The sequence below is a fragment of the Amphiura filiformis genome, chromosome 19 (assembly GCF_039555335.1).
Source record: "Amphiura filiformis chromosome 19, Afil_fr2py, whole genome shotgun sequence".
NCBI lineage: Eukaryota > Metazoa > Echinodermata > Ophiuroidea > Amphilepidida > Amphiuridae > Amphiura > Amphiura filiformis.
Window position 1 is genome coordinate 46370299 of NC_092646.1, and position 72089 is coordinate 46442387.

At 37.7% G+C, this 72089-nt stretch overlaps 3 protein-coding genes across 3 annotated transcripts; 1 reads left to right on the forward strand and 2 right to left on the reverse strand.

Moving 5' to 3' along the window:
- Window positions 1–1024: 1024 nt before the first annotated feature.
- On the reverse strand, window positions 1025–1675 carry LOC140140603 (uncharacterized). Its single transcript, XM_072162361.1, has one exon. The coding sequence runs from the start codon at window positions 1673–1675 to the stop codon at window positions 1025–1027; it is 651 nt and encodes a 216-aa protein (XP_072018462.1).
- A 6693-nt stretch (window positions 1676–8368) lies between these two features.
- LOC140141380 (uncharacterized) lies at window positions 8369–36097 on the forward strand. The gene is made up of 7 exons (XM_072163230.1): window positions 8369–12196; window positions 14665–15275; window positions 16076–16255; window positions 17491–17788; window positions 25247–25298; window positions 30605–30651; window positions 31920–36097. Exons 2-7 carry the CDS (start codon window positions 14688–14690, stop codon window positions 35495–35497), a joined length of 4743 nt encoding a protein of 1580 aa, XP_072019331.1. The 5' UTR covers window positions 8369–12196; window positions 14665–14687; the 3' UTR covers window positions 35498–36097.
- Window positions 36098–49370: 13273 nt separating this feature from the next.
- Window positions 49371–49928, reverse strand: LOC140140605 (uncharacterized). Its single transcript, XM_072162362.1, has one exon. The coding sequence runs from the start codon at window positions 49926–49928 to the stop codon at window positions 49371–49373; it is 558 nt and encodes a 185-aa protein (XP_072018463.1).
- Between the last annotated feature and the right edge of the window lie 22161 nt (window positions 49929–72089).

The following is a 72089-nucleotide window of genomic DNA, read 5'->3' on the forward strand; positions in this document are numbered from 1 at the left end:
GAGCAATAATCTGTTATGGGGCACGACGTCGAACGCCTTCGAGAAGTCCATTATCACACAGTCTGTTTGGATGTTTTTATTACGTGAGGTGGTAAAGTCATGGACAGTCTGAATGAGCTGGGTGTCACAGGAGTGGGCTACCCTGAAACCATGCTGTTGTGTTGTTAATATGTTGTTTGCATCAAAATACCTCATTATGTGAGAATGAACCACATGTTCTAGTATTTTGCATGACACAGATGTTAAGGATACTGGCCTGTAATTACTGGCTTTGGTGCGTTCACCCTTCTTATAGATTGGAGAAATATTTGCTGTTTTCCAATCTAGAGGCAGCTGACCTGTGTTTAACGATTGTTGATATATAAAGGATAATATGGGTGCTAACTCAGGGGCCAGTTCTTTAAGGATACGTGGCGGGATATCATCAGGGCCGGTGGCCTTATTAGGATTCAGATTTTCGAGCAGCTTTTGTATGCCCGGCACAGAAATCTGGATGTCACCAATGGGGGGCAATTTACATGGTGTCATATCTGGAATTGACTCCATATCCTCTGTCGTGAAGACAGACTTGAACTGGTTATTCAACAGTTCTGCTTTCTTGGTGTTATCTGATATCAGAATGCCACGATCCTTAAGAGCGGGTATACCTGTTGTGTCCTTCTTAAGCTTTTTTATGAAGGACCAGAATTGTTTCATAGACTCCATACAGAATTCCTTAACATACCTTCTATAGGCAGCTCTTGTCAGCCTGTTTGTGTCCTTTCTTTGTTCCCTAAATTGCTCCCAGTCACTTTCGTTCCCAGTTTTGCGGGCTGTATTATAGGCCCTCTGCTTACGCTTTTGGAGCCTTTTGACTTTACTGTTTATCCATGGGTGTTTGTTGTTACTACTTATCATTTTGGATGGAATGAACTTGTCCAGGTTCAGTCGGAATCACAGTCAAGCTGCATCTTCTCCAACATTCTTTGAAGATTTGGGTGGTCAATGTGCCGTGTGTGTCTCTCGTAACTCGCGGAAGAATAAATTAATTACTTATACATGTAGCTGCTTGAGGTCCTACTTTTGACCCCAACTGGTTCCAGTCTGTAATTGTTCTAGGAATGAAGCTGTATCTGTGGACGTCTTTCTTTACATGTGGCCGGTAGATCTTCTGTGATCCCCTTCTGTTAGCCCTGGTGGTCTTTGTGAGTTGAATGATGCTATCAGCCTTGATCCCCACCTCGTTGTTGATGATTTTGTTCATCATCTGGATTCTTGTTTCTTTCCTCCTGTGTTCTAATGTCTCCCACTTCAGCTCCTCTATCATCTGAGTGACACTATCCCTTTGTTTGTAGTTGTTGAGGCAAAACCGGGCAGCTTTCCTCTGGATTGCTTCTAATGACTGTACATCTCCCTTCCTGTATGGATCCCAGACACTACTTGCATACTCCAGTGTTGGTCTCACAAGAGTTTTGTAGGCATTCTCTTTGATCTCCCTTGAACAGTGCCACAAATTCCTCTTAAGGAAGCCAAGGACACGGTTTGCCTTGGCTGTTGTCTTGTTGTAATGAACATTCCATCTCAACTTGCTGTCGAGTTCCACACCTAGGTAAGGATGGGAGTCAACTTCCTTCAGTGTTTCCCCACAGAAAGTGTAGGCCTTGTCAGGTGGTAATTTGCTGTTAGAGATCTTCATAACAGAGCATTTGCTGGGGTTGAAGGAAATGATCAAAATAGACAATCTTTGCTCAAAAAGATACAGGTGACTCGTCAATAAACTATTGTAACGGAATTTTCCTGTGCTAAATCAACCCCTCGCATAATCCTGATAATGCACTGTCTGGAGTTGTCATCAATCAGCAGACCATCATAGCGCCCTCATTTTGGTTGAGATTCACTGACCTCTACAGAGGTCATTTATAAGATTGCATGATTTTCTGAGAAATCAGACTCGCTCAGCATTCATGTGCACCAGTGAAGCGCTGGCCGTGTGTTGTGGTATGCCGCTGAACTTTGCTCCCGGAGGATTGTGCTAAAACGTGATTTTCTGCTGCACCAGCACAATCGAGGGGAATCAACAACAATCATAGGGTTAACGTAATTTCGGATAATTATTACACTGATTTGACTGATTTGTGCTGATTATGGAGGATGATTTGAAATATAAGCTGCAGCTATGATTAATACAAGAACTGCTGCTGCAAATGGGATCCAGTGCTGAATGAATATGTGGTGATTCGCGGAGATTTTCGATGCAGAATGTGAGTGCTTCTGTGTTGTTTTGATATTGGAAACCTGATTGCAAAGGAATGCCAGACAACTCGCCCCAAATACAACTCGCCCCAACGGACAACTCGCCCCACGTATACAAACTGGTCCCACGTACAACTCGCCCCAATGATAAGTGTACGCAGAGAATATCTTCTCTAGCATTCGTAACTTAGAAGAAGGTAGACAGTGCACGATTTGAGGTTGCGGGTTGGGGTACTTGTGTTTGTTGTCCGCAACACGCAATGAGTGACGGTGACGAGTACTGGTAGCGAACAAATTTGGAATTGAATTTTGAAGTGGGCAAAAATATAAGGTGAAAAATGAACAGGGAAAATACAAATTGAAGTTCGAAGCGAGCAAACTGTCAGGATGAAAAGAAAATCAAAGAAAATATAAATCGAAGTCGAAATTAAATAAATATAAAGAAAAAATTTAAAGAAAATGACCAGCAACAGGGCAACACGGCAACAAGCTGGAATCGGAATTTAAAAAAAGAATGAGCAAAAGTTACAGGCAACATAGCAACAAGGAAACATGAAACGCCTATAAATGAATTTTTAAAAAAATGAAAATGCTCAGCAACAGGGCAACACGGCAACAAGCTGGAATCAGAATTTTAAAAAATCGAGCAAAAGTTAAAAGCAACAGGGCAACAAGATAATAGTAATAACAAGAAAATAACCCAAAACTGACCAGCAACAGGGCAACACGGCAACAAGCTGAAATCAAAATTTTAAAAAATTGAGCAAAAGTTAACGGCAACAGGGCAACACGGCAACAAACAGGCAGAATATGAATGAGTGCAAAAAAATTGAGCAAAAGTTATCTTTAACGCATGGCAACACGGCAACGAGGGAACTAAAATACATTAATTTTTTAAAATAAATTGACCAGCAACAGGGCAACACGGCAACAAGCTGGAATCAAAATTTAACAAAATCGAGCGAAAGTTAACGGCAACAGGGCAACACGGCAACAAACAGGCAGAATATGAATGAGTGCAAACAAAATTTGAGCAAAAGTTATCTTTAACGTGGCAACACGGCAACGAGGGAACTAAAATACATTAAATTTTTTAAAATAAATTGACCAGCAACAGGGCAACACGGCAACAAGCTGGAATAAAAATTTTTTTAAATCGAGCGAAAGTTAACGGCAACAGGGCAACACGGCAACAAACAGGCAGAATATGAATGAGTGCAAAAAAAATTTGAGCAAAAGTTATCTTTAACGTGGCAACACGGCAACGAGGGAACTAAAATACATTAATTTTTTTAAAAATAAATTGACCAGCAACATGGCAACACGGCAACAAGAAGGTAAAATATCGAGCAAAAGTTATCATCAACAGGGCAACACGGCAACAAGGAAGCATAAACTTTTCTTTAGTGAATTCTGTGTTTGTTGCCGTGTTGCCGAGATTGAAGGATGATTTGTTCTTTTTTTGCACTGATTGTAGTGTTTGTTGCCTTGTTGCCGTATAAACTTTTCTTTAGTGAATTTCATGTTTGTGCCGTGTTGCCGAGATTGAGCGATGATTTTTTCTTTTTTTGCATTGATTGTAGTGTTTGTTGCCTTGTTGCCGTATAAACTTTTCTTTAGTGAATTTCGTGTTTGTTGTCGTGTTGCTGCGATTGAATAATAATGCTTAGCGAATTAAGTGTTTGTTGCCCTGTTGCCGTGTTGCCAATTGATAGAGGTACAATTTTTATATTTATTTTGCATACCTGTACAGTCATATGCCCTCGTCTGCTGTGTTGCCGCGCAACAGAAAAAAAAGTACCCTAACCCTCAACCTCAAATCGTGCATGTTATGTAAGAAGGTTTTATCAAACTGCTACACAGGGATAGAACAACTATTATATGAACATAATAATTGGCAATATTTTGTGATTATTGCTGAAAATTTCGGTATAAAAATTTGACAACTTGTTAGTATACGTGATAGCGCACGAACGGAAATTCGCACATAAATCATGTCAATCGGCATTCAGAAACATCAGTAGAATACACACACTCGGTAGTAATTAATTTAAGTAGTTTCATATAAGTAGTAAATAGAAAACAGCATACCAATTAATATTCTTGGGCATATCAAGTCCAAAAGTTGCAAAATTGCCGCCAGGATTTCGATCACCGTACAGCGAAACCTGTCGAATTCCACTACCACGACACTGATCAAACTCAGTGGTCAAACTGCCGTGAATCGCGGTGTTCTTTACGCTTTTTTCCGGGTTTTTCCACTCTTATTTTTAATTATGTTAACTTCATACTTTTTATAATAGTGTTAAACATGTAATAATTTAAATATGATATGGCAAAACAAATCATTATTAAAATTTTAAAAAAAAATGCTTGCGAGTTTTGTGTATTTTTATTTTACCGACTCAAACTCACTTAAAAATTTAAAAAAAAGCCTCAAAATAAGTTTGAGATGTTCAAAACTTTCAAAACCTGCAGTCTTATAAACATATTAAATCAGAGAAGATCTTCTTTGACATACATGTATGCCTATTACTATGAAACTATTAAAAGGACTGAAAAATATTTTCATATTCATTTCATATATAATTTTTTCAAAGACAAATGCGCACATCTAGCAAAACAAACGCCAGTAGCAGCAGCTTCTGAGATATTTTGTGGGTTCCGTGCTGTGCACTGACTTTTGCCCCATTTTTACACCGCATGTTAGCGGCGGATCCTTTGCTGCCACTTACGCTGAAACGCCGGGTGTGATATGTGTTCAATCAATGCTCCCAAGGCCAAGCACGCTAAGTGCCAGAACACACCGACGGCGTACCTTGCTTGACAAGTCCCGGGCCCGTGCCAGCGTGCTTTACACACTGATGTACGATCGATTGCTTGACAAGTCCCGTGGTCAAGTAGTCTGCTCTCAATTACGGGTCGTGTTTTGTGTTTGTGACGGAGGCACGGGAGGCAGTGCCAGTGCCGCTAAGAAGAAAAAATGCAATGATTTTGTTTGCAAACTGGTTTAAGCCTAGTATTAATACGATTTTGTTCTAATTTTTATTTGTTATTTTTTGTCAAATATTATTATAGTAACAACTGCCAGGAAAGTTTTTTGGTCATTCTAAACTGTGGTGTCTAAAATAATCAAAGATATAAATCTAAATTTAATTGAAAAACTATTATTTTAATTTATAATTTTTTATATATCAGATACATTTACATGTACATACTTCTCTAATATAAATGTATTTTTTACACTTTTGATAATTGTGATTGACAGTTATCATGAATCATTTTGTTTTTCTTAATTTCTGCAACTTACCTGTCAATCACGCGTGGACTAATATCAGGATTGATTAAAACAACACCATGGAGCTATGTGAGACCCAGGAAATCTCACCATGCACATCTTACACTGTGTCCTCCTAATCCTCTAAATCTGCCAACAATTTTAAGACGGGATGTTTGAACTCGAAGATGTCAACACTAAATGTAGGCCTAAAGGTTTGGTGTTTCACGGCGGTGCTTGTTAGAAATCAGAAAAGAAATATGATGTGCATGTATAACATGCAGAATGGTATAATCATAAACATGATAGCCTAAATGAAAGAAAGAAACATAATATTAATAATAATTATAATAGAGACAAGGTAGGAATTATTTTAGACAAGTGTTACTATGATTGTGTCTGACTAGCCTGATCATGTAAACGACATAAAGCCGATAGCTTCCAAATCTGGGTGTTTGATAAACCCAGATAGGGAAGACCTAGACCTACTCGTAGACGCGGTGCGGGGGTGAACAGGAAAAAATAACGAGTTATATGAGGTTGTGTGTTATATAAATTGGGGGGTGGAGGGTGTATATAGTTGTTAAAGTTTTAGTGTGCCTATAACATCAAAAATCCCATTCTTGCATGAAAAGTATTAGCTATAATTACCGGATACATGTACATTAACATGCATGATGATTATAATAATGTCTATATGTTCAAACGCATGCACTGCAAGACACTAGGCCTACACAAATGTTGGAAACTCCATTCTTCCATATCAGAAGTTTCAGCCTTTTCCTTTTGTCTTAAATTAAAATAAATATTTAGTTGCTTTGGTTTTATATTTAAATAACATTTATATGCAGTGTGTCAAAGTACATTGTAACATTTTCAATTTCTGCTCCAAATTCTAAGTTTGAGTATCAATCGCTCATTGAAGCTCATTTATTATCATACGTACTGCATTCTGTATGGATTCCGTTTCTCTCTCACTCTTACCTTCCCAGTAGCGTAGCTAGCGGGAGGGGGATGCCCCTGACAAAAAATTCAAGAAAAAGTGCCCCTCTGACCAAAGGGCAAAGGAAATTAAAGAAAAGGGCAATGAGCCCCTTTTCCATCCAAATTCTCCCCGATTATGGGCCAAAATTGTGTAAAGTACCAATTTTTGTCATAATAAGTCCATTTTCAACACGATCATGGACAAAAATAGTGTCAAATTCAACATTTTTACACGCTACACGGCGCACATCGTCCCTGAAACAGTTGTTAGGCCTACTATAATAATATTTGGCAAAGAATAACCAAATTAAAATTAGACCGAAATCGTATTAATACTAGGCTTTAACCAGTTTTGCAAACAAAATCATTGCATTTTTCTTCTTCACGGCACTGCTCTCCCGATATACGCCTCCGTCGCAAAAAACAAACAAAACAACACGGCCCGTAATTCTCGGGTCTTAATCAAATTGAGAGCATACTACTTGACCCGGTGACTTGTCAAGCAATCGACCGTACATCAGTGTGTAAAGCACGTGGCCGCGGGCCCGGGGACTTATCAAGCAAGGTACCGTTACGCCGTCGGTGTGTTCTGGCACTTGCGTGAGTATACGGTACCATTGATTGAACACATACCACACCCGGCGTATTTGTGTAAGCAGTGTTGCCAAAACTTTTCAGCGTCAAGGCGCGGCGCATTGACTCGCCAGGCCGCGGTAAAGGTTTCTCAAGTAGCCCAATTTTTAACCTTCCAAAAAAAAGCGCCCAATACACAGTGTAAGTAGTAGCAATAATCCACCGCTAACACGCGTGCAAAAGGGGGTCGAAAGTCAGTGCACAGCACGGAACCGACAAAATATCTCAAAGCTGCTGCTGGCGCTTTGTTTTGCTAGTTGTGCTCATTTGTCTTTGAAAAATTTGCCAAATATTTTCAGTCCTTTTAATAGTTTCGTTATGTCGAAGAAGATCTTCTCTGATTTAATGTTTATAGGACTGCAAGTTTTGAACATCTCAAACTGAGTCGGTAAAATAAAAATAAACAAAACTTGTTGTTGTTGTTTTATAATTTTTTTTATATAATGTTTTGTTTTGCCATTTTATATACTTTGAGTAGGCTATTTTAAAGGAGTATTTCGTGATCCTAGCATCCTCTATTTATGTCATTTTTCATTAGATCCATGAAAAAAACCTATTCCCAAAATTTCAGTTGATTCCGATTTTATGCGTTCATGAAGTTATGCATGATTGTGTGTATACACTGCTCCATAGACAATGCGTTGTAATTTCGTTCTGGTGCACCAGAACGAAATTCAAATTTCACGATATCTTTGCTAAACTATTAATCTGCAAGAATTATTTTGTACATAAACATTATGTAGTCAGAGGTTTCCAGTGATATAAAAATCTCAACTATTTTTGAGAAAAGTGGGGGGATGAGGCTGTGGATCACGAAATGCCCTTTTAAGATGGATTCTTTACGGTATATCTCGGCATGAAATAATTATATTATCGGGTAGGCCTCCTTGGCCCTCCTGTACGTCCTCCACACAATAAAACGAAAATAATTACAACATGCAAAGAACGTCGCGATCGACGGCAGTTTAACCAGTCATGGTAGTGGAATTTGACAGGTTTCGCTGTACGATGTTCACGTAGTTGTTGATATACCATTGTTCTATCCTAGCCGAGTGATAAAACCTTCTTACGTATGCTAGAGAAGATATTCTCTGCGTACACTTATCACTGGTGCGAGTTTGTATGTGGGGCCAGTGTGTTACTGCTGGGGCGAGTTGTCCGTTGGGGCGAGTTGTCTGCGGGGCCAGTTGTCCAGCGTTGGGGCGAGTTGTATTTGGGGCAAGTTGTCTGGTTTCCTTGCAAAGATACAGCGTCACAGTATGGAGAGTACATGGTTCTTCTAGATTTCTGCCAAGCGAAAGTGCAATGGGACATTGTGATGGGTCATCGAAATCACCAATTCTGCTCTTGTGTACAGCATTATATAGACTGTATGATACAGGTTCGAAGATTGTGTATGGAAATGACTCATTCTTATTGTTCAGCGCTGACATGAAAAATATTGTGCACTTTTCAGACATAAACAAATGGCCATAAATTAATATACCCGGGTTTACACACACATTTCTGTTTACCATTGCATTTCATGACTGTGTTTTGGTTTCATTTTACTGTGTATATTTTTATGTTATTTATGTGCCCTGGTGAGTTTGATCTAAGGTTTGGCCCTCTAATATGATCTCAGCAAATAACATGATGTTGTGTGATATTTATTATGTTTTATTATGTGACCCAGTGACTTTATTTTATTGATTAAATTGTTTTTCTGGAACCAATAATTTGCTCCCCTAGAGCTGGTATGTGATGCGTGATATTCATTGTTTAATGAGTCAAGCTAACCGCTGTGGTATACTTAATAACTTTCAATATGAAACCAGGACTTTTGAGATCAAGCAGTGCAGTGTATTTTATTCATGTTTTTCAAGATAATATAAGATGTTTTTCCAAGGTGTAAGCAAAATGAGTCCTGTGTGATTTTCTTGTTTTATTAAGTAAGCGTGTCCCATGTTTCTTGTATCAATATTCAAATTAATCGCCAAATTGTGTTCCTGTGTGATTTTCTTGTATTTTTTAAATAAGCGCCCTCGTGTCGCGGTTGCTTGTGACGCGTCCCATGCTGCATGTGTCAATTATTCAAATTAAGCGCCTTTTTGTGTTCGCGCATGCGATTTCGCACTCAGACATCGGACAGGTTTCTGCGCCTGACCCGTACCCCGCCTGCAGAGACCGCTCGGACTCAATTCTGTTACATTGGTGTCAGAAGTGGGATTTTTGTTTGTGCTTGCTATTTTTCTGTTTTATTAATGTATTTTGTTGTGACTGAATTTGCAGCTCTGACCCACTCAAGCCTATAATTAGATGTAAATATGAGTAATTTTTACTAATCAAGGAGTAATTAAGGGAGCATCAGTAGTACTTTTTGACATCATCATAACTGCAGGACTTTTAGTGTCATGTGATGGAGACTATGGCTGACCTTGTCTGATGGATTTTCTTGCCATGTACATGTAGGGGAATCTCGGTTGTTAGACAGGTATTGATCCGACACATCGACTCAGGTGATAATAGTTCCAGCAGAGACAATAATGTGATGTTCATCTTGTAAATATTTTATCAGGTGAAAGACTACTAGTGCTTTTTCTTGGGGTTGGATGACCTTTAAAATTTCATGTCATGTTTTGTGTTTACCAATTAAAATCATCTTGTGTCAGCAGAGTAGGAGTTGCAACCAGAGCATTATCCAGGTGTCAACGGAGGAGAGTCAAAGTGTTTTGTCTGCGGAATGCCTGAAGTTGAGACGTGATCCCTTCAAGAGGTTGCGATGGAGACTCAATGATGGATGCAGATGGACTTATGACTATTTGAGCCCCTGAAGACTCTGAGTATGGATATGTGCGTTCTGGAGAGGATTTGTAACTACCCAGCTGCACTGATTTGTACATATGTAGCGTAACTGAACCATTTAATGACAATAAGAGCTCGCCATGCAATGAGGACAAGTAAAGCCAGCTAATACATGTACATTGTACCATGAGATCATCCTGATAGCCTCCTGTGTGGTGCCCATCTCGGTTGGATCAGGAGACAGGTCTGCTGAATTTGTAGGTAGATTCTGTCTTCTTGTAGACTGGTGTCTTTCCGGGCCGTTGCTACTGTGTGTGCCACAAGGGAGTGTTGTCGTGCCAAGAGTGAAGAAACTTATTAAATGCAGAAGTGAAGTTGATGAAACACTGAGTTTGGAGGTAGACTAGTCATGCTGAAGTAATTCAAGGGAAATATGCTGAAGTCAGCGGGAGTAATTTTTGAGCGATGACAGGCTCGTGCCGACCAGGAGGACCATGTTGACCCCCTGGCTCCGGTAGTCCCGGGACGACCCTGGTGGTAGTTCATGGTAGTGATTTGAGACGCGTATGTGCAGTAAATTATGTGAATTATTTGTGTGTTATCAGGATTTCAATCAGAGGTGGTGATTCAGAGACTGTTTTAATGATGTGTTTTGCGCAGTGATTTCAATTATGTACCTGAGGCTGATATATTACTCGACAGTGATTTGATTATCGGAGTTATGGCCATGCAAGCGCAGTTAATTTTGGAGGGACCAATCAGTGTATGTCTAGCAGAAGAGGAGGATGGTGTTTCAATGCTGTTTTCAAGTGTCGTAAAATAGACTGAAGCGAACATTGTGAAGAAGATTTGATCGATGCATTTATAGACATCTACTTCGAGTATTGCAAGGAAGGAGGAAATTGGTTGCACCGACTTTTACCAGTCTGTGGAGTGTATAGACTAGTTGTTGGATGCATGTATAGACATCTACGAGACGATTGTTCAAAGGGAGGAGTTCATGTTCGCTATTGTGTTTTCTTGTGCAGGTTTTTAAATTAATCATTGTGGTGGCTAACGTCCGACGTAACTATTTTCAGGATGTGGTGCTTGTTTCTGCGTTGGCGATGCTCGGCATTTACATATGCTTGCGTAATTTTCAATTTTGGTAGCGTTCGGTTCAGCGCTGTTTTTTTTACAAAGTTTACACCTTGGAAAATGTGTGTTAATCTATGCAAAATGTTGATTATTGATTGTGCATTCCATATCATGTTCATTCATTCCTCCATTCCACTAATGCATCATTAATTCCGTCACATCATTTTGTTTGAAAATGACATGTACCTTTAACTTCTTGCCAAGTAATCAATGAAAAAGATAACTGTAAATTGTGCCATAATATATTGTGCTATGCAAAAGGAAAGGTGTTAATTACTCTACATTTATATGCACATGTAAACAAATCTGACTGTGCTGTGATATAGCAGGCAATTGACAGTGACTGTAAAATTCTATCCTATTGCGAAACTAAAGAGTCACTTTTTGTGCTAGCAGTGAACATTTAAAGTTGAACTGAGTTTATAAAAATGCCACTGTTATGGACACACACAAAAGAGCACTGTGGAACAGGTATTAATCCATGTACATAAATACACATCACTTTTTGTGCTGGCAGTGAACATTGAGAGGCTGATGAACTGATACTTATATATGCTACTGCTATGGACACATACCAAAGAGCAATGTGGAACAATTATACATGTACACTCCCTAAATATGCCTGGTGGTTTGTCAGCGCTGGGACAGCGCTTCGATGGAGGAGGGGGTTGTGTAACGGAATTTTCCTGTGCTAAATCAACCCCTCGCATAATCCTGATAATGCACTGTCTGGAGTTGTCATCAATCAGCAGACCATCATAGCGCCCTCATTTTGGTTGAGATTCACTGACCTCTACAGAGGTCATTTATAAGATTGCATGATTTTCTGAGAAATCAGACTCGCTCAGCATTCATGTGCACCAGTGAAGCGCTGGCCGTGTGTTGTGGTATGCCGCTGAACTTTGCTCCCGGAGGATTGTGCTAAAACGTGATTTTCTGCTGCACCAGCACAATCGAGGGGAATCAACAACAATCATAGGGTTAACGTAATTTCGGATAATTATTACACTGATTTGACTGATTTGTGCTGATTATGGAGGATGATTTGAAATATAAGCTGCAGCTATGATTAATACAAGAACTGCTGCTGCAAATGGGATCCAGTGCTGAATGAATATGTGGTGATTCATGAGATTTTCGATGCAGAATGTGAGTGCTTCTGTGTTGTTTTGATATTGGAAACCTGATTGCAAAGATACAGCGTCCACAGTATGGAGAGTACATGGTTCTTCTAGATTTCTGCCAAGCGAAAGTGCAATGGGACATTGTGATGGGTCATCGAAATCACCAATTCTGCTCTTGTGTACAGCATTATATAGACTGTATGATACAGGTTCGAAGATTGTGTATGGAAATGACTCATTCTTATTGTTCAGCGCTGACATGAAAAATATTGTGCACTTTTCAGACATAAACAAATGGCCATAAATTAATATACCCGGGTTTACACACACATTTCTGTTTGCCATTGCATTTCATGACTGTGTTTTGGTTTCATTTTACTGTGTATATTTTTATGTTATTTATGTGCCCTGGTGAGTTTGATCTAAGGTTTGGCCCTCTAATATGATCTCAGCAAATAACATGATGTTGTGTGATATTTATTATGTTTTATTATGTGACCCAGTGACTTTATTTTATTGATTAAATTGTTTTTCTGGAACCAATAATTTGCTCCCCTAGAGCTGGTATGTGATGCGTGATATTCATTGTTTAATGAGTCAAGCTAACCGCTGTGGTATACTTAATAACTTTCAATATGAAACCAGGACTTTTGAGATCAAGCAGTGCAGTGTATTTTATTCATGTTTTTCAAGATAATATAAGATGTTTTTCCAAGGTGTAAGCAAAATGAGTCCTGTGTGATTTTCTTGTTTTATTAAGTAAGCGTGTCCCATGTTTCTTGTATCAATATTCAAATTAATCGCCAAATTGTGTTCCTGTGTGATTTTCTTGTATTTTTTAAATAAGCGCCCTCGTGTCGCGGGTTGCTTGTGACGCGTCCCATGCTGCATGTGTCAATTATTCAAATTAAGCGCCTTTTTGTGTTCGCAAGCATGCGATTTCAAGACTCAGACATCGGACAGGTTTCTGCGCCTGACCCGTACCCCGCCTGCAGAGACCGCTCGGACTCAATTCTGTTACACTATCATCCAAATTTGAACGCCAACAGAATGTTTAAAAATATAATGTTGATCTACTGAAAAATGATAGCTTCGGACTGTAGCCTTGAATGCATTGTGTGCAAATTTAAAGAATTCTCGAGTAAGTATATATACCGGGTAGCCTTACAAACATGACAAATGCGTATCGTACATGTATCAGGGAGGGGTACATATGGCAAACTATACTTGGTGCACAATAAAATTTTGACATTTATAATAATATTATACCAAGTGATGGTAGTATTGAAGGGCTGAATGCTGGCTTCTCAGCTAGTTTAAACAATACTAACATGATCGGTATCTGCAACGCTAACAAAAGTTTGAGAATTAATGTAAAAATCATGATTTGGAGTTTCGGACAGCAGTGTTTGACAAATAGGTCACTCTGCATTCGCACTAAATATTCTGTGTGTGAGCAGGAGTATGTATGACCGGTGAAAATTTATGATACAGCATGAGTAGCCTAATTACCGGTGACCACATGCCTTGCTCCATGTACCGTACATGAACGATATGACAGTTGGAGAGTTGGCTTTTCAAAAATTTTTGTTTGTTTTTACATTTAATTCTCAACTTTTGTTTGAGATGTCCAGTACACAGTTACTAATCATAATATTGTCTAAATGTACTTTGAAAAATTCAGTTAAAAAGTACTTGTAACTTACCAAGCCCAGGATTTTTACGGCAAAGTATCGGCAAAAATTGTGACATTTTATGGACTAAATATTTGTTGAAATATGTGAGATAAAGTCATTTGCAGTCTCTTTTATTTCATTGAATTTGATTTAGCTTTTGCCATGTTTACACATATCAAACACAGGCTTTGCATTTTAAATTTGCCAATGTGCAGTCAACCCTGCAGTCAATTTACAATGTACGCAACGCAAGCATTTGTCAGCAGCGGAACAAAAACCATGTCCAATGGCAATGACTAACTTTGCATACAATTTTTAGGATCCATAATGACAGATTTGGTGCACTATATAATAAGGCCCATGAAAGTCAATTCCGAGTTTATCGTCCCTTTTTTTCCCCAGGTTGGTGAGGTGACTTTTTCATTTTTCATTTTTTTTTATTGCATCAGATTTCATTATTGACCTAAATTGCGTGTTGATTTAAAGCCACACTCTTACATGTTATTTATAAACATGTTTTGATATGGGTAGGGACTAGAAAAGTTAGAAAAAAGCCTGGTTTTGGTTCCAAGTTATACATTTATATGTTTTACAAACAAAAATATATGTTTCCAATTGCTAAAACTGGTGAAAACACTGATACTTTGAAAATAGTGAATTATTTTTGAAAATTTGACGCGGGTGTTTTTGGTGTCCAAAAAGTGACGCTGGCGGGAGACGATAAACTCGAATCGACTTTCACGCTACCTAATGGTTATAATTGGTTAACATTTTGCCATTTTGATTCAAGTTATTTATTATTTATATTTTCATTCAGCAATCAGAAGACTGGTCACCACAATGACGACATCAGGGGATCTTGAAGAATTTCATTACTATGTCCAATGCCACGAAGCCATCCAGGTAGTGTGTGATCAAGTGGTTCTACCATGTGCAGAGAATGTTATTAAAAATTGGCACACTACAAGACAAATCACCCTCCACTGTGACCCTACCAATCCGTCAGTAACCCTTCAAAGTTGTTTACATCCAACACAATGTCCTGTCAGTGTAACAGACAACAAACGTAGATTGCAACCTCGTGACTGCCCTATATACCCTCTCCCTTGTTACTGCCGCGTGCACCGTGTAAAACCCCATCCACATTACCCTTGTCAGAATTGTATTCAATGGTGCCATGCAATAGAGTCTTTATTTTGGACTAATGGTTATCCGAAGAAGGATGCACGAGTCACCTGGAGAAACATCAACCCACCAAGACTCTTCCATGATTATGTTGAGTTAGCCAAAGCCTTTGCTGTTAGTCTTCCACCAGGACAGAGTCCAACTTGTTTTGGTGACTTTGATCCTGCTTCCATCTTGAAGGTCATGATGAAATTTGGAGCATGTCATCTCAACAATCCAGCTAATCATGATGTTATAAACAAGGTAGGAAAATATTTTTTGACACATGTTGATAGATTCAGTTTTATTATGGCAGTAGATGCCATACCGTAAAAACTCGATATACTGTATGTGCTTACATGTACAGTACTATTGAGGGCTTTTGAAAACATGAAATTGTACCAAAGTCGTGTGCTTTATAAACTGAGCTAATCGGGTTGAGACACACATTTGCAGGTTTACTTACAAGTTCATCTAGATGTGTATCGATGATTTGCTCAAGACCCTTTACACTTTTTTACGGTATGTAGTCAGACTGATGAGGTGATCCTGTAATGTTGTATTGCATGTTTTTATTCTATACCATTTTCATAATTTTAAATGATTCTTATATGATATGCATATTTTGCACAAATTATATGGAATACAAATCTCTGCATTTAAGTGTAAAAGAAATTAAAATTGAACTAAAGTTTCATTATATTAATTTTTGCGGAGTTAAAGATTAGTAATGTACATGTAGACTTCTGAGTACAGCAACGTCTGAGTTCAAAGTCTGAATGATGGACATTTAGATCCTGTGGATCACAAAGTACCCCCCCCCCCCCTTTAAATTGGAATAAAATGGGTGAGCATTTTACGGATCACTTCGGCATAGTACTTCAGTTGTCTCAAATAATTTGTGGCTATTGTGGAAACTAGATACTGATTTTCTATATATGACAATTGTGAACCAGTTGGGACAGTTAGGGATAAACACCATACTCTTTTGAAACTGACTGCAAGCTATTACAATGTATATATGCAGTGATCGGTGTGTTGTTATTAATCCTCCATTGAAATAGGTTTATCAAGTACGAAACAATCTCTGCCATAAGAGAATTGCAGATAATCTGAAGGTGACCAAATCAACAAGAAATGGATGCTTTGATGATATCTTCAATCTGGTAAAGCTTCTCGAGAAAATACATCCACAGTATTTCACAACAGCACAAGCTGATGATATCAGATGCAAACTACAACATGTAAGTGTAATATTAATTCTTGATAGTCATCTTAAAAAAGTATACTGTATTCAACAACTCTTCCTATACTTTTGTACAGGAGCCAACCGTTGTTAATCCGTGATGAATCCACACTTTTGCAGTTAAGCGTATACGCAAATGCCAGCGCACATCCGCGTTAGGTGTGAGCGCGTAAAATTTGTCATGTCAGTATTTTAGAAGTATCGGATAAAGATTGCCGTTTTATTCAGTTTTATTGATGATATAAACAGAAATCACAGATCTTTTTGTAAGGCTGACTGTCAATGATTAACTGACATTCCTCATGAAATAATCGGGGAAATAATCATGTGAATTATACAATTTTTAGCTAGTTTTCGTTGTTGAAAGGGTTTCAATCATGTTTCACCGTTGTTCATCACCGATTAACAACTTGTGTCCGGCGCGTCTGCCTGATTTACTTCGCTCGGCCCTCGCGAAGTAAACCTCGCGGACGCATCGTTGTTAATCGGTGATGAACAACGGTGAAACATGATTGAATCCCTAATTCAACCTGATTAGTGCCTCTGATCCTAATTGTGGATTACTGATGGATGATCGACAAGAGGGTGAGGTATCTGGTATCACCATCCACCATCTGCAGGCCAACCTACATGTACACTGTAGTATGCTTTTTACCCACAAATATAAACCCCTGTGGAATCTAAAATATAGAAATATAAAACTCTGACTCTGGGTGAAATTGGTTGTCGTTTTGAAACTAGTTTGGGTGAACATGACAAGGAATCGGACACAGTAGCAAAAAGTAAAGGAATCTTTACTGGACAAACCCTGAAATGTGTAACAAAGTTCAACATAATCATGTTATCAATTGGGACGGTGCCAAAATTCTTGACAAGGAATGAAATGTGGTGCCTCGCTGCATCAAAGAATTCATGTGGAAAAGAATAAGAGGGGCACATTTTTTCAGTCTCAATTGGTATACGATCCACTTCTGGGTGCTAGTGCGCCCTCAGTTTGTGATCAATCAATCAGAAGTACCATCACAAATTTGCAATAGAATATTCTTAAAATTCAAATTGAATTCTTCTAGCATTGTTCCCCAAACTTGCTTAGTGCATCACACCTGCATGTTGCTTACCTGCTGCTATTATTCATGTGATGTTTATTTGTTTGTTTGTGATATATCACTGTGCATTCTGTAACCCTCATCAATTGATGAATCATTCCACATATATTTTCTTCATGTGTCACAGATAAAGACTCTGGCTGTAACACATGAAATGGAAGAAAGAGCAACAAGACCATTGACAGCAGAAATGAAACAATGGATGCAGCAAATCGTCAAAGATTCTGAGGATGAACTCCAAAAAGTCATGCAAAAAGAGCGGAAGGTACTACAGGACACTATGTCAGACTGCATAGATGCACAAACTAGAAGACTTCAAGATACCATCGGAGAACAGACAAGACACCAGACCACTACACTACAAGATACTTACAGAGACCAAACAGGACAGCAGATGGACAAACTTACCAGCCAAATTGACAAAGGTAAAATAAACAGACTATAGTGATGAAGATTTTTTCAGTAAATAAAGCTATAATGATTAATAGTACAGTAGGGCAATTCCTGGTAACTTGTGCTACACTTTTTGAGCATCCTTTTACAAATTATGCTCCAGCTTTTAAACTTATTTGAGTGGAATCTTTATTTTTTGTATTTTAATAAGTACCCGACATTCAACGCTAGATCCTCATAGTAATGCTAAATGAAGATATCAACTGCTGTACGTATGGGACAACTGTTAAAAAACTGTAACTCATGCTACGAGCAGAGGACATGCTAAAAATGACTCATGTTTATTTTGATGGTGTGTGTCCTAAAACAAAAAAAAATATATTTAAGCCTAATTGATTTTATAATTTATAAGTAATTATAATGTTAATTATATATAAAAGGGCATTTGTGATCCACAGTCTCACCCCCCACTTTTCTCAAAAAAAGTTGGGATCTTTATTCCACTGGAAACCTCTGGCTACATAAAATGTTCACAAATTTCTGCAGATTAATTCGATTAGCAAAAATATTGTCAAATTTGAATTATATGTTCTGGTGTACCAGAAAGAAATGACAACAGTGGCCTATGGAGAGCTTGAGCAATGTAATACACATTATCATACATAACTAAAAAAACGCAAATATGCAAAATTGGAATCGACCAGGGTTGTTTGAAATTAAATCATTGATTTAAAATCACTTGGTTTTTTTAAACCTTTTTCATTTTTTACCATTTTTGATAAATGTAAGCTAATTTCTTTCTTAAATTGACTGTTTTACTTCATTCCTGAATGTGTTTCTACAACTTTTGGATACAAGTAAAATACCTCTATAATGTCACTTTATCTATTGCTAAACAAGTATTCCTGAAAAAAATTGGTGTCAGTTCCAATTTACAATGTAATTATTATTTGAATGTAATGTTAAAGAGAAGTTTTGCACTGTAGCGCTGACAAGAACATGAGTGGTAGTTCATATATCATTAAATAGGCCCACATGTTTTGGCTAACGTCAGCCTTCTATTCTTCAAATCTTTTCAGAGGGCGCACCACCAAATCACTCCACGATTTATGTAGGCCTACCAGTGAAATTCGGTTAAAATAGTCCACCGCTTATTTGAGCTTGTTGCGGCTTTATTTTCAAGATAATTGTCAAAATTACCTGCTTTTCAGCTCATTTGCTTCTGGCAAGTGTCTACATGAAGGAATCTGAGAAAATATCCCAATATTTTATTTCAGAGGTGAAGTGTTAGCGCAAAAACGTCCGGTTTCAAAAATGAGTGATTTTTTAGGGTTAAATTTGAAATGGAGCCTTGATCTTTGGTTCGAGTTGTATTTTTTCCTGAATGTATTTTATGCTTTCTCTCCCCCACCAGCTCCAAGTACAGATAAAATACAAAAAGCTGAAAAGAAGAAGAAGAAAAAAAGATGTGGACACCGTCGGCTTCCCACGTGTATTATCCGCCGTGCCATTATCACGTGACTGTAGAAAAATGCTGCTGCCACCAGATATAGGCTAATTAAAACAGCGTGACATTATCAAGACTTATGTTTGAAAGCTGTCCTCAGATCGATGCGTGAAGTTTCCAGTCCATCACACTACGTGCTCTATTTATTAGTCCATGTCGATATTATCAAGACAGAGATTGCGTCTGATGACGTCATCTGTCAAAGTCTCTGATGATGACCCGGCGGTAACGGCGCCTTTAAGCTTATAGTAATTTTGCACCTTCAAACCGTACAAACCATCTCAAAAGTTAGGTCTTTATAGTAGGAAACTTTCTTTAGCGGGGGTACCATGTCAACAATGCCTAGAAAAGTTGCTTTTTGCCTTGTAAAAGTACGTAATTTTTCGGCATTTCCGGGTATCAGCATGGAAGCAGATCGATTCGGCCCAAACCAATTCGTCCACAGTTGACTTGGCCATATGCCAATTCATGCATTGGCCCCAAGCTAAGTCAGCCACAAACCAATTCGATATTGACCAAAAGAGATAAACGATTTAATATGTTAATGGATATATGTGACCGTCCATCACGAAACAGCTGTAAAGTCGGCTGGCGGTCAATTTTGTTTTATTTCGTGTTTAGAAAATATATCATAAGCTGTAAAATGAAAAATCATTTGACTCAAACGATATCCAGAAGTAAAAACAAGGGGGTTAAGTGCACAACGTACAAAGAAGGTGACTATATCTCATTAACCGATGATCCTACAGATATGCGACCACTGACTTTTCTGTTCCTTTTTGACATATGGCACGACTCTCTAAGATATTTGGTTAAAATTTTTAAAAAAGTGACTATATCTTATTAACCAATGATCGTACAGATATGCGACCACTGACTTTTTTTTTGTTCCTTATGACTAAGGGAAAAGTTTGACATATCTCACGACTCTGCAGGAAATGATGTACATCATCATCATCATACATCATCATTTTATTTTCATACAAATCGACATACAAAATATATATAAAAGACACAACATTTGAATGAGGAGATGCTCAAAAGGCCTGAAGCGAGCACCCCCTTACACTGCCTTAAGGTTGGTCTGAACCCTGGAATTATGGAAACTTTCTGGCCTCATAACTTCTAAATTGTTGGTCTAAAGTATATAAAAAGTATACATATTTAGAATGGCAAAGACTTGATAAGTTCATCTGTGAGGTCAAATTTGGGCCAAAATGGCACTTTTGGCCCAAAATCCCAAAAATAATGGTTTTTGGCCCACTTCTTTTTAGTGCATCGTAAAGAAAAAATTCTTGGGCCAAAATTTTTTCTTCATAATTTTAAAAACTAGATCAAAATATCTAGGACCCGTTTTTTCATTTTTTTTATTTTTTTTCAATTTCACCAAAAATATTTTGACCATTTTTGGCAAATTTCTCAAAGTTGGTCGAAATTCAAAAAATGAAAAAAAGCGCCCTAGATATTTTGATCTAGTTTTTAAAATAAATAAAAACCATTTTGGCCCAAGAATTTTTTTGTTACGATGCACGAAAAAGAGGTGGGCCAAAAACCATTATTTTTGGGATTTTGGGCCAAAAGTGCCATTTTGGCCCAAATTTGACCTCACAGATGAACTTATCAAGTCTTTGCCATTCTAAATATGTATACTTTTATATACTTTGGACCAACATTTTAGAAGTTATGAGGCCCGAAAATTTCCATATTTCCAGGGTTCAGACCAACCTTAAGTTACAACATACAATTACACAAAGCTAACAAATAAAAGAGAGAGGAGAAGAACATGCAAAGAAAGAAGCAATATAAATATTTATAACATTTCATATAGACATTCCACAGTTCACAGAAGAAATTGATAGTTGGGGTGGAGATGGGTGGGGATGGGTGAGGTCATTAAATAATGCCTAAATATTAGATGTAATTTTTTATTAGACTTGTTCTTTATTTGTAACTTAAACTGGTTTACTGATTTTGCCATCTTTATATATTTATCAGTAATATTCCATTTCCTAGGACCGGCAGCTCACCGGAAGCCCGTGTTGTGTGGGCCACAATAACTCGACTACGTACCCGCTATATACGCACAGATACGCTGAACGCTGACTTTTTTGTTCTTTATGACCTGAGGAAAAGTTCGACATATCACACGACTCTTTAGGATATTTGGTTTAAAAGATAGAGGGTTAAGTGCACAAAGTACAACGAATTGGTTTGTGACCGAATGCAAGACATCAAGGCATCTAAATATACAGATTTGGTGTAAAAACAACGGTTATGGAGAAAATCACGAAATAGTTAAATTTGGCCAACTTTTTTTGTACATCAATATACAGGGTTCGAATTAGCATGTGGGCGAATTGGTTTGGGGTTGAATTGACGAATAGTATTGATATCGATATTGATATTTTTACCCACGTGATATTTCGATATGATGATTCGAATTGTCACGTGATCGTCAAACCTGTACTAAAGGTGTCAGTTCTGCAGGAACTGACACAAAAATCATCTTCAAGGTACAGAATTCAACAGGTTTTTGCCAAATTTTTTCTTTGAAATTTTCACATGTAAAAACATGTTTTGAATTTGTGTAAATACCTGATAGTATTGCACATATGTCTAGCATTCCACTGGTCTCGTTTGAATTTATTATGGGGTATAGCAGTTCTTGGAATTAAGAAAATCAAAAAAATCTGATTAAAAAAAAAAATTTGATTAAAAAAAAAAAAAAAAAAAAAATCACCAGCATGGAATCCACTGAACTTTTGGGAACAAACTTTTTTGTGGATATATACTGACAAATGTCATAAAAAGAGGATGCTATAGGATCACGAAATACTCCTTTAAGGTTTATCTTGGATATACCTTAAAAAGATTTGCCCTGCATATGTGTACATCCATATCAAGCGATGCACTTGTCGGCTGCTACATGTGTCTCATTTCAAATAATAGGTAGGAATAAATACCAGACTCAACTTAAATGGAGGTCACTTCAAATCATCCCAAGTTACAAGGTTTACGAATGCAGAGAACATTCCTTAACCATGTGACTTGGGAATTATTTGAAGTGACCTTCACTTGAGATGAGTCTGATATTTATTCCTAGCTATTATTTGAAATGAGACACATGTAGCAGCCGACAAGTGCATCGTTTTGATATGGATGTACACATATATAGTTTTTCATTCAAATGATTACCATTCAGTGATTCCAGCGCAAGTGTAAAAAAATTAAGATTGTTTTTAAATTGCTTAAAAGGGCATTTTGTGATCCACAGCATCATCCCCCACTTTTCTCAAAAGAAGTTGAGATTTTTATATCACTGGAACCCTATGACTATACATAATGTTTATTTACAAAACAATTCTTGCAGATTAAGGGCTCTGAAATGAGCGTTTAGAGCATTTCGACAGTATTTTTTATGGGACATGAGAGCACCACAGACGTACATTGTATCGAATTGTATTCTGAATACGATGTCTTTCTGATATCAAATAATTTTCATTTTTGAAAATCACGATATAATACAAATTTTATGACAAATTATAAAAATTTGATATTTTTCAAATTTTTGATATATAACAGTCCTCGAAGTAAATTTTATAAATCTAATGATATATTCTTAAAGTGTATCATGTAGCTGGGAGGAAAAGCCGACGATCAATTGAAAATTTTGACCTTTCATATTGAAGATATGGATTTTTTTCCCAAAAAGACCTAATTTGTTTGTGTGTTTTGGGAAAAAAATCCATATCTTCAATACGAAAGGTCAAAATTTTCAATTGATCGTCGGCATTTCATCCCACCTACATACACGTTAAGTATAAATCATCAGATTTATAAAGTTTACTTTGAGTACTGTTAAATATCAAAAACATCATTTTTTAATGATTTGCCATAAAATGTGTATTACATTGCGAATTTCAAAAAATCAAAATTATTTGATATCAAAAGGACATTCTTCGTATTCAGAATGCAATTCGATATGTCTGATGTGCTCTTATGTCCCACAATAAATACTGTCCAAACGTTCATACCCCACCCCTTCGGATATGGTTTAGCAAAGATATCGTGAAATTTGAATTTCATTCTGGTATACCAGAACGAAATTCTTATTCTATTCCTTATTCTTATAATTATAATATAGACCCATTTTTTGTGACTGCTTTTTCTCAGCATACAAATCAGAATCAGAATAATGTTTGAAACTTGAATTTTGTGCTTTAAAAAAACTCTAAAAATTAGGAATGACTGACAACATAATTATAGGCCTAACAAAATTATTTTTCGACATAATTAATTGCATAATCCCCCCTAGGATTATGAGAATTATGGTTCGGACGCCACCACAAAGTTCATAACATTAGTCATTGTTCAAATAATCAGTGCGCCAAGTTTATCCATGATATATCATGGCCGACTGCCTTAGGATATTTCAACTTTTTTATAATACCCTAAAATAATGTAATACAAATTTTGGTGGAAATACACACCTATGTGTATTTCTGACATGATTTCAATTCTGGTGTGATTTTCCATTTTTTTTTCAAGTATATCTTCTCTTTGCTGCTAGGGGGAGGTGAATGACTTAATTGATTCTAGAGACAATTTTAATATCTCTTTTCTGTCAATAGTTCAAGTTTTAATAATCATCACAACAACAACGTGCGCGGGGGATTCAACTTCAATAGGCCTACATCAATCAACAAAATGCAAGTTATGGTCATATTACATTTAATCACAATAAATATCTATTGCATAATACATGAAAATAACCTGCCCTGAAAGTGTAAAATGCTATACTGCTAGCTACTTTCCTACCATGCTAAATTTGGTAGTCATGTTGTTTGAAAAAACGGCCAGCTTCAGGTAAAATGTCTTATTTTGTCTTAAAGGAGTGTTTCGTGATCCTAGCATCCTCTTTTTATGACATTTTTCAGTACATATCCACGAAAAAAGCCTATTCCCAAAATTTCAGTTGATTCCGAATTTGCGATTGCGAGTCATGCAAGATTATGTGTATTACACTGCTCCATAGACAATGCGTTGTAATTTCGTTCTGGTGCACCAGAACGAAATTCAAATTTCACGATATCTTTGCAAAACGCAATTAATCTGCAAGAAATATTTTGTACATAAACATTATGTAGCCAGAGGTTTCCAGTGATATAAAAATCTCAACTTTTTTGAGAAAAGTGGGGGATGAGGCTGTGGATCACGAAATGCCCCTTTAAATACACTAGTTTGACTAAAAGCTTTAAGCCTCAGCACACTTTACAGGTTGTCGCTGACCACTACGGCCCCACATCATTCCATAAAACAACAACACAGGGTCTTTCCAGTTTTAAGAGTGCACACCCTAGACATGACCTTTGCAACCAGGATCAGCTCCCCGAGTTTTGTACGGGTTACAACAAGACAATTAGCAGCGAGTTCCTTGTCCAGGGGAATTTCAAGCTAGTTACTCAATTTTTCCACAAGAGCATACTAAACCACTGCCAGGGCTTGAACCTGCAACCTCTCGCACCAAAGTAGAACGCTTTACCAATTGAGCTAACTTGATAACCACAGCAGGCTATGTTAGTTGTACACCCATATCAAAACGATGCACTTGTCGGCTGCTACATGTGTCTCATTTCACATAATAATTAGGAATAAATACCAGACTCATCTCCAAAGTGGAGGTCACTTCAAATCATCCCCAAGTCACAGAATACAGAGAACATTCCTTAACTATGTGACTTTGGGATGATCTGAAGTGACCTCCACTTTGGAGATGAGTCTGGTATTTATTCCTAACCATTATGTGAAATGAGACAAATGAAACAGCCGACAAGTACATTGTTTTGATATGGATGTACAACAAAGGTGATTTTAATTATTCTCTGAATTAGCCTATCGCTGAGAGGCCCGCTGAGAGGGCCTATAATCAAACCTAGTTTATAATTATATTAATAATAGTTGCTCACCTTTTTTTACCATCCAGGACATCTTCAAGCAGAAGAAAAAGCACAAGAAAGGCAAAAAGAACTACAAAAGGTAGGCCAAGATCCTTATTATTGGCTTATAATTTCTTTACGGGAAAGAGGGGAGAGAATTCATCATGTCTTTTCTATAAGGCAAAAAAAAAATATTGTTGTGTTGCCCTCAAGTGGAAAAATGGGAAACTTGGGTAGGACGGTCGGATTATTATTATTATTATTATTTTTTTTTTTTAAATCCCCTCAAATATTAAATAATGCTTGTTCAATTAGGGACATTTGTCAATTTTGACTTCTGGATACCTGTTAGACAACAATTAAAGACTAGTCTTACAATAAAATATTAATTTTAAGTGAAAAACATTGAGTTTTTGAACAAATCTATAAAAATCATCATTCCAAAAAAAAAAAAAACTAGAGCAAATGTGCCTTTGCAAGGGCACGAGGTAAGTTAGGCGATGACTGTGACGATCTGATCAAGCAGCAACACTGTGCTGGATAGTATTAATTTTAATAAGATTGTTTCATTAATTGCCGTTTTAATAAACCTTAATCATGGAAAGCTGGCATTTTGAAAACTTGACCTTTGACCTCTGTGTGACCCCTTAATGACCTTAAATGAATTTCAAAATATTTAAAACATGTTAAGAATGTCATAAGGATCAGTGCATTCAAATTTCAGCTCAATTGGAGCATTTTGGAACACTTGACCTTTGACCCCTTTATGACCCCTTAATGACCTTAAATGAATTTTACATTGTTTTTAAAATGTTTAGAATGTCATAAGGATCATTGCATTGAAATTTCAGCTCAATTTGAGCATTTTGAAAAAACGTGACCTTTGACCCCTTTATGACCCCTTAATGACCTTAAATGAATTTAAAAATATTTTTTAAATGTTTCAAATGTCATAAGGATCATTGCAATTAAATTTCAGCTCAATTGGAGCATTTTGAAAAACTTCACCTTTGACCCCTTTATGGGCCCCTTAATGACCTTAAATAAAATTTAAACATGTTTTAAACATGATTAGAATGTCATAAGGATCATTGCATTTAAATTTCAGCTCAATCGGAGCATTTTCGGTCAAAATGACCTTTTTTTGACCCTGTGACCCCTGGATGACCTCGGACGTTAAATAAATCCATAACTTTTGTAGCCAGCTACCCAATCCTGCTTGTGACTGAGTTTGGTCGAAATCCGATCAAGGATGTGGGAGTAGTAGCAAATTGTGAGAAGAAGAAGAAGAAGAAGAAACTAGAAGGCTATATATTTGTACACAAATACGGCTATACCCGCATGTTGTCGGTGTACCCAAACTAACAGTCCTTATTTGCTGAGGACTAAATTGTAAAAAGTCGTCCAATTGGGTGGAAAATGTGTAAAAAGTGAAAGTCCAAGTCACAAGCTTTAATTTAATATATGTTGCACTCTCGTAGCACTTAAAATAAAGAAATGGTAAAAAGTCCCCTCCCAGGGGAGTCGTCTCTCTTACTCTCCATAGATTGCTGTTGTCAGTCTCTCTTATTCACAGCGAGGCTATGCAATATGATTAGGGGAAACTATTCCAGAGGGAGTATGTAAATTAAATGGAACAGCCTTTCAGAGGGAGTATGTAAATCTAACGGAACCGCCTATTTTGGGGCCATTTCAGAGGGAGTATGTAAATTAAATGGAACAGCCAATGGGTATGTAATTTAACTGGAACAGCCTTAACGCTTCACGCTGGTATTTCCAATTATTATATTATAATACGGATCTGTCTGTTTAGTCCTACGTGTGTGGAGTGGGTGGGTATGTGGTTGTTACTGTTAGTAACAATATAATTCTGAGGTGCTATCTCTGTACAAATTTTGAGCCCGGAAGCTGCTTTATTTGATGAGAAACGGCCGGCCCTTTGTTTTAACATTTGGGGCCCTGGGGCCCATAATATTTGACTTTTGAGGCCCATGTACATAATGTTGAAGTATAATTCTCTAGTATTATCAGTAGACTCAAGCTGGGCACTGCCGCTGCTTTATTTACTGAGTAATGGCCGGCCTTATGTTTTAGGATTTGGGGCCCTGGGGCCCATATTATGTGGTATATGGGGCTCATATGTACATATAACAATGTAATTCTCAGGTGCAATCTGTGTACAAACTCTGAGCCCTAAAGCTGCTTTAATTGATGAGAAACGGCCGGCCCTTTGTTTTAACATGTGGGGCCCTGTGGCCCATATTTTTTTATACTTATGAGGCTCATGTACATATGTTGATGTATAATTCTCAAGTGCTATCAGTAAACTCAAGCTGGGCATTGTAGCTGCTTTATTTACTGAGTAACGGCCGGCCCTATGTTTTAACGTTTGGGGCCCTGGGGCCCATATTATGTGACATATGGGGGTTATACATACATTTGACAATACAATACTAAAGACCTATCTGTGTACCAAATCTGAACCCTGTAGCTACTTTATTTGCTGAGAAACGGCCGGCCCTTTGTTTTAACATTTTGGCCCCTGGGGCCCCTAGCCTTGTACATCTGGGGCCAAAAAGGGCAAAAGGCACATCTACAACTTAGGGTCCATACATATGCCATGTATGAGCCCTAGTGATCTTGTACTTTTAGAGCTAGGCTTGTCAATCTGTTGCACCATATTGTAACATTTGGGCCTCTGGGGCCCATAATATATAACATATAGGGCTCTTGTATATTTGTAAATATAGAGTGCCCCTAGGGCTATCAGTGTACCAACTCAGGGCCCTGAGGCTGCTTCATTTGATGAGAAACGGCGTGCTTTGTATTTTCACATTTGGGCCCCTGGGGCCCGTGACCTTTGACCTCTGTGGCCAAGATGGGCAAAAGGCACTTCTACGGGGTAGGGCCAATAAGTGTACCACATATGGGCCCCAGGGCCTTTGTAGTTTTAGCGCTAGCCTTGACAGAATGATGTGTTTGATGGAGAAGGAGGAGGAGAACTAGAAGGCTATATATTTGTACACAAATACGGCTATACCCGCATGTTATCGGTATACCCAAACTTACAGTCCTTATTTGCTGAGGACTTAAAAAAGAAATTGTAAAAAGTCGCCCAATTGGGCAGCAAATGTGTAAAAAAGTGAAAGTCCAAGTCACAAGCTTTAATTGAATGTAGGTTGCACTGTCGTAGCACTTAACATAAAGACCCCTCCCAGGGGAGTCGTTTCTCTTACTCTCCATAGATTGCTGTTGTCAGTCTCTCTTACTCACAGTGAGGCTATGCAATATGATTAGGGGGAAACTATTCCAGAATGAGTATGTAAATTAAATGGAACAGCCATTTCAGAGGCAATATGTAAATTAAAGGAACAGCCTTTTTGGGGCCATTTCAGAGGGAGTATGTAAATTAAATGGAACAGCCAATGGGTATGTAATTTAACTGGAACAGCCTTAACGCTTCACGCTGGTATTTCCAATTATTATATTATAATACGGATATGTCTGTTTAGTCCTACGTGTGTGGGGTGGGTGGGTATGTTGGTGTTATTAACAATGTAACTCTCAGGTGCTACTGTGTACAAATTCTGAGCCCAGAAGCTGCTTTATTTGATGAGAAACGGTCGGCCCTTTGTTTTAACACTTGGGGCCCTGGGGCCCATAATATTTGACTTATGAGGCTCATGTACATATTTTGAAGTATAATTCTCTAGTTCTATCAGTAGACTCAAGCTGGGCATTGTAGCTGCTTAATTTACAGAGTAACGGCCGGCCCTATGTTTTAGCGTTTGGGGCCCTGAGGCCCATATTATATGACATATGGGGGTCATATATACACAGGACAATATAATACTAAAAGACCTATCTGTGTACCAAATCTGAGCCCTGTAGCTTCCTTATTTGCTGAGAAAAAGGCCGGCCCTTTGTTTTAGCGTTTGGGGCCCTAGGGCCCATATAATGTAATATATGGGGCTCATATGTACATATAACAATGTAATTTTCAGGTGCAATCTGTGTACTAACTCTGAGCCCTAAAGCTGCTTTATTTGATGAGAAATGGCCGGCCTTTTGTTTTAACATTTGGGGCCCTGGGGCCCATAATATTTGACTTATGAGGCTCATGTACATATGTTGAAGTATAATTATCTAGTTCTATCAGTAGACTCAAGCTGGGCATTGTAGCTGCTTAATTTACAGAGTAACGGCCGGCCCTATGTTTTAGCGTTTGGGGCCCTGATGCCCATATTATATGACATATGGGGGTCATATATACACAGGACAATATAATACTAAAAGACCTATCTGTGTACCAAATCTGAGCCCTGTAGCTTTCTTATTTGCTGAGAAACGGCCGGCCCTTTGTTTTAACATTTGGGCCCCTGGGGCCCCTAGCATTGTACATCTGGGGCCAAAATGGGCAAAAGGCACATCTACAACTTAGGGCTCATACATATGCCACATATGAGCCCTAGTGATCTTGTACTTTTAGAGCTAGGCTTGTCAATCTGTTGCACCATATTTTAACATTTGGGCCCCTGGGGCCCATAATATAACATATGGGGCTCTTGTATATTTGTAATCATAGAGTACCCCTAGGGCTATCAGTGTACCAACTCAGGGCCCTGAGGCTGCTTCATTGGATGAGAAATGGCGTGCTTTGTATTTTCACAATTGGGCCCCTGGGGCCCATGACCTTTGACCTCTGGGGCCAAGATGGGCAAAAGGCACTTCTACGGGGTAGGGCCCATAAGTGTACCACATATGGGCCCCAGGGCCTTTGTAGTTTTAGCGCTAGCCTTGACAGAATGATGTGTTTGATGGAGGAGGAGGAGAAGAAGAAACCACAGGATAACAATATACCCGTCCATGCTTCGCATGCGGGTATAAGAAATGGCAAGAAAGAAATAAGTTAGGCTGCACGCCTAACTTTAAAAAAATTGCGACCCTGATTTTTCAGGATTTAGGGTAAGACGGTTGAGGGCAACACAACAATATATTTTTTTTGCCTAACTCCATTTATTTTCAGAATACAAATGGACCAAAGAAGCACATCACTGTGAGTTCAAATTTGTGCCAAAATGTGAAGATTTAAAGAACATAATATCACAAAATGTGTTTATGACAACATTAAGAAAATCAATTTGGAGTAGAATTTTCAGTTTGATTTTCATAAAGAAGCGGCATGATTGAGGTTTCTTAAAAAAAATTTGGCATGAACCCTTAGCTTAAAATATGAAACTTGGTTTCAGTTGGCTTGGAAATATTGCGAAAATAAAATGGTATGAATCATAAATATATTTATTGTGCTATGTGCCAAATACACAACAGCCTGTCCTTCTTCAGACAATGGTGTACAGTATCAAGCAACACGATTAATTCCGTGTTTTAATTCCATTTTGTATCACAGAATTGGAAGAGTTGCCCGCAAGAATTGCTGAGACAAGAGAAAAAGGTAATAACAATGATTCATAACCTCATTAATATACTCGATACATGCGATCTTTTATTTATTTGGCAAAACGCAAACACTGAACGCGGTCACTGATAAACAACAGTGGACCTTCGCGCCGTCAGATTCATAATTCATAATAATATGCAGCCATGAGTTTTGAACTTGCTATCCAAAAAAAAGTGGCGGTGTTGCACTTTTCAGATCCCTCCGGCAATAAATTAACTTAAGGGGGTACTACACCCCTGGCCAATTTTGTGCCTATTTTTGCATTTCTCAAAAAATATAGCGCACTGGCGACAGATAAGATATGTATATTATAGGGGCAAAGACTACAACTACTACACTGAAAATTCAGCAACTCAAGGCAAGAAGTTATTGATTTATTGATCAAATATTGGTTTTCCCTCATTTTTGACTGTAACTCCACAACTGTTGTCTGTGCTGAAATAAAATTTTCTAGTGCAGTAGTTGTAGTCCTTGCCCCTATAATATACATATCTTACTTGTCACCAATGCGCTATAATATTTGAGACAAATGCAAAAATAGGCACAAAATTGGGCAGGGGTGTAGTACCCCCTTAACTAGACAACCCCATGTACTGTTTTTTCTGTCAATTTTCAGTGGAAACTTCATGGTACATGTGGTACTAAAATTCATAAATGATTGTTTTAGGGTGTTGAGGAAATTTCAATTTGTTTTTTGAAATTTGATCAGAAAATGTGACAATATTTATTGTTCAAAATTGACCTTTTCTGAACAAAAGAGAACATAAGGAATTAAAATATGGACAGGAATCAATTATGGGTAAAAGGGGAGATACAGGTCTTGTAATTTTATGCAGGTATTTTCACTCATAACATGTTACACTCAACCTACCTTATTATTTGAATTTCTTGTGAAATTCCTTTCAGAAAATGTATTCATTTTAAGGGTAGGGTCCTATGGATCTCTCCTAAGGGGTATCAATCAGGGCCATGCAAAGGGTGTCAAATTCAAAACATAGGGCTTTAAATGCATTATTTTGTGCTTATTTCCATAATTTATGTGACCGATCCTCAATTTTAATTGAAATCTTAATTTGAATACTTAATTAAGGATCATGGTGCTACCCCTTCCCATTCCAGCTAATTTTATTTAAGAAAAGTTTTTGAATGCAGCGATGGTCAAAATCTGGAGGGGGTACCTTAGGAAGGAATTACACTTTAGTTATTTACATAACAATTAACATCTATTAGTATTGTTTATTTATTATTTTATTATTTTTCAGAAGACAGCAAATATCTGGAAGATGTTAAACAGCAATTGTCGTCCAAGTATACACAACAGTATTCCAGCATGCGGTTTATACCATCAATGGTAGATGAACAACGGACCACAGATGACACATTTGTAGCACCTGAACTCAAACTGTGTTCCATCAATGAAGAATCTTGGAATATATCGTGTGATGAGATGTTCTCAATAAAGATAAGGAATGATAACAAAAAACATATAGTTGTAGTTGGCAGCCCTGGTAGTGGGAAGTCAACACTAATACACAACAGGATAGCCTATGATTGGGGGAGGGCAGTTAAGCACCAACAAATCAAACTATTGTTTGTGATAGATATGTGTAAAGTTGAACCGGGATCTGATGTATTTGAGATTATAGAAGATCAATTGCTTAGAGGTGCACAAAGAGAAAAGCTTGAAAAGTTGTTGGAAGACAATGCACAATCAACTGCCTTTCTCTTGGATGGTTTTGATGAGGTATCTCCAAAATGGGAAGGGGAGGGAAAGGGGAAGAGTCTTTATGCTATCCTGGATGGTTTGTGGTTATCAGGAAGTCATGTAATAGTTACTACAAGACCAGAGAAGTTGTACGACTTCAACAGGCAATACAGAGGATACATTCAATTAGATTTGTTGGGCTTTTCAAATGAGGCAATATCAGAGTTTATCAAAAACGAAGCCAGAAATTTGAAATCAAATACAGAAGCAATGAAGTTAGAAAAGGCAATAAATAATGCTCCCCCTATGTTATCATGGCTACCAACAAATCCCCTCACTCTGTCAATGTTATGTTTCCTATGGCAAGATCATGATTATGATCCTGACGAGGATCAAGATCATGATCCATTAACAAAAGGAGTTACTTCCTTGTATCAAGATGTAATTGCACTCATGATGGTAAGATATGATTTAGATGATTCTGCTGATTCGGATGCCGAAGACAAAGTTCAAACTTTTCTGAAAGGTTTGGGGAAATTTGCATTGCAAGATCTATGTGGCCAGAAGGTCATGGCCAAAGAGCTCCCAGCAGAATATCTGCAAGTTTCCCGACGTATAGGAATCTGCACAACTCACAAACAGCGTGATAAGTTATCTCTCAAAAAGCGTGGCAGCAAGTTTAAACAAATAGAATTCTTGACATTTCCCTTGCACAAAAGTTTTCAAGAGTTTTGTGCTGCTACATATCTAGCAGACATAGCTGATGCCAACCAAGATGAGTTCTTATCAGCAATAAAGCCGGTTGTTGGTAATAAGAGTTTACTTCAGTTTTGTTGTGGTCTTAGCTTGACAGCTGCTTCAACTATACTTCAACACATAGTAAGTACAACAACCGTCAATGTAGAAAATGAGGATACATGTATATTTGGTGTAGGTCCATGTGTTGCTAATCCATGGAAACTTCCTCTCCTTCTTTTGTTTGAAGCAGAGTCACAAATGTCTGAGGACTCTGCAAAGACTATTCAACAGCTGCATGCACTTCTCAGCCCCTTAGTCAAGAGTATACGAATGAATCATGGAAATTGGCCTGCTGACAATGAAATGTGTCACCTCCTTCAGTACTTCATTTCCAAAAAGGATCAAACATCTTGGTTATCTCGGGTCAAGTTTGCTGTCATTGTCTTTTGTACGAAAATGGATATTGGGCCATCACTAGCACAGGAGCAAACAGATTTTGTAGGGTGTCTGTCAAAACTTGGCATATTGAAACTGAGCTCATCTTTCTCCCAATCACAAGTTTCTTGTACACATATTCTTCGATATCTGCAGCTAGCAAAACATGTGGAGAGTGAGAGCGACATACAACAATGCCAACGTACCGAGGTAATCTTTTCAGGTTTTAATGTATCTGAACTTGATTTTCGTATGTTCCTTTCCAACCAGGTAGTACCATTTTCTGTGAAACTCAACACAGTTACATTAGTGGAAGAAACTGAGAGTAATTCCCACGTCACTATCAACTCACTCAATGAATTAATTGTCTGTGATAGTAAATGCAAAGGTCAATCACTTGGAACGATTTTGAGTAGAATGCTTTCAAGAGCCAATGTACCTATTAGACTTTCACTGAGTTGGGAATCGGACAAGCCTTTGTTTCCTACAGCCAATTTGTTACCCACAACTAAGGATCACGTTATAAGACGAGCTACAGATAGGCCTTGGTTAGAATCTACAACTGGGAATCAAGGTAGAAGACGAGCAACAGAAAATCCTTGGTTGAAATCTGCATCTGCTAGAACAACAACAGATTCAAATCGGAACAAACAGCTTCTTGAAGCCCGTCGCCAAAGCCTATCATTCGATTGCTTCTCTTCAATCCCCTTACCAAAAAGTATTCTGACAAATCTCCTGTTATCGGGATGCGCCTTGAACCTACAGGCATTGACAGATATGCTCAAAAGTCAGCATGTCCTCTCTGAGATAACACTACAAAGTGTGTATCTTTTAGGGAACATACCTGTAAAATGTGTCCATGAAAATCATGTCAAAAAATGCATTCTCAAACATGTGGCATTTTTTGACAACTTGGCAAATTTAATTCAACAATTTCCTGAAGTAACCGACTATCATATGTCTGATATTGATGTACAAGATGAGATTGTTGAAGAAATTGTGTCACTAACGTCACTTCAGAATGTTACGATTTCCAAATGCACACTTGGTAGTAATGTGAATGTACTTTTGCGTGGACCCACACCAAAACTGCAGCATCTTGACCTGGCTGATAATAGCATTGGTTCAGATGGGGCATCAGCACTAGCTCAGTCATTCCAACACACTCCAGCACTGCAGCATCTTAACCTGCGTTATAATAGCATTGGTTCAGATGGGGCATCAGCACTAGCTCAGTCATTCCAACACACTCCAGCACTGCAGCATCTTGACCTGGCTGGTAATAGCATTGGTTCAGATGGGGCATCAGCTCTAGCTCAGTCATTCCAACACACTCCAGCACTGCAGCATCTTGACCTGGCTAGTAATATTATTGGTCCAGATGGGGCATCAGCACTAGCTCAGTCATTCCAACACACTCCAACACTTCAGCATCTTAACCTGGATAGGAATAGCATTGGTTCAGATGGGGCATCAGCACTAGCTCAGTCATTCCAACACACTCCAACACTTCAGCATCTTAACCTGGATAGTAATAGCATTGCTTCAGATGGAGCATCAGCACTAGCTCAGTCATTCCAACACACTCCAGCACTGCAGTATCTTGACCTGGGTTATAATAGCATTGGTTCAGATGGGGCATCAGCACTAGCTCAGTCATTCGCACACATGTCAGAATTAAAGACTGTCTCCCTTCTATACAACGATTCAATTGGTCCTGAAGGTGTTGAGGATTTGTTCAGGAATCTCATTCACCTGCCACAGCTTCAGGAGCTGGACCTATATGGCATTGAGTTGTCTGAGAAAGTATGCTCACCATTACTAATGGACTGCTGTCGAAAAATTGGTTGGGAATTTGGTTGGTTTGGTGGTGCATCATTATCATCTGATGAAATCCAATCAGTGTGTGACATAGTCAGGAGTTATCAACCGATAAATAACTCATTGGACAATACAGTATAGAATGATGAAGTAAGGCAAAAGACAAGTTTGTTTCCTTTGCCTAAACACCAAAATGCAAAATGTTGGGTCGAATGTTTTTATTACCAGTTTTTTTTCTTTCTTTTTTTAAGGTCAGGGCAGGGTACATCCAAAATCTGCCTCCAATTGCACAATGTTTCCCACCCAGTCTGTTGTGTACAAGAAAATGCAATTTTTTATTGGGGTTTTCAAATAAACAAAATGCAGTACAGCTGCTTCATTTTAAGCCCAAGTGTATTACAACACTTAGTAGCACCCTGCCTCATAATCAGGACAATCAGTGTAAGATAATCTAGTTTTATCTCAAGGCCTATATCGGTATATAACATTGTTTTTTTTTTTTTCAAAGGGGTCACTGGGTATAAACTAAACAAAAAAGGGGGTCAATGGGTATAAAAATTTGTAAATAAAAATTCCTTTACAAAAGGAATGGGGCACCCAATGTGAGCTTGGATGTGATGTGAGGAAATGCAAGGGGCTTGATTTGTTCAAAGAATTTCATCAGCAACGAAGGGAAGAATATTAAATTTAAAGGATATGTATTGGAGTAGGCGAGGTGTAAGGGAAGGCATGGGATTTAACAAGCTTTGTTTGAAAGTGAAATGTATAAATTGGTTTTTGATTTTGGTTGTAAATGGATGGGAATGGTATTGTGTGTGGGGGCGTGTGTGTGTGTGTGTGGGGGGGTGTATTGCATTGAGGATATTGATTATTAAAGGGGTAATTGGGTGGAAACTTAATGGAGAAAAAAATCTATTTTTTTGTTACAAATTTGCCCAATTTACAATAAAATTGGCTGAAATAAGAGAATTGGAAATTTTCCGCATTTTAGTGATAAAATGCTAGAAAAAGGGGGTCATAGGGTAGCCGAACATAAAAAAGGGGTCCATCGGGTATGACTTTTAAGAAGGGGGGTCATCAGGTATATTCAACTTCAAAAATGGGGGCCTATTGACAGGCACATAACTGTAACTTCTAAAGCTGAACGTGAAGGATTCTTTTGGTGGTGAAAGTATATATTTTAAATTGGAAAATTGATCTTGAAGTGCAAGCCCATTAAAAGGAATATGTCTTGACCATCTTACATCACGACTCAACCCCAAATATAGTGGGTCTTGTAGTGCAAGCCCATTAAAAGGATTGCATCTTGACCATCTTACATACACGACTCAACCCCAAATATAGTGGGTCTTGAAGTGCAAGCCCAATAAAAGGATTGCATCTTGACCATCTTACATACACGACTCAACCCCAAATATAGTGGGTCTTGTAGTGCAAGCCCATTAAAAGGATTGCATCTTGACCATCTTACATACACGACTCAACCCCAAATATAGTGGGTCTTGAAGTGCAAGCCCAATAAAAGGATTGCATCTTGACCATCTTACATACACGACTCAACCCCAAATATAGTGGGTCTTGTAGTGCAAGCCCATTAAAAGGATTGCATCTTGACCATCTTACATACACGACTCAACCCCAAATATAGTGGGTCTTGAAGTGCAAGCCCAATAAAAGGATTGCATCTTGACCATCTTACATACACGACTCAACCCCAAATATAGTGGGTCTTGTAGTGCAAGCCCATTAAAAGGATTATGTCTTGACCATCTTACATACACGACTCAACCCCAAATATAGTGGGTCTTGTAGTGCAAGCCCATTAAAAGGATTGCATCTTGACCATCTTACATACACGACTCAACCCCAAATATAGTGGGTCTTGTAGAGTGAGCCCATTAAAAGGATTACGTCTTGACCATCTTACATAAATGAAACTCCAAATATGATGGTATAGTGAGAGGCCATAAATGGATTGCGTCTTGACTATTTAACCTATACAAACCCCAAATATGACGGGAATTGTAGAGTGAGCCCATAAAAAGATTACGTCTTCAAGTTGACCATCTACACACCCAAAACTCCAAAGCAAGTCTCCAAATACCTCTCTCCCTGAACACATTGACACTTGTGTCTTTCAACTGTTGAATTCAGACTGGGATGTGTTACCCTGGTAACCTGAGCATCTAGGAAGCAGAAGACTCTAGGAACACTGGGGTGGTTTCCAAATCAATGCGATATATTTTGTTTGGTTGTTTGCCTAGGTTGATCTGAAAGGGACACATGCTTGGGTCCATGGAAAATACATGGTCCTGAATTTGTAATAATTATATAGTAGGGGGGGGGGTACTCAGTACAAATGACCATACAGGGATGTGCCGCAAACGTGGGTAGCATTTTCTTCCTTTTGGTATATCAATGACCCCTTTTTCTAAGCCAATTTTGGTATATGGATGGGTCCTTTTTTTCAAAATTTTGACTTTTGGTATATCGATGGGTCCAAATTTCATGAAAAATTGGTATATTGATGGGTCCACTTTCAAATTCTCGGTGGCACACCCCTACCAAAACCAAACTTGTGTACCCCCCCCCCCAGGGTCTTAAGACAACTGTACTGGAAGTATGTATCTGTTTGTAAATAGTTTTCTTCTTTGAAATCAAAATGATAATGATTTGAAATGTTTATTTTATATTTTCTTTTTAAATGCTTGACAGTTATGATCAAATATTTCCTTATATAGGCAAAAAAAAGAAAAAGGTTCGTCTCTTAAACATTTGGTAAAAAACTATGTGCTATGCATTTTTCTAGTAAAATATGCCATGTGCTATGCAGGATTTTGTGTGTGTGGGGTGGGGTGAGGGGTGTGTACATGTTTTCTGGCAAACACAGACATGAATATAAAACTTAACATTCCAACCATTACCAGGGGCCATCCATGTTTAGTTGTGATGTGCAATTGACTGCAAGCAGCCAAAAATTCATTTGAGAGATGACTAAATAAAAATTAGTCCCCAGTTGATATGTTAAAATCCAAAAAAATTGTGTATAATTTGTGTAAAATGTGTCAACGTCCCTGGTTAGGCGCAGTTGATTCTTGCTATGATAGGCAGGAATGTGTATGTGTGTTTCATGTTTTAGCCCACTTTTTCCTTGTTTGATAAGTTAATAAAAAAGCCTTAAAAAGACCCAGCGTGTAGGGCTATGTTCTAGTATGGCTTTCACATACTTATGGGGCAAGGTTTAGAGACAAACCTTTTATTTTACTTGACCTTGGGAGTTCATGAATACAAACATAGCTCATATCCAACCTAAAAGAAAACAACTGTCTTCACCCTAACACTTGTCTAATTTCCACAGACTGTGTGCCTCCCCTCTAGTGCCAATGCGACTATAGGAAACACACTTGGCAGTGTTATGGTCAAAAAAGGAACACATCAGTGTTGCAATCTCACAAGGAAACCCCTGCCTTTTAAAGGCAGTGAATGTGTTATGTTTATCTTGTTATTCGTGGATATCAGCATTCAGCAGTGTTTTTATTCATGAACATAGTACATTTATAAAATGTTTATATGACTTTGTAGAAAATCAAATGATTTGACATTCACCAAGTAAACTTTAATTTTCTTTTAAGAAATTATAATGTAATTTGAAAGTGTTCTACAGCGTGGACCAAAATCCACATTTTAATATTCATATAATTTTTGTCATAGATGTGTCTCAAATAAGACTTCTGTCAAATAACTGCTGTCATGCATTGGGCTATTCTATTTGAAATCCATACACCCTCTGTGGAAGATGTGACCTTCATCTCCCACGCAGGGAGTGTAGATTTTGAATAGAGTCACCCATTCAGGTAATCTCAATTGAAATTCACACTCCCTCTGTGAGGCCTGAATATTTATGTCTTCCATAGGCATAGGGTATACTATATGGATTTCAGCTGGAATAATAGCCCATTTTATTACATTCAAGTGATATGGAATTAGTTTCCACACTCTCATTTCAGATTTCAAGTTTGTACCACATCAATGTGTAAAACAAAATTATAGGAAATTAGAAACAGGGGGTTGTCTTCCACCCTATAATTTATTTTTGAGACAAACTCTAGATATTCCATTATAGAGCATGTACTTTAGAGCACATCATGTCTTCCACAAACGGCAATAACATGATATCTGCAAAATGTGTATCGTAGTTATACTCTTTTATTGGTGATCATTGAATGTCAGATACTCCCATGATGCCTGCCCATATGGCAGGCCAGGTATACAGACAGCCTGCAGGTGTAACCCTGATTGATACTGGCTGCGAGGTCTTTGTCATCCTTTTTTATTATCATCTTATATTGTACTGAATGATAATATATCATGTTTACGGATTATCATGTGATCATGGTGATGAGAATATGATTATCTTCTTATTTTGGAGTGGAAATAATTCAAGCATGAGGTACCTAGCCAGGAACCAATACTCATAATTGTATGTGTTTTTGAGGTACGGTAGCCCACTTCTAACTTGGTGTTTTTTTAACTGCCACTATAAGATAATATACTCCCTGCCTAAAAAATCCGAATGATGGTATAGGCCTACTTATGAGAGTAATGTGGGCTTGATTGAGATTGATTCCATTTGACAAGGCACGATACTTGAACTTGAACAAACTTGACACTTCTTGAACATGCCTAATACTTTCACTGTTGGCAGGGCACCCTTTTTAAAGGGTGCCACTTTGAAATTTGGCAAATCATTAAAAGGGTGGGGTTTAAACTTTGTTGATAACAAGGTGGATTGATACAAAGGGTGGGAGTAAAATAAAAAGGGTGGGGTTGTTTCAATCCTAGTTTTCAAGAACAATTGCCAAACCTGCAAGCCATAATCGCAAGATAGAATTCCATTTGATGCATGTTTACATCCACTAGGCAGTTATTATAAATAGCCATAGTTGCAAGCGCCACACATGGTTCTCTCTTTGCTTCGTATACCCCCACAATGTTAACAAGTAACAGGGAATTATAAACAGCGGCATGAGGGACTTCAGTTTGTACAAATGGCAGATAAAGTATTAAGTGGTGGGGGTCCTGACTTTGTACATAAAAAGGGTGCCTTGGTTAAAAGGGTGCCACAAAAATAAAAAGGGTGGGGTCTGACCCCTTTTGGATTTATTAGGTGGGGAGTATAGATTCTCAGTGGTATTATAGCTATCATTGATGTTTTTAAATTGTTTTAAGATGCATGTATATAACTATCACTAGGGATTCAATCATGTTTCACCGTTGTTCATCACCGTTTAACAATGATGCGGCGCGTCGTCTGCGTGGTTTACTTCGCTAGGGCAGCTTTAGCTGCCCGAGCGAAGTAAACCACGCAGACGCGCCGGACAACGATGAACAACGGTGAAACATGATTGAATCCTTTCAACAACGAAAAGAAGCTAAATATCGTATAATTCACGATTATTTGACGAGGAATGTCAGTTAATCATTGCCACTCAGCCTTACAAAAACTTCGATGATTTCTCTTTTGATATCAGCAATAAAACTACAGAATAAAACGCCAATGTTTAGCCGCTACCTGAAAAATACTGAATTCAACTTGTAAGCTGGCATACGCACAAAGGTTCCAGGCATGACGAATTTTACTGGCGCTCTCGCGTGATCGCGTAGTCTCGCTTTCGCGTTCAAGTATCACGCTAAAGTAAAAGTGTGGGTTCATCACGGTTTAACAACGGTTGGCTCCTGTACAAAGGTATAGGAAGAGTTGTTGAAAATGTATTAAACCATGGTAGTAAGGTTATAATAAGTCTGCAAATTGCAAAGATATGTATAATTTAAGTATTCTATATATAATATTGAATATACCTTACTTAATAATTGCAATTCTTTTTCATTAGGTTGGATCAATAAAACAATATATGTAGAATGTTGGTTTCACAGTTTATGGTTCCAACCACTCATTAGCTCGAGGTAAATGGAAAACGAAAGTGTATTCCAACTTTCAGAATCTCATACTGTGTAAAATTGCAATAAAGGTTCTTTTCACTTTGAATAAGTTCATCAGGATTGTTAGATATCAATTATTGGTAAATTATGCTTTACAAATCCACTTGATTACTCACGTTTTTAGATCGTTTCATCTTCCCTACGGAAGACTTCATCAGTAATGTGATGAACCAGCAACACTCCTACTCTCATCTCCAGAGGGTGTAGTTCTTTGTAATAGCTGGTCATATACATGATTGAGTATGTCCCTTCATCGCGGTTGATAACGTTGGCCCCCCGTTTTCTACCCCACTGCTGAAAATACACCACGCATATACTGCACCACAAAGATTCACAAAGAGGGATACCCGGTCAGACCAATTGTGGATTACACTGGATCCATCGCGTATCAGACATCTAAAGCGTTAGCGGAGATTCTGTCCCCCATGGTAGGAAAAACAGCCCATCATGTCACCAACTCGCGGGAATTAGCGGAAGAACTAGCTACCGTCAGAATTGACGACGAGGACATTTTTAATTCACATGATGTCGTGTCACTGTTCACGAATACACCTATCAATAAAACGCTGGAGATAGTGAGAGATTATCTGGACAAGGACACCACGCTGAAACAAAGAACATTACTTAACACCGAGGACATTATTGAATTACTTGAATTTGTCTTGACGACGACATATTTTTCCTTCAGGGGAGAAATTTACATGCAGAAGTTTGGAGCGGCCATGGGAAGCCCGGTGAGCGCGATTATCTTCATGGAATGGCTGGAACAAAAAGCCATAGCCAATTATGCACCCATCGCTTGTCGTCCGAAATTATGGAAAAGATATGTCGACGATATCCTCGAGATTATACCAAAGGGCACTACGCAAGAACTGACAGATCACCTCAACAAAGCGGATCCAACCAACAACATTAAGTTCACGCATACGAGGAAGAAGCAGAAGGAAAAATACCTTTCCTCGATACGCTGATCAATCGGAAAGAAGACGGTTCGGTAAAGACAACAGTGTACAGAAAGAAAACGCACACCGACCAGTATTTAAACTTTGCTTCAAGAACATCCCTTACACCAAAAATTGGGTGTAGTCAGAACATTGCTTGATCGGAAAGACGCGATTGTAACGGAAGAGGAGGATAAACAACAGGAGGAGGAACACATCAAACATGCGCTAAATCAATGTGGATATCCTAACTGGACGATTGAAAAAGTAAAACATCAGATCAGAGATACATGTAAAACCAAAGCGAAGAAGAAAGTAAAGGACAAGAACACAGAAAGAAGTAAGGGCATGGTAGTGATACCATATGTCCAAGGTGTATCGGAAAGACTGCAACGTGTGTTTAAAAAGCATAACATCCAGACAGCGATGAGACCACACAATATGCTGAAACAAAACCTTGTACACCCCAAAGACAAAATAGAAGCCACCAAAACTTGCGATTGTGTTTACGAAATACCATGCAAAAGTTGCAAGAAGTCGTACATTGGGGAAACCGGCAGACCTTTCGGGTAAGACTGAAAGAACATTTAAAAGAATCGGAAAAGATAACAGAGAGGAAATTCACACGCGCTGTTCGAAAGGAGTCGGTCGATGAAATTAACAAGTCCGCCATCACAGACCATGTTTCGCAACAAAACCATGTCATTGATTGGGATGGAGCCAAAGTAATCGACAAAAAGACTCATGTAAGCAAACCAGATGGATTAGAGAAGCAATGTGGATCAGAAAACGGGGGCCAACGTTATCAACACATGAAGGGACATACTCACTCAATCATGTATATGACCAGCTATTACAAAGAACTACACCCTCTGGAGATGAGAGTAGGAGTGTTGCTGGTTCATCACATTACTGATGAAGTCTTCCGTAGGAAGATGAAACGTCTAAAAACGTGAGTAATCAAGTGGATTTGTAAAGCATAATTTACCAATAAAAGGTTCTTTTCAATCAAGTTTCTTATTGGCAAGTACATGCATTAGCTCCTTTTGTTAAATCTTAATTTTGTTCCTAGGAATTTGATGTTGTATACATGGAAAGGTGACATGAATTTTGTGATATGTAACACAGATGTGCTGCACAGGTTTTCATAAGCGAGGCTGTCAAGAACTGATAGCAAAAAATGTGACTTTGGAGCCGAAACTAAAGCCAAATTTAGTGCAAATAAAGCCTGAAAACATTTTGGGAAATAAATAATATAAATAAACTGTTATTATTATCGATTGGTCTTTAAGACAAAGCAATTTATGATATCTATGAAATGTTTTGCATTTTGAGATGAAACATTTATAATTGATATAAGATGTCTTTCAAAAATACATGTGATATCACCAAGTCTTTTGTATTGTACTGTTAATAATTATACTCTCTTGAAATAAAACATTAATCAACAGCAAAAATCTTTGTGAACCACCTGTTCATTTCCAATAGTACTTTTAAACACTTTAACATGTTACTGTCTGTTCAATTAGCTTAGATTCTTGAATTTTTAAGATATTTGAAAAAATAAAAAAATTTGGTCAAAGTCATGAAAGAAAAGTGTTAGCACAGCCTTAGACCTAACGCGATTTATACTTTTCAAATTCTAAAGTTCAATTTAAAACCCCATTTCTTTTCAATTTTGGTCTTTTCCCGCGATATTTTTATAAAAAGCCGTAGAACGTCGGGTACCATAAACTTTTTTGAATCAATCCATTTAGAGCAATGGGGACGAATGTCACAATGCGCAGAGATTTATTTTATTTTTTATTCGACCATCCGCATCAGGAGGTATTGTCCAGCAAAATATTTGTCAGTATGCCTAATTTGTCTTGAAACCCTACTGCTGAAACATTATACGTTATTATATATGAACTAAGGTTTTCTAAAATAGGCCCAGCTTATATAAATACATTCCTTGCGTATTTATTTATTTATTTATTTATCAACATATATTCATAGACTACCTTTTGAATTGCTCAATCCCAAGAAGGGAGAGCGTATAAAAATTCAAAGTTTAGACCTTCTAGAATAGAAGTCGTTACCATGTTAACCTAAAGGCGATCGTCAGACGTGAATATTTATTTATTTATTTATTTATTTATTTATTTATTTATTTATTTATTTATTTATTTATTTATTTATTTATTTATTTATTGTGCGAATGGGTCTGAGAAGGTGTAAGCCTATTATAAAACTACACATTTATTTTCGATTTGTTATTTCGTTTTGTTTGTTGAATACAAATTGAAAAAAAATGTGAAGCAAAACTTGTTTGTACAAGAAAATATTATTTAAACAATCAGGTTACAGAAAACAATTCTTTTAAATTCACTATATCTGAAAATGTCAAGCGAATGCTGATATTCTTGAGAAGGAATGGTGGTATTAAACAAAACTCAATTTACATTGTAAACCAGTTGAAATAAGAACGAAATCTATAATTTTAATGTCATTGTTTAGGCAAAAATAACTGAATGCTCAGAATAATGTTATGCATAAAACGTAATCGCGCCATATAATTTCGTGTAACAAAAACCGGTGGACCATCATCATCTATAGAACCTATCCAATAACCGGAACGGTATAACAATTGAAATGGCAGGACAGATTGGTGGACAGATTGTTTTGCTAAATTGGATAGGGTCTATGCCCTAAGTTGAGAATGGACCGTCCCACTCGATTTGTAATAAAATTCCCTTTAAAAGGAAAGCCAGCCTCAATGTAGAAGAGGTCTTGTAATTAGTTTTGGTCAATGTGAAAGGCATTTTTAGGATCACGCTTACATCTACATGACAGTCCACCAAACCATCAACGATGAGAACATGCACACTGAAACAGCAGAAAACATTAATTCCTAATCTCATGTCAACTCTTTTAATTCATTACATGTACTCCAAATTGTTCTGGTCTGTTTGTTTTGTTGTTGTTGTTGTTGTCGTTGGGTTTTTTTGTCTTTTCAGCTTTTTACCCACGATATCTCAATTTCCAATTTTGTAATACCAGAACTTACGAACTCAATATCTTCGCTTAGGAATGTCCGATTTCACTGCTTTCGATATATACACTGCCGGTTTGAGTTAACTTACATGTACATTTTATTTTAAAATAACTTAATTAATTCGCAATGTATAGTTTAAGCCTACTATATTATAATAGATAGTGGCCAGCACATTTATAAAGGACTGGTTACTCACTACAATCTTCACTCTTAAACTGTGTTTTTCTGAATGTGCTGATCATGTTGATTGCTAGTCGGAAACTCCTGCGAAGCTATGGACATGGCATCTTACATACTCCATTCTATAACAGTCTGCCTAGTGCCTTGTGTGTTTTCTCTTCAATCATTTTGTTGAATGTAATTTTATGAATCAAATAGTTATGTGTCATTTTATTTATAATAAAGAAGTTATTAAATTAATAAAGTAAGACAATTTATTTATCTATAAGTGCATGTCAAATGGGGTACATTGTTCAATACTATATGCATAAATTATGCCCATATTATAGCTAGGCCCTAAAAACTTTATTTTGCATCGGATTTTTCCCGTTGAAAAGACAAAACTGATGTTTATGATAGCAACCATTTCATCAATAACATTTTGAGTCATTTTTATCCATAAAACGACACAGGATATGATAGATAACTACTTTCACATCAATATGGTCCATATCACAGATTGTTGAGAATCTGTGATATGATCCGAGGATATGATGAAGATTTTGATTCTATAGATCTGTTATCAACATGATATCACGCTGTTCAGTGGTCAAGGAGTAAGGACCCCGGTCAAGGACACTGATATGACATCATAGGTGATGTCAGATTTTCTTCTGCTGACCATATGATGCTATATATATTAACTATTATTGTTACATTTAGGCCTTTAAACTTTTAAAGTCATAATTAATTAGTTCAAACATAACTTTGGTAATACTCACTGCGTTTTAGTTCGTTGAAACGGCAAAACATAATTACTTTTCGTAACAAATCGAATTAAAATATTAAAAAAAAAAATTTAACCACAAAAAGTAAAAAAAAAAAAAATCATTCCAATACCACTAAAATATAATCTCTTGAGTAAACTGACCCCAAACCTGAAACAGGTACCAGCCCCGAATGGGCTGGCGAAAAGGTCGCGAACCCTTTCGGTGGACCCAAGTAACTGCCTAAAATGAGGCAAAATTAAAAAGAAATGGGGTTTTTAATTGAACTTTGGAATTTGAAAAGTATAAATCACGTTAGGTCTAAGGCTGTGCTAACACTTTTCTTTCGTGACTTTGGCCACAAGTTTTTATTTTTTCAAATATCTTAAAAATTCAAGAATCTAAGCTAATTGAACAGACAGTAGTGTTTTACCTAAACAATACAATAAAAGGTATATGTGACCCATCACATCGAAACGCGGCAGTTGTCGGAAACCTACATTTAAAGTTAATAAAGAAAATGTGCCACAAAAAATAAGGGAAATAATAAGGAATTTGAATTATATTTGTCCCATACAATCAACATTCTACATGCGACATCAATGGATGAGGTGTCATTTTAAAGCTTAAAAGTAGTCCTTTAGTCTGGTAAAGAAACCTGTAAGTTCATTTTTGACGACAACTGCCGTGTTTCGATGTGATGGGTCACATATATACTCCTTGTCAAGAGGTCCATCCGGCTGGTAGTGTCCATTTAAGCCTGTACACACTACTTATCAAGTCCATATCCTAACACACTGTTATTTACATCAATTACAAAAACCTAATACAGGTATTTTTTCCAAATGAAAACACAATAAAGACTTGGAACAATTTTGTTGTGTTGCTTAGTATCAATCCTTTATTTGGACCTAGCTACGAATGTTACAAAAATGTACTATTTTCAAATTAAGACGTATAAGATTACAACTTTCAGAGAGACAAATTCCTTTAACTTCATTATCTTGACTTTACTTTAATTCACTTATGAGCTTGGGTGTACTTATGAGACATTTGGGTGTACTTATGAGCCATTCCATTTAAAATCCACACTGCCCTATGCATTTCAAATGGAATTATCACATTAGTCTTTTAGACAGCTCAATTTGAATTTCATACACCTTCTACGGAAAATGAAAATCAGAATGGAAGGGGATATTCAAATGGAGCAGCCTAATGTGTTAATTCCATTTGAAATGCATACTCTCTCTGTAATAGATATTTCCAAAATCTTCCACAGGTGTGGATTTTAAATGGAATAAACAGGGAACACACATTAGCAAGTACTAGGATCTTGGACTAGCCTCCTCTCATACAGCCCCCCCCCCCCAGGACGTAGGCATTGGTTGATGGGAGTCAGCAGCTTATTGGCTAATGTATTGTCAGTGTCTGAATCCTTAAGTGAAGCGCCAAGATTGCAGGCTACCTGCAAACTCAAAAATTACAATTCGTCAGGACTCATTTCTTTTTATAATCCCATTTGCTTCAATAATTCGCTGTCGTAGTGCACATTAGTAACCATTGGTTACTGCTCCAAGCCTGGGCTCACACACTGTTCCAATTTTGATATGCCATAGGCTTTGTGTTGTGATCATTTCATCAGTGGTTCGTAAAAAAAAGCGTGATCCAGTTAACCTAGCAACGGCTATATTATAACGTGCACTATGACAGCGAATTACAACATATGACATTTGTGTGAGTACAAAATCTCATTCAACTCAGGGTCAACTCTTGCTCCATGATGTTGAATACTTACTTACTTTTACTTTAATCCACCACTTTTGCCTTTCATAGCGTCGTGGGGAAATGTAACTTTCTTTCCTGGGCGAGTCGGGTAGCCTCACTCATGGTAATCCCATGACTTGAGAGTACTTCCTTTACTCCATCTGCCCACCTCTTCCTTGGTCTTCCTCTAGCCCTAGTTCCTGTTGTTTTGCTGTTATATGTTCTTGATGCAGGTTGGCTAGGGGCCATTCGCATAAGGTGACCGAACCATCTAACTTGTTGTTTTGCAACATATTCTGTGATTGGTGTGGTGCCCACCATCTTCCTGATATCCTCATTCCTGATTTTATCCCTCCTTGACTTATTAGCTGCTCTTCTTAGGCATCTCATTTCACAGGTGATGAGCTTTTGGGTTGTTCTTTTGTTGAGAGTCCACGTTTGGCACTGGTAGCAGAGAGTTGGGAAAAATATGGCATTGATGAGTTTTGCTTTTGTATCCATCGGTATTGCAGGATGTGTGAGAAGCGGGCCTAGTTGGTAGATAATATTATTGGCCTTTTGACATCGTGTCTCTATTTCTCTGGTGATACTTCCATCCTCAGAAAAGATACTTCCCAAGTACTTAAACTCCTTTGTCTGTTTAAGCTTGCTGTTGTTGATGGTGATGTCAGTATCCTTGGGTAATCGACTAACCACCATAGTCTCTGTTTTGGCTATGCTGACTTTCATGCCATATTTCTCACATGCTGCATTTAGTTTGTTGGTATGGTCTTGAAGTCCTGCTGAATCCTTGTGGATGAGGCTCTGGTCATCTGCAAAGAGAAGCTCATTTATTTCTCCACTAGTTGGATTTGCTTCCTTGGCGATCTTGTCCATATAAATCAAGAAGAGCAGTGGCGACAGCACACAGCCTTGACGTACCCCTGATGTTACTGGGAACCACTTTGACTGCCCACTTCTGGTTCTCACCATGCATTTGCTGTCTTTATATAGAGCTCTGACATTATCTAGCAGTTGACCTCTTATACCATAGCCCTCCATTACAGCCCACAACTGTTCTCTATCCACCCGATCAAAAGCCTTTTCTTGGTCTACGAACACCATGTGCAGCTCCTGGTTGAACTCGATACACTTTTCACATAACTGTCGTAGTGCAAAAATGGCATCTGTACATCCCCTGTTTTTTCTGAAGCCAAATTGTGTTTCACTTAGTTGCAGCTCCACAAGGGGTCGAATTCTTCTCTCTATGATCTTTGCAAACATCTTGCCGGCGTGACTCAGCAAGGAGATGCCCCTGTATTTTTCACAATCTCTCTTGCTTCCTTTCTTTTTCCAGATAGGAATCACTATCGCCTTTTGCCAGTCATCAGGTGCTGCTCTCTCTCCCATGCTGCATTGAAGACTCTAGTAAGCCACTTGATTCCAACATCCCCACATGCTTGGATGGCTTCTGTTGTTATATCGTCAGTACCGGCTGCTTTATTTTTGGCACTTTCTTTCACAACAGCTCGAACTTCATCTTCCAAGATAGAGGGTTCCTCTTCATCAGGAAAACCTGGATTGAAGGGTTCCTGGGAGCGTTGACTATCCCCGAAGTTGAGGAGACCATCAAAATATTCCTCCCATCTGTTGTTTATGTCTTCTTGGTCAGTGAGTGGATTTCCAGCTTCATCATTTATCAGTGATGTGGGGTCAAAAGGTTCATCCCTTTGTCTGACAGCTTTCACAGCCTTGTAGAATTCTCTGGGTGATTTCTCACATTTCTCTGCTAGGTTTTCTCCATATTCCTGCCAAGATGCATTCTTAGCTGTTTTAACTACTTTCTTACATTCTTTTCTTGCTTCTTTATACTTGTCATAATCACTCTGAGACTTCGTTCTGGACCACTGTTGAATAGAGGTCATTAAACTTTGCCTCAATGTTCAGGCTTCAGGGGATGGTAATAATACAAACTCCCTTCTTGGACATGATTGGACAAGTTTTAGACATAAGCCAGTATAAAAACAACAACAATATTCACAATTTTTACAGAAACGCTAATAAACAGGCAGTATTCCAGTTGAAACCCATGCACCCTAAGGAAGACATGACCTTAATCTTCTACAGGGGGGTGTAGATTTCAGATGGAGCCACCCATTCAGGTAACCCCTTTAAAATTTACATTCCCTGTGTGGAATATGAAGGTCATGTCTTTCGTAGGGGTGTATGGATTTCAACTGGAATAGTCCATTTAAGAAGGCCAACAAAATAAGGTTTATCTCAGTATCCCAAATGCAGAGTGTTTACTATTCACATCCGAGCACATTTTTAAGCTTTTTGGCAATTTTTGTCTTTAAAAAGTAGAACACAATACAGAAAAAAATAGGCCAAAATGCAATCCAATATTTCTAACAAATATGCATAATACTTATGGTTTGGGGCAAAAGTTACTGACACAAACCTTTTTTCTTTTGCCGAATAGCATAAACAAATTTGAAATCACTAAACAGTGTGAGTGACTACTATATCAAGGATTTGCTGACCTTTACAAATGAACCATTGTCTCTGTCACGGTTAACCATAAGTTGAATCAGTAGAACCTTAGCCTAGTAACCCACAGGTCCAAGGTTCAAATCCTGAAGGTCACACAATATTTCTGCTATACTCTATTTCACTACTTCAAGTCATCAGCGGCACTATCTTTGAGGTTCAGCATGTTCTGTGTTAGCCTAGCGTTACTTGGTGTGTGTACATACTTTTAATGTGCACGATCAAAGTGGCGCATATGTACAGGATAATAGCTGATAATGCTGCTGACCGGAAGTAGTGAAATAGATTATAGCTATCCTCATGCTGTATGATGACAAGTCCAGATCTGTTAAGTTGAATCATTTAGCTGAATCAGTAGAACCTTAGCCCAGTAACCCAAAGGTCCGAGGTTCAAATCCTGGATGGTCACAAGACATTTTTGCCAGCTGTTCTCATGTTCTATGATGACACATCCAAATCTGTTTATTTTACCTAAGTATCCATCCACCAGAGGAAACATCTTGACAATTCACCAGCAAAGTTATGTAATGACCACACATTTGAGTAATGAACCACGATCGAAACAATCACCACACAAAGTATATGGCACTCAAAGGCATACCAAAATAGCGTGATCGGGTAACCAAGAGAATTACGGAACCACTTCAACGCTGAATTGGGCTATTAGCAGGCCGGTGTAAACCCACGGCAGAATATCAAATGTACCCATAGTGCATTGCAAGAAAATGAGATATGTCACCATGGAGGCTTGCTATAATTGAAGACTAAATTAAAAAGACTAGTTTGCATCCGACGACAGGGCAAACGCACCGTGATTGGTTGCTGACAAGCGCAGCACAGCATTTTTTGGTCAGGACGTCATACGCAAACTAGTCTTTTTAATTCGGTCTTCAATTATATTTATTTTCACACTGCTCAGAGAGATCTAAGGAATCATCACTATTCCTCCTACCTCCCTCCCTCCCCTCTGTAGCTGCAAATAACTTAACCACTTGGACAGATAAAATTCGCAGAGTTTCACAGGACATCTTAGTGGATTCTCAGTGTTTTCACACTGCTCAGGGAGATCACAGGAATCATCACACTCTTCCTCCTACCTCTCTCCCTCCCACTCTGTAGTTGCCAATAACTTAACATTTGGACAGATAAAACTCATAGAGTTTCACAGGACATCTTAGTGGATTCTCAGTGTTTTCACACTGCTCAGGGAGATTCAAGGAATCATCACGTTCTCTCTTCCTTCTTCCTCCTTCTGTTCCTTGTACTGGAAAAAGATGGAAATAAAAAAACTTTATAGCTGTCAGGTGTCATATTTTGAGATGTATACATGTAGACTAGAAATATCAAATGTTTAAACCCTTGAAATTATTTATTTTCTATATGTTAAACTCAAGTTGGGAATACATCCAATTCTAGTCTCACAAGTATTATTAGTTTTACTACTTTAATATTACATGCTATGGAATGGGCTATACCAGTTGAATCCTAGAACAACATGACCTTAATTTTCCACGCAGGGTCATATTGTTATTTCACTCCAGAAAATTGATTTCAATCGATTCAAATTCAATTCTTTCTACACCTGGAGTCTTACTATTCAATTCCAATTCAATCCACCTTGCTTTAGAATTAATTCAATTTGATTCCAATTAAATTTTTCAATTTCAAAATCATTTCATTTCAATTGCAATCCAATGCAGTGAAATCAACAGCTAATCAATTTCAATTCAATTCTTAGCATTCATTTCAATTCCAATTCAATTCCAATTCCAATACAGTTGCAGTTTGTGTTAATTGACCAAAGGCACACTGCAAAAACCATGTCTAGAGATTGAACTCTTTTTTGTCGTTGATATGTAAACACATGTAAAATCTAAACACAAATGTCAAACTTCAAAACATCAAGTGTTTAATATCTAAATACAAGGCATCAAATTACTAAACATGTTTAGCATTTAGACATGTTTACAAATCGAGGATAAGATGGTATCTAGATTGGTGTTTAATATCTGGACACTGTTTTTGCAGTGCATGTTTTAAATTTTACTACCAATTTTATAACACTAGAGTCAGCAGCACAAAGTCAAAATCAAGTACACTAGTAGTACTACTAGTGATCCTTGACCTCTTCCTATTTTATGAAACTTTGAAACTTCTTAGTTCTAAGTTGACTGGCTTCCCTATATTTGTCTTAACTTCTTGTCCCCATGCCAGTAGCGTAGCCAGCGGGGGCAGGGGGGCACTCTGCAAAAATGAAAGAAAAAGTGCCCTCTGACAAAAAATGAGAGAGAAAATCAGGAGGGCAAAGGAAAAGAAAAGGGCAATGAGCCCTTTTCTAGCAAAATTCAGGGCCAAAATAGTGTAAAATACAAAATTTTACCCGGCAGCTTCTGCTACAAAATTGTAACAATAAAGCCCTTTTTAGCGGATAATGGGCAAAAATAGTGTAAAATACCATTTTTTTCAAGGCTACGCCACAGCACATCATCCCAATAAGGCCATTTTCGGGAAGCTCAAGACATACAGTCTATATGTATTGTATGATGCAACTGCAATTTTTTTTTTTTGTTTTCCAAAAATTTTATTTTGTCCCCCCTTTCCAATAAAGCTGGCTACCACCCTGCCCCATGCACATTATTTTAAGGTTACTTTTATTATTACTTAAGGTGTGTGGTACGATCGATAATGGGACTCTATCCCCACACTGATCTCAAAGATGTCAAAAATCAAGGTTTGATATAGCCCCTACTTATCTCCTGCTCCTCCTAAGATTTTACACCCAAAATCCTTGTACTTGTAAGTGTGAAAAAACCTGTCAAAAATATAAGCATTTTCTTTAATGGTTTTCTCACAGTTTTTTCAAATGTACAATGACTTTTGAGCATAAAAATTAGGAGCTTGAGAAAAATAGGGGCTTTATGATTAATGCCAAAAGTTTGAGATCTTTGGCAAGTTGGGGGTGGGGTGATCTCATACTCACATTATCGATCATTGGAAATGCTAATCAAGTTGCATCATATTAGAAGATATTAGTGCCTTTATGAACATAGAACCTATAATTTTGCCACATGACAAAAGAGACAGTAGATATTCTTCTAAAGAAAGATTAAGAAGAGCTCCAAAAAAAAAAGTATCAAAAAGTTTAACTATACCTGTGTATGAGAAATGATATCATACTTTTAATTTTCTTCAATATGTGTGTATTTATGCTATCATTTTTAAATGAAAGCTTTCCAGAATACTTAGTTGCAATATGTTTTGTAACACTTTATGTTTATGTTTTGTATATACCCCGGGGAGGCGCTCCCTATCTGAAATGGCAGGGATGTGCCTCGGCCATGTTAAAAGTAGGGGGCATTCAGGTCAAATGTACAATTACAAAAATAGTGGGTCATTCAGTTCACAACCTGAATAAAAATGGGGTCATTTGGTATGAAACTTTGAAAAAAGGATGGTCATTGGTTTAACAAAAAGTAAAATGGGAGTCATGGAGTACAGGATTGCCAAAAGAGTATCATTACACATAAATAAGTCGGTGCCAAACTGCGTAAAAACAAATTGGCCACCTTGGAAATGTGAAAAATCTCATTATTTCTGGAGGAGAACACAAATACCTAAATTTGGGAATTAAATGGGGGTTCATTGGGTATAGCAGGAAATAGAAAAAGGGGGTCATTGAGTACATGAATTTTTTTAAAGGGGGTCATTGGGTAAAAGGTAGGACCATAACACAAAAAAGGGGGTCATTGGGTACAAGCTGGTTTGAAAAAGGGTGTCTATCCCGAGGCACATGATGCATATCTGTCATGGAAGGCCCCCCCGGGTATATACCAGTTTATGGTGACCACTGTTTCTTTTAATTTATCATGTTTAGGGGAAACAGTTCAGTGGCGTACCGTGGCCGCCCCAACCTTACAGGCGATAGCGCCCTAAAAGCAGCACATTTTGATGTAGCGTACCATTTTTTCAAAAAATTTTAGGCATTATCAAATTTTTCCGCCCTTTTTTATTTACTAATTCTTTTTGCCGCCCCCTTCGTTTTTGCCGCCCCTGTTTTTGCCGCCCCTTCTTCTTCCGCCGCCCCTTTATTTTGGCCGCCCCTTGCTTATACGCGCATGCAGTTTGTTTGTTTAAATGGAGTAGAATTCAGAACGGGGGAAGGGCACTTTTTACAGGTGGAATGATCTAGAATCACAGACATCTGCTTGTGAATTGAAATGCTGAATTGAAATCAAAGCTGAATTGCATTTCATTCCACTTCATTCTTCATCACTCAACATGATTTCAATTCCAATCCAATTCAATTCTTCATTGCTCACGATGATTTCAATTCCAATCCAATTCAATTCATGCCCAAGCCCTCTCATTTCGATTCCAATTCAATTCCAATGCATTGAAATGAAAATGGCCCAAAATTCATTTCAATTCAATTCGATTTCAATGCATTGAATTAAAATTAGACCAGAAGCTACCAGAGACCACAGGTGAACGAGGCACCAAGGAGCCAATGCATATGAAGACCAGAGACCACAGGTGAATGAGGCATCAAGGAGCCAATGCATATCAAGACCAGAGACCACAGGTGAACGAGGCACCAAGGAGCCAATGCATATGAAGACCAGAGACCACAGGTGAATGAGGCATCAAGGAGCCAATGCATATCAAGACCAGAGACCACAGGTGAATGAGGCATCAAGGAGGCAATGCATGTCAAGACCAGAGACCACAGGTGAATGAGGCACCAAGGAGGCAATGCATGTCAAGACCAGAGACCACAGGTGAACAAGGCATCAAGGAGCCAATGCATATCAAGACCAGAGACCACAGGTGAACGAGGCACCAAGGAGGCAATGCATATGAAGACCAGAGACCACAGGTGAACGAGGCACCAAGGAGGCAATGCATATCAAGACCAGAGTCCACAGGTGAATGAGGCATCAAGGAGCCAATGCATATCAAGACCAGAGACCACAGGTGAATGTGGCATCAAGGAGGCAATGCATATCAAGACCAGAGACCACAGGTGAATGTGGCATCAAGGAGGCAATGCATATCAAGACCAGAGACCACAGGTGAATGAGGCATCAAGGAGCCAATGCATATCAAGACCAGAGACCACAGGTGAATGTGGCATCAAGGAGGCAATGCATATCAAGACCAGAGACCACAGGTGAATGTGGCATCAAGGAGGCAATGCATATCAAGACCAGAGACCACAGGTGAACGAGGCATCAAGAAGGCAATGCATATCAAGACCAGAGACCACAGGTGAACGAGGCATCAAGGAGGCAATTATGCATATCTGTCCGGGATATCTGTATCCTTACCCCCGGTGCCACGACACCTAGCTACACCACTGTCAGTGGTGTAGCTAGGTGCCACGACACCTAGCTACACCACTGACAGTGGGTGGTCTCCCTGTACTTTTCAATGGTAAAACAGTGGACTTCAGCAACTTGTCACACAATATTAAGTGTGTTTCGCAGAATAAAAACCATTATTAAAGTAAAGGTGCTCGATACACACTACTTGTACACTAGGCCTATAATATAGTAGGTTCCTTCTTTCTGAAAGTTTGTAAATTGCTGCATACACTGGCCACAATGTGACTCACAAGAAGTAAAATGGATATGACTTTTACTGTTGTTTCAATATAGTTAATGAGTTGGTTATATTTTGGCTTAACGAAAACACTAAATTTTGCCCCTGTAGGCCCTACATCATGAGCTGCCATGCATAGACATTTAAATTTAGGATAGAGATATTTTTGAACTCAGTTCTACTTGTTCCGAGCATCCTCAAATTTGAAGTAACTGGTTCTATATTGCCATCCAATGTTGACATAACCATGTAGAGGAAACACACTGACCTGTAGATGAATGTCCCAATGAGTGTGAATTTGTCTGCCATCCATCCTATCTTGTTTTAATGGCTACAAATCCACATGCATAAGATCCTGATCAGAAGGGATGTGCATCCTGTTCTGTCAACTCATTCATGGCTGAAGGGCTGAGAGGCAGATTCACCCTCAGACAAGCTACTGATGATGCATCTCTGCATGCACACTCCACTGTTGAAGTTCAAGCTCAGTACCTGTCCCCTCAAGCAGTAGGCTGCATGATTGGGAAATCAACCTTCACACCTGCACTATCAGGAAACTCTCACCTGAATTACCCATTTCTACATGTCATATGTCTTTGTCTGTCAGGGGAGGTAGGGAGAAGTGGAGCAGGAAACAGATTGTCTCAAGTTTAAATAAGAAAGAATAATGTCCCAAAAGTGAAGGGTACTTTTTGTTCAGTCAGAATTAGCACAGGCTTGTCATCTGGTTGCCAACAATTTCCAGTCCAAATCGCCAATCAAATTGGTCAAAAGTCACCCAATGTTAACATCTGGGTCTGTCATTACAGGACTAGCAAAAAGACACACAATCATGCATACTAATTCCTGCATGCAGGATAGTCTCGGTCCCAGCCGATTTGTGCTCCTTCGTCACTAAACAAACCGTCTGGCGACAACCTCATAGTACGTCTTTTCTGATTGGCTGAACATCAACGGCATAAATACTGGCGTTAAATTTTGCTGTCAATCAACGCTGGGCTTCGGCGCATGCAGTGGTTGATGGACAGCTATGCGGTTACATAAATCCACACAATGTAGAGACAACATGCAGGACAGCAGTGACACTTTTACAAAAAATCACCCAATTGGGCTACTAAATTGCATAACTGGTAACTCTGGCTTCTTGTCACCTGGATGGATGGATAGCCTTGTCTGGCACTGAGGTGGGGGCCCCGGGGTGGGGGCTAGGTGTGGCAGGAATTCAACAGGTCTCATCTGTATTGGATTGTCAGTCATCATGGTCATGTTAAAGTATTCAAAGCAAAAGGAAGGCCCATGAGTGTCTGCAGATATACATTAGATTATCTTTTAAAACTTGATATTTTGAATCTTCACAGTTCACCTCATACTGCAGTTACTGTCCGTTTTCCTATACACAATACACAGTGCTCTCACCATTGACGCGCGACCTTTACAAATAGTGTATGTTATAAGTATATTGCATTTGCCTAGTTAACATCACTGTGTGAAAAATTACCGGCCAATATTTAAACTATTCTCCAAACTTCTAGCAAATATATTTCTCTAACATGATTACAGCTAGGTTAGATGTTCAGAAGGGGTCGCACTTTCGTAGAATATGAGTGAGGGCAAAGCATAGCTAGCTCATAGCTAGCCAACTCCCCGTGTTAATTGAATGGAGATTTGACCGAAAATATTGAGCTATATTGGTAACGGACCGCTCAGTTCTGAAGGATGCCACAAAAAAAACGGTACAAGCTACATTTAAACTATTCTATGAAATTCTAGAAAATATAGTTTTGTAACATGTCCTAAATTTTTAGCTAATTTAGGTGTTTGGAGAGGGTCGCACTTTTGTGTTTTAGGAAGGATATGTAAACGACAGATAACACCAAAAATATGAAGAAATTATTTCCAAACCGTGTTAAGTCAACAATCATTATGTTGCTCATTTTCAAGAATGCTGGTTAACAAAAAGCAGGCCATTGTCTCATTTCGTGGACAAAAGACCACATACCATTGTTTCCTTCCGTTTCCTTTATAATCGGTTACCCAACTGAAGCTATAATACCAGCTTTATTGCGATATTGCACATGTAAAACAGACACATGTGCACAACCAGAGAAGATCCGATTTAATCAGTTGAGCTGTTTCAATGAGTGTTATCTTGGTTTAATAGCTTTTAATGGGGTTTAAGTCCTGCAAAGGTCGAGATGAATTCTACTATAGACATGACTGCATCATGTTGCTTCATTTTGTTCTTTGTAAGTAGCTAAATTGAATTGGTAATGAGGTTTTCATCTTGATTGGAACCAGAGAAGATGTAAAAGAAGGAGATAGATCCAGCTATCCTCAAACAAAATATGTGTGTTGCCGCTCATTCAAAAGCAATCACGCTATTTAGGTTTAACAATAAAATACAACAAAAGGGTTCGAACCCATGACGGGTGTGATGCACAAGTTGCTGCTTACTGGTTTTAGGGAAAGGTCAGTGTCTGTATACCATCAATACCATGCATACCATGCATGCAGATCCGAACATCCAGTTTATTTCAAATAAAATATGACCGAAGTTCCATGGCAAATAATAATTTTGCACGCTTGGTTACGCTTTCAACCTCTACGATTTATGATACAGACTATTTTCAATTATCAAAATATCTTTATTAGGTTTGCAGGAAATGACAGGAAAATACATTAAAACAATAAAATATAGATCAAAAATCATCCCGTTTCTAACAAAATCCTAAAACACTCTCCTAAATAATTAATATATATTCCAAAATGGGCGGATTTTTTTGGAATCTTTACAAAACTACATTTCTTTCTTATAGTATCCACGTGCGGTATCCCTGCAGAGCAATATCAGGTACTTAACACACACGTGTCATACTTTCAAGGAATTATCTATAGAAACATTGGATATGGTTTCAATTCTGGAGTGAAAATTAATCAACCGTAGTCGGCAAGGCACATCACATCAAAGGCTACTTTCAAGTAGATGTGTAACTACTTGAGAATAAAGGACTATGAATAGGTGCGACAGGATAACCTACGGGATTATCTCAAGGATATAATTCCGTTCTTCCTCCTTCTTTTTCAACTTTCCTGATTGGAACCAAGGGCTTAGGCAGCCAACCGTGTAGGGAGTGTTTTACACACCCAAATTTGTAAAACACACCCAGTTTTTGCCCACATGGCCTATACTTTGTACACAAATCTTAAATTTACACACCCAGTTTTTTGAATTTACACACCCAAACCTTCAAATCCTACCTAACTGTCATTTTATCTTTTCTGTTTCGGGAGCTCTATCGTTCAAAAACGAAAACGCAAGGGATTAAGTGGGATGGTGTGTAAGTTGGCTTCATTGTTATGTTTGGGGCATCATGCTTCTCATTTCAAGAGGTAATAATAGGTGCTATCAATCACACTTATGTCTGTAAAGTCGTTTTCACACACTCGGATTTAAGTCATTTAATACCGGTACATGATGCAGTCATGTCTACAGTAAAATTCATCTCGACCTTTGCAGGACTTAACCCCATTAAAAGCTATTAAGATAAGGATAATGAACTGAGTGCAATGCATTCGTCAAGATAATCGCACGCGCCGTGGAGTTATTGCATTTAGCTTGAGAGCCGATAGGCTCGAAAGCTAAATGCAATAACTCCATGGCAAGTGCAATTATCTTGACGAATGCATTTGCACGAGTACATTATCCGTCATACACTTTGAGTGTAGGCCTATTAAAACAATAGGCAATATTAATTGCTGCATTCATTATATTAGTTTTAATATTAGGGAAAATATCTTACATTTTAAAAACACCGTCAGGACATTGACCAGCTACGTAGCATTTAACTGGTAAAGAAAATCAATCCCTGTAATCAATGGTATCGATTGCGCCATACGTCATACTTAGGTAACTTATTCACGCATGGTTTAATTGACTTGACTTTATGTTGTGATCATTTAATATTGTGGTTTCGAACACAGAGAGCACTGAACCAGTTGGAAACGATCGATTTAGATGTCAGACTAGTACTACGGTGAATATCAACTGGACTTTATAGCTCTATAATTTGAACTACTTATATTAAAACACACGACATTGGGATTTAACAATTTGTTCAGTATTATCATAGGCCTTCAAACACATGTGTTTGAAGGCCTATGGTATTATAAAGCATGATCATGATATTATGCGCTAGTGTGTGTTTCCAGGCCCGGCTATGTTATTTTAGATATAGGCCTACATGTATTTCATTTGTAAAATGCTGAATATTTTGCAATGGTGTCATCTTGTATAATTATGATCCACCTGTTTTTGGCCCTTTTTAATTAATAGAAGCTCGATTATTCTCATTTGATGTTTGATTTATTTGAGGTCATTAATCATAATTTATGACAATGATATTTGCAAGGGTGCAACTCTACTAGTCTTATTACAAGACTGCCCTATCCCAACCCTAAACCTAAACTCCGTAAACGAGGACTGGACTCAAGTCTAGCGAGTTGCACCTTATTCGGTAATTGTACACTATTATAGAACACCGTTTGTAACTATACCATTTTAACACCACAGAATGTATATTCGTACTTTTTGTTGGTATATATATCGAACAGACAATTATATAGTTATGTGATCTCTGTGTCTAAAGCGCCACCTAACTCTACTTTATGGTTATGTGAAAGTAGTATTTCTAGTATTTGAGCGTGCACGTATTATCTAGAATCTATTGTTTAGCGTGCAGGTTTTAGATAATGCATTGTTTAGCGTGCAGGTTTATATAATTTGGGCTGTGAAGGGTAGTTCGCGAAAATAATGCACGGGAGAAGAATACATAACGATGAATAGAAACGGGCACTAGAAGTGTATACCAAGATAACACTCATTGAAACAGCTCTACTGATTAAATCGGATCTTCTCTGGCTGTGCACATGTGACTGTTTTCATGTGCGATATCGCAATAAAGTTTGTATTGTAGCTTCAGTTGGGTAACCGATTATAAAGGAAACGAAAGGAAACAATGGTATGTGTACTATTGTTCACGAAATGAGACAATGGCGTGCTTTTTGTAAACCAGCATTCTTGAAAATGAGCAACATAATGATTGTTGACTTAACACGGTTTGGAAATAATTTTCTTCATATTTTTGGTGTTATCTGTCGTTTACATATCCTTCCTAAACCACAAAAGTACGACCCTCTCCAAACACCTAAATTAGCTAAAAATTTAGGACATGTTACAAAACTATATTGTCTAGAATTTTAGAAGAGTACTTTTAATATTGGCCGGTTATTTTTCACACAGCGACGTTAACTAGGCAATGTACTATTACCTATAACATTAACTAAAACACCAAAGTACGAATATTTCCAAACATCTAAATTAGCTAAAATTTAGGACATGTTAAAAACTATATTTTCTAGAACTTTAGAAGAGTACTTTTAATATTGGCCGGTTATTTTTCACACAGCGACGTTAACTAGTCATATCCCCATACTTTTAACGTAGGGCTATTTGTAGAGGTCACGCGTCAATGGGAAAGAGCACTGTGTATTGTGTATAGGAAAACGGACAGTAACTGCAGTATGAATAAGTCACTAATACCGGTTATAAGTCGCTTATTACCGGTAATAACTCACTTATATCCGACTGTGTGAACACGACTTCAATAAAGATTGGATAAGTCAATTATATGCAACACTGGAGTCTCAAGTGGGCAATCTTACTCATGTCCCTCGTTTAACTAGGCAGGAGGCCTACACACACCGTCATCATCCCTATATCTTCGTGTTAAAAATTGCCGTGATAGTACGATGAATCCTCACGTTTTTCAACAACTACGCATGGTGAATTTGTTCGAGATAGCCCGTGCGACTCAGGCTAAGCATACAATTTGAGATTTTGAGAGCCAGCCACACTGTTTCTATTCTATGTTTTACGATTTTCGCATGATCAATATATGGCTGGCCGTAACCGCCACAACGTGGAGCTGCTACGCGTAGCTTACTTTTCGCTTCGCGGAGCTAAATTGACCAATCATGTTAGATCTTTTCATTACGCGGAGCCAGTGGATGCATCCTCGTTCCAGAGAGAAAAACTGTTGCCAAAATTAATGTTTACTATGGGGATTTTAAATGAATCGATTGTAAATAAACCACGACCAGTTGTACAGGATCAATACCATTGTTTGATTAGTGTATAGTCAATGTTACCTTGCATGCATGTGTCATGTGTGTGGCGTGTTTGTTTGTTTGTTTGTTTGTTTGTCTACTGTGTCAGGCCAGGATCACTGACACCCACGGTACTGATACTCTCATACTATCACGGTGATCATATTGTTGAATGTTGTTGACTTTAAAATAATCATGATGCAGTCATGTCTACAGTAGAACTCACCACGACCTTTGAAGGACTTAAACCCTATTAAAAGCTATTAAACCAAGATAACACTCAATGAAAACAGCTCAACTCGTCGTCCGTATTCCATAGTGGCGTATAGTGGGGAGCCGCGAATAAACAACTTTTCGAGAAAATCGGGTTTGAAGAAATGCCAATTTAAAATCGAGTTGTGTAAATCAGACATTCATTATATTTTGTAAATGATGTGAAATTTCTGTAGTAAACTAAATAGATTTTATTGTTATATATTTTTCAAAAGAAATAAATACATACTATTGCTGGCAAACTGACAATAAAACTATACGTCACTATGGAAAACGAACAAACCGCAATACCCTAACCTTACGTTAACCGTACGCCACCTCGGTCGCCGTGTAATCCCTATGGCGTTACTTTTCGTCGTTCGTATTCCATAGTGGCGTATAGGTCCGATACGCGTACGCCACTATGACATACGATGTTTTTCATTTTGCCGATATTTCATAATTATAAAATGTGTATAAAAAGTGGCGTATGGTCGATACGCCACTATGGAATACAAAAATGTCACTTTGTAACTATACACCACATTTAATTAATTAATTACTAATTAATTAGCTAATTATGACTGATGAGACTTAGAAAAAGTGAAAGAGGACATCATTAAAAACATATGTGCCAATTTTCAAAAAAATGACCAAAAATCACTATACGCCACTATGGAATACAGCCGACGAACTATGTTACATCAGATCTTCTCTGGTTAAATACACACTGCACTTGTGTCTGTTTTACCTGTGCAATGAGCAATGAGCTGGTATTATAGTTTCAGTTGGGTGAACGATTATAAAGCGAACGCAAGGTAACAATACTGTGGGCTTTTGTTTACGAAATGAGACACTGTGCGGGGCAAAGTGGACAATAGTCCAATGTGGATGGGGGCAAAGTGGAACACACGAGAGGGGTTTGTCCCACGACACCGGAAACAGACCCCACTCAGACTATGCAATTGAAATTTATCCGGCCATAGTATACTGATAATATTATACCCTAAAGTGGTGTTGACAATGAAGACACACCTGAAGGGGATGCATTTCTGTAATGCCCCTTCACATTTCACTCTACGGCGGCCGGCCCAAATAAACCTTGGGCAAAGGAACGACCCCGGGAACGACCTTTTTCAAGTTCACATCATTTAACAGAATGCAAGTTAGGTTTGTGTAAATGACTAGGATATGCATGCTCTAGGGTCTGTGATCATGACCACAGACCCTTTTTTGAACAAATGCAAATCTGAATCTGAAGCCACCAAATAATGTTACGTTACATCAGAGAAGAGATGGAACTTAGCAGTCATTCTGAAGAAATTTCACTCAAGAGAACTATAGATGGCGCTGTTTATCTTTTTGGTGAATAGAAGCAGACCTGAATAGAAGCTTTCGCTTTTTCAAGAAATGCCAAGTTTACACCTAAATAAACAACTTTGGCGGATTTCTTTTAAAATCAACAGATCAGAGTATTAGCTATTAACTAAAAGAACTAAGTTATACAGGGTGAGTCAAAAAAGTACAATAGAGCATATAATCGATATATGCAAGAACCAAGTCGAACTTTCCCATTATTGAAAAATTCTATAAATACCACATTTAAGGGGTACTACACTCCTGCCCAATTTTGTGCTTATTTTTGCATTTTTCTCAAAAATTATAGTGCATTGGGGACAAGTAAGATATGTATATTATAGGGGCAAGGACTGCAACTACTGCACTGGAAATTTTATTTCAGCACAGACATCAGTTGTGGAGTTACAGTCAAAAATGAAGGAAAACCAATATTTGATCAACAAATCAATAACTACTTGCTTTGAGTTGCTGAATTTTCAGTACAGGAGGTGTAGTCCTTGCCCCTATAATATACATATCTTAATTACTTGCCACCAATGTTCTGTAATTTTTGAGAAAAATGCAAAAATAGGCACAACATTAGCCAGGGGTGTAGTACCCCCTTAATAGTCACCTTCTGTGAAAATATGAAGTGAATCGCGACTACCGTTTAATTTTTATGAGTCCTTTTGCTGCGATACCCAATTTCGAGGTACCATATATTTTGAATGAGAGCACACAATCCACGGTAAAGGCACCAGTTCTGAAACTGACTTAAACTTACATAAGGTTGATTTTTGCGTTATTTTAACTTCTTTTTTTCTGTTCAAGCTAACTTTGTAACATTACTTTAAGTCCTTCATACCTCACTCGACTCCAACTCCAGTTTTTTTAATCCCAAATTATGTCCAACTTACTGGATATTTTGTAATTCACTCCACTTCATCTTTAAACATCTTTAAAGTAAAGGTAAAATGAAAATAACAACAAATAATGTTTCTTCTCCTTAAACAAGACCAAGGGCAATAACACTTTGAGTGCTCCATTTTATTTCAATGCCAATGAGGTTAAGAAAATGGCAGTTGTTCCAAATCTACCTTACACAGAGTGGGCTGATATTCAAATTTTAGATGTCTCTAGCTCTTGGACAAACAATAAAATTCAATTTTGCCGCCCCTTCTTCTACAGCCCGAAAAGGTTGACCCAATTATTTTCACGGTCGTTTGAAAAAGTGAAAAAAGGGTTTCAGGCGCTAGCGCCCTAAAGGCAACACATTTTGATGTATACTACCATTTTTTCAACAATTTTTATGCTTTATCAAATTTTTTCGCCATTTTGTCTTTACTAATTCGTTTTGCCGCCCCCTTCGTTTTAGCCGCCCCTGTTTTTGCCGCCCCTTCTTCTTCCGCCGCCCCTTCATTTTTGCCGCCCCCTGCTTTTACCCCGGGGGGCTGGCGCCCCCAAAGCACCCCCCCCGAAAAAAATACGCGCATGTTGGGTATCGCTATAAAATGTGTCCTAACAACAAAACGGTAAATGCTAATTCCTTTATTTCTGCACACAAGGTCACTGATGGATGTATCATATATAAAACGTTATAAAACCTTAAAGGTTCAACTCGGTTCTTAAATAAAATTGGATTCTTTCCTTTATTGCAATTTTTTACTCACCCTGTTTATAGATAACGATTGATTTCTGTATAACTATACAACTCGCCTGTTTCACGTTCTCTTAAAAAACACACACAAAAAAAACCGACTTACATTAATTGTAGAAATCTTGGGTTTTGAACCGGTTCTCATTGTTTTTATATTATTTTTCCTGGGATTTTTATGGAAACAAATTGCTAACTTAAGGGTAGACGAGATATTGTTGGTCGAAGCAACCTAAAAATCGATTTTCATTATCTAGATCAATATATTATTGAAAATTAACACCTTGATGTTTTGCAAAAGTTCATTCTACAAATCGTATACTTTTGCAAACTTGCTTAATTTATTGTTGTTAATGAGTTATGTACGCTTTACAAAAGTGTTGTTGTTTCAGCCCTCTTTACAACGTAACTCAAGAACCGCAGCACCTATAAAAGTATATCTATTATATTTTAATTCTTCTACATGCTCGCTATGAATTGAGCAATGCAGTTTTTGCCAAAGCTCACTACCATTCATAAGATACTGTGAACTACCAAATCACAACAGTTTAAAATAATTAATAACCTTAATTAGTCGAACGCTTTTGACTCATCGCTAGATAACTTTTGACAATTTCAGTGTATTTGGTGCTTCTTTTCAATTGTCAAAGCATAGAGTATTATACTTTGGGTGTATTCCTAAAACATTTAGATGTATTCCTAATACATTTAGGTGTATTTCTAATACATTTGGGTGTATTCCTAATACATTTAGATGTATTCCTAATACATTTAGGTGTATCATAATACCTTTGGGTGCAGTCCTAATACATTTGGGTGTATTCCTAATACATTTGGGTGTATTTCTAATACATTTGGGCGTATTTCCTAATACATTTTTGCTATTATAATACATTTTGTTTGGGTGTATTCCTAATACAAGTGTGTATTCCTATAATACATGTACATTTGGGTATATTCCTAATATACATTTGGATGTAGGCCTATTTCTAATAAATTTTGATGTATTACTAATACATTTGGGTGTATTCCTTATGAATTTGGGTATACTCCTAATACATTTGGGTGTTTAATAATTCCTAACACAACAAACTCAAAAATATTTTAAAACGTTTAACGTGTTAATAACGTGTTTTGGTTTTGGTCAAATCATTTTAATGATGGGTTAATGAAAAGCATCACAACAGTACAACAACCATGACAGCATTTTATAAAGGTTGTCGAAATGTTATTGTAACATATTTTTTGGCAAACATTAAATAAATATGCTGTCAACACTAACATCCTCTGTTTATGTCATTTTTCATTAGATATCCACGAAAAAAAACTATTCCCAAAATTTCAGTTGATTCCGATTTTGCGTTCGCGAGTTATGCATGATTCACGGCCCTACCATCGCCTTGATAAGAGTTCGAAGCCCTGTCAACAACAGAGGGCAGTAATCCCGCGGTAAAGATGTCTGATGAACCGCGCTAATGAGCTGGTCAGAAACCATAGAAAAAGCTCGTTTCCGGTAAAAATATACAGGTAACTTTCACAAATTTCTAGATACAGTTACTAGAAGGTCGTGCGATGCTAATCCAACCATTTGTTAACCATTTTTTCTTGAGGAAGCAATAATTACTCCTCATGAATATTACTGTCATGTTGATGACATCATAGTTACTCGCATTTTGTTCATTTTGACATTTTGAAACATTTAACGCTCAAATAGCACACAAAATCAATCAGAAATAGATTTCTTTATTTCACCTGAATTTCCTTGCCGAAATTTTAGCATCAGAGCAATTTCCTTTTAAAGATACAGCTTTTATAAGTATTATATGTCACTTCTGTTTAATTGTTATAATTTGTATTATGAATACAAATAGTGATGTCCGTTTGTGCTGTATTTTTGATAGTTTTCCATATCCGATTTTAATGATAAAACATATTCCCTGCAGAAAAAACAAAATAGCAAAACATGCAACAATTTGTAACATTCTCCATTAACTTGACCATCTATTGTTTGGATTGTGATGTAATTAACGTGTGTAATGAGATTCTCTCTTTCTGAATCTGACAAGTAAAATTTTATTTTTCATCACGATTTCGCATCAAATTCACACATTTCTGGATCAAATAGCATATAAAACATTTTGAAATATTAAAATGTGGTTTATAAATAACGCTAATAAAATCATTGGAGTTCATCAAGCAATCGCTTTTTATGATTTTCAAGGCAATATGCATAAATGATGATTCTGCATGTACAAAATTTTTCACTTCAGTAAGCTCGACTTTTGACCAACGTTCATTATTGATCTAGATTTCTATTGTTTGCAGCTGACATCAAAGAATCCCATGCATGTGTATGAGATTGTGCATTGAATTGGATTACTCGTGTGTTATTTAGCTTATTGATCGCTAGATGGAAGCGAACATGATACATATTACGTAGGATTCCATGCATGTGCGGGGAGTTGAACCCAAGCGACCAGAACTATGAACACTTTGAAGTGTTAGCACCTTGCAGGGCCGTGGATTATGTGTATTACACTGCTCCATAGACAATGCGTTGTAATTTCGTTCTGGTGCACGAGAACGAAATTCAAATTTCACGATATCTTTGCCAAACGAATTAATCTGCAAGAAATATTTTGTACATAAACATAATGTAGCCAGAGGTTTCCAGTGATATAAAAAATCTCAACTTTTTTTGAGAAAAGTGGGGGGGATGAGGCTGTGGATCACGAAATGCCCTTTTAATAAGTAACCTTATGCTAGAATGTTTTGCACGAAGTTTCCAAAATGTTTTTGAATGTTATTGAAACGTTTTATACCGTTCATATAATTATAACCCGACATTAAAACGTTTTCTGTAAAAACGTTTTGTGTTTGCTGGGTACTTGGCTATTCCAGTTGAAATCCAAGCACTCCAATATGGAAGACATGACCTTAATCTTCCTTTTACACCCCATGGAAATTATTACCTTAATTTTCCCATTACACCACAATATGGAAGACATGACCTTAATCTTCCCATTACACCCCATTATGGAAACACATGACCTTAATATTCCCATTACACTCCAATATGCAGGTGGTGTATGACGTGCATTCCCCAAATTCAGTAAATTTTCATCGTCAACCGTGTAATTGAATGGGAATATTTTGAAATTTTAAAACGCTTGAAATATCACAAACAAATAGGCCCATGTTGATAAATAATATAAATACAAGCTAAAACCGTTGGGGTTCGATAATGAACCCCACAAAACTAACCGAGTATATGGAAAATGCCATTCGGCCGGGCGATTTCACGAGTTGCCGGCTCGATCATGTCATCCGCCGCCTGCCAATATGGAAGCATGCCCGTACGCAGGGTGGCGGGGTGCGGTCGCACCCCAAATGTTCACAAGTATACAAAAAGTCCCAAAATATGACAACTTGCGAGCGTAGCAAGCATAAAAATCGGGTTTTTTACGCTTTTTTTGGCCAAAAAAGTCCAAATTTTTCAGGAAAAGTCCACTTTTACAAAATCGCCCCCACTTGGAAAAAAGGTCCACTTTTTCAAAATCAGCACCCCCCCCCCCAAATATCCTGCATACGGGCCTGTATGGAAGGCATGACCTTAATCTTCCTTTTACACTCCAATATGGAAGACATGACCTTAATCTTCCCATTACATTTTGGTAATCTTCCTATGTGATTTTCTAAGTTTTGCAATTGATTGAGGGGGGGGGCACGTGCCCTGTCATTCAGCGGCAGCTTCAAGAAAACCATGCCGGTCATAACCCGGGGTCATAAACGTTAAAAATTGGGTGTCATTGACCATAAAAAATAACTTTCAGTTTCTGGGCAAAAAACAAAAAAACAAAACAAACAAACAAACTTACAACCAAACAAACAAACTTACAAACAAACAGACAGACAAACAAACATCAAATATAAAAGAATATACCGAATGATCTTTCTGACTCGTCACATGCTAAGTCTTATGATTTCCTTCATTTTCGTATTATTTCATTAGGTTTAAAATGCTATCATCAGTAGATAGGCCTAACAAAATATAATTATTCAACCTTTCTCAATTTCTTTGTATTTTACAAATAAATACTATCTTGAGTAGATAGCGGAAAACTAACAAGCAAACAAATAACATCAAAACCAACTTTCCTAACAGACGTTTTCTTAATATTTTCTGTTGTTTTATTAGGCCCGCAATGCTATATATCTTCAGAAGATAGCCGTTTGCGAGCGCGTTGCGAGAAAATGATGCAGATCGTAAATGATGCAGATCGTAAGTGGGCGTGTTGACAGAAGATGATGGATGTGGCAACGGGTGATTTGCAAATTGCACCGTAAATGGAGAAAAAACAAACAAACAGACAGACAAACAAACATGAAATATAAAAGAATATACCAAACGATCTTTCTGACTCGTCTTATGCTAAGTCTTATGATTTCCTTCATTTTCGTATTATATCATTAGGTTTAAAAATGCTATCATCAGTAGATAGGCCTAACAAAATATAATTATTCAACCTTTCTCAATTTCTTTGTATTTTACAAATAAATACTATCTTGAGTAGATAGCGGAAAACTAACAAGCAAACAAATAACAACAAAACAAACTTTCCTAACAGACGTTTTCTTAATATTTTCTGTTGTTTTATTAGGCCCGCAATGCTATCTTCAGAAGATAGCCGTTTGCGAGCGCGATGCGAGAAAATGATGCAGATCGTAAATGATGCAGATCGTAAGTGGGCTCACGCGTACGCGTGTTCACAGAAGATGATGGATGTCGCAACGGGTGATTTGCAAATTGCACCGTAAATGGAGAAAAAATAAACAAACAGACAGACAAACAAACATGAAATATAAAAGAATATACCAAACGATCTTTCTGACTCGTCTTATGCTAAGTCTTATGATTTCCTTCATTTTCGTATTATATCATTAGGTTTAAAAATGCTATCATCAGTAGATAGGCCTAACAAAATATAATTATTCAACCTTTCTCAATTTCTTTGTATTTTACAAATAAATACTATCTTGAGTAGATAGCGGAAAACTAACAAGCAAACAAATAACATCATACAAACTTTCCTAACAGACGTTTTCTTAATATTTTCTGTTGTTTTATTAGGCCCGCAATGCTATCTTCAGAAGATAGCCGTTTGCGAGCGCGTTGCGAGAAAATGATGCAGATCGTAAATGATGCAGATCATAAGTAGGCGTGTTGACAAAAGATGATGGATGTCGCAACGGGTGATTTGCAAATTGCACCGTAAATGGATAAAAAAGAAACAAACAGACAGACAAACAAACATGAAATATAAAAGAATATACCAAATGATCTTTCTGACTCGTCTCATGCTAAGTCTTATGATTTCCTTCATTTTTGCATTATTTCATTAGGTTTAAAAATGCTATCATCAGATGATAGGCCTAGCAAAATATAATTATTCAATCTTTCTCAATTTCTTTGTATTTTACAAATAAATATTATCTTGAGTAGATAGCGGAAAACTAACAAGCAAACAAATAACATCAAAACAAACTTTCCTAACAGATGTTTTCTTAATATTTTCTGTTGTTTTATTAGGCCCGCAATGCTATCTTCAGAAGATAGCCGTTTGCGAGCGCGATGCGAGAAAATGATGCAGATCGTAAATGATGCAGATCGTAAATGATGCAGATCGTAAGTGGGCTCACGCGTACGCATGTTCACAGAAGATGATGGATGTCGCAACGGGTGATTTGCAAATTGCACCGTAAATGGAGAAAAAACAAACAAACAGACAGACAAACAAACGTGAAATATAAAAGAATATACCGAATGATCTTTCTGACTCGTCTCATGCTAAGTCTTATGATTTCCTTCATTTTCGTATTATATCATTAGGTTTAAAAATGCTATCATCAGTATATAGGTCTAACAAAATATAATTATTCAACCTTTCTCAATTTCTTTGTATTTTACAAATAAATACTATCTTGAGTAGATAGCGGAAAACTAACAAGCAAACAAATAACAACAAAACAAACTTTCCTAACAGACGTTTTCTTAATATTTTCTGTTGTTTTATTAGGCCCGCAATGCTATCTTCAGAAGATAGCCGTTTGCGAGCGCGATGCGAGAAAATGATGCAGATCGTAAATGATGCAGATCGTAAATGATGCAGATCGTAAGTGGGCTCACGCGTACGCGTGTTCACAGAAGATGATGGATGTCGCAACGGGTGATTTGCAAATTGCACCGTAAATGGAGAAAAAAAAACCCAAACAGACAGACAAACAAACATGAAATATAAAAGAATATACCAAACGATCTTTCTGACTCGTCTCATGCTAAGTCTTATGATTTCCTTCATTTTCGTATTATATCATTAGGTTTAAAAATGCTATCATCAGTAGATAGGCCTAACAAAATATAATTATTCAACTTTTCTCAATTTCTTTGTATTTTTACAAATAAATACTATCTTGAGTAGATAGCGGAAAACTAACAAGCAAACAAATAACATCATACAAACTTTCC

Coding starts and splice junctions, on each gene's coding strand:
- LOC140140603 (XM_072162361.1), bottom strand. CDS start 1,675: ATGAAGATCTCTAACAGCAAATTACCACCTGACAAGGCCTACACTTTC.
- LOC140141380 (XM_072163230.1), top strand. CDS start 14,688: ATGACGACATCAGGGGATCTTGAAGAATTTCATTACTATGTCCAATGC. Junction 16,256..17,490: donor TCAGATGCAAACTACAACAT/GTAAGTGTAATA, acceptor CATGTGTCACAG/ATAAAGACTCTGGCTGTAAC. Junction 25,299..30,604: donor AGGCAAAAAGAACTACAAAA/GGTAGGCCAAGA, acceptor ATTTTGTATCAC/AGAATTGGAAGAGTTGCCCG.
- LOC140140605 (XM_072162362.1), bottom strand. CDS start 49,928: ATGACCTCTATTCAACAGTGGTCCAGAACGAAGTCTCAGAGTGATTAT.